General features: G+C 42.4%; 1 long non-coding RNA gene across 3 annotated transcripts; it reads left to right on the forward strand.

The window, feature by feature from the left end:
• The first annotated feature begins 36951 nt into the window (after positions 1 to 36951).
• On the forward strand, positions 36952 to 42140 carry LOC309546577. 3 transcript variants are annotated; one of them, XR_014224940.1, is made up of 4 exons: positions 36952 to 37344; positions 37462 to 37555; positions 38226 to 38262; positions 38293 to 38310. It is a non-coding gene; the product is annotated as an uncharacterized lncRNA (long non-coding RNA). The 3 variants fall into 3 exon arrangements; XR_014224941.1 differs by lacking the exons at positions 36952 to 37344; positions 38293 to 38310 and adding an exon at positions 41960 to 42140 and having other exon boundaries at positions 37432 to 37555; XR_014224942.1 differs by lacking the exon at positions 36952 to 37344 and having other exon boundaries at positions 37432 to 37555.
• The last annotated feature ends 29949 nt before the right edge of the window (positions 42141 to 72089 follow it).

Raw genomic sequence — 72089 nt, forward strand, 5'->3', positions numbered from 1 at the left:
AAATGGCACAATAACCAATGTCCAATATAGATCCAAAGTATTACAAACATTTTATGGCCCCTTTCACACTGGATGGATGGATGGATCAAGAGGATCCGCCTGCTCAGCGGGGGATATGTTCCCTGATCCCCACTGAGTAGGCGGATGACAGGTCCATGTCCACTCCGCTGATGCAGAGCAGACACAGACACGGCATGCTGTTCTCTATGGGGCAGACGGATGGAAACTAACTACATGTTAATTTCCAGCTGACTGTCCTCCGATCCAATCCACTAGACAGATGAGGAACGATTCCCATCCGTCTGTTTTTGGTGGACCCGATTGGATCGGGTCCAGGGGGGTGTAAATAGACATAAGTTAATTTACATCCACCTCCCCATAGAGAACAATAGGTGGTCTGATTGGGTCCACCTGAAAAACAGACAGGCGGACCTGATCGGTCTGCTCATGTAAAAGGGGCCTAAAGGCCAGGCTGTTAAAATGTAACCTTTTAAAGTGGACCTATTATTATAATATACACTTAACATGAATCAGAAGGGCACATGCCATCATTACTAAGTCACCTCATTATTTTGAGCAAAAAGGTTCTTATACTAAATAAGAACTACTATCCCCCAGCTTTCGGCATAGGAAACATTGGCTACATGGTCTTTGTGGACTAATTATTGCTGCAGAGAGTCTTGTCAATTTTCAATTTCAATTAGAGATAAGAGGCTTAAAATGCTGCCCACATGTACATAAACAGTTGCAAACTATACAGACAAACAAAGGATTGCCTGAACTCCAGGAATTGTATTTTGTGCATAAATGCATTGAGCCAGCTTGGCTTCATATAAGTATGCATATCTGATATCTAGAGTGCTGTTGGTAATGCTGTACATCTCAATAGTAGCCTGTACTACACAGAGTTGTGATCTTCAGAGTTCCAGATTGCTTTCTCAGCACCTCCTCCATTCATAGAATGCCTAGTATTTTTCAATGAATACAAGGTATTTTCTGATTCAATGAGGTGGATATCATGACATCACCACCACTCTTCTCAAGCTCGTCCAATGAGCAAACACTTTGCATTTATGGAAAAAATACAAGTCATTCTATGAATGGTGGAGTTGCCAAGTGAGTGACTCCCTGTGGTCAGTGATCAGAGGGAAGGCTGCTCATACAGACTCCAGAAGTTCATGGCTCCTATTGTATGTAGCACAGACTACAACAGTAATTTTCAGCATCATTAGCACTCCAATTATGCATACTTACATCGAGCCAAGCTGGCCCAATGTAGGTGTTCAAAAAACATCTTTCCAGTAGTCCAGCTTTAATAAAAATATTATACAGTATAAACTGTTAATAGGGTTATTTACGTAAAAGCCTTAACATGTTTTTTTGTTTTGGACACAGTAGGGAAGAACTATAGGCTCTTTCAGGGTATTTGTGGCTGTTGACCCCACTAGGGGAAATTTCCTCTCATTTTCTGTCAGGCCATGAAATTATGAAAAATCACTCTAGTGGGGACACAGATGCAATAAAACACTTTTTTTCAATAAATTTATGATTGGTTATACCTTCTTTAACCTCCTATGGACCGCTCCATGCAGATATACTGCAGCAGGGCAGCCCTCCTGCTTGAAATCACGTACCTGTACCTGATTGTGTGCACTAGGTCTGGGGCACGAGCGCACGCCGCCGTTGCCCCACTTCCGCTGAGATTGAACACTGCAGGAGCCAATCAGTGATTGTCCACCGGGACCTGCCGATCGTTCTCTGGAGAGGCAGAATGGTGGCCTGCCTATGTAAATGAGGCAGACCACTGCTTTGTGAGATGGGAAGATAGAGATCTTGTGTTTCTGATAAGCAGAAACATGGATCTCTGTCTTCCCCCAGTCAAAGCATCCCCCTCAGCAGTTAGAAAACACCCCCAGGGAACATATTTAACCCTTTGATTGCCCCTGATGTTAACCCCTTAACTCTTTAATTGCGGCTGATATTAACTCCTTCCATGGCAATGTCATTAGTACAGAGACAGTGCATTTTTTTAGCACTGATCACTGTGCTTGCCACAGTGGTTGCCAAAAAGTGTCACTTTAGTGTCTGATTTTTCCACCGCAATGTCACAGTCCCACTAAAAATCTTTCCCATAGTTTGTAGACGCTTTACCTTTTGCGAAACCAATCAATATACACTTATTGGGATTTTTTTAACCAGAAATATGTAGCAGAATACATATTGGCCTACATTTATGAAGAAATTCGTTTTTTTTTTGGGTATGTTTTATAGCATTAAGTAAAAAATATTGGGTTTTTTTTTTCAAAATTGGCAGTATTTTTTTGTTTATAGTGCAAAAATTAAAAAATCATCAAAAGAAAATTCTATTTGTGGGGAAAAAAAGGACATCAATTTTAATTGGGTACAGCATTGCAGGACCACAAATTGTCAGTTAACCACTTGCCGACTGCTCACAGTATATTTACTGCGGCAGTCAGCCCCTCACCGATGTCCGCCGGTCACACGGCAATCGTCGGGGGAGAGGGAGAAAGGCAGGCGGCTAGTGTAAACAAGCCGCCTGTCATTCCCCCCTGTGTAGAAACAATGATCATACGGTTCTACTATGTAGGACCGTTGATCATTGTTCCTACACCTCAAGCCACAGCCAATCACAGTTAGAATCACGCCCCTAGGGACACACACCACCCCTCCCTCTCAAATAAAGTTAACCCCTTCACTGCCAGTGTAATTTTACAGTAACAGTGCATATGTATAGCACTGATTACTGTAGAAATGTCACTGGTAACCCCAAAAGTGTCAAAAATGTCAGTCAAGGGTCCGATCTGTCCGCCGCAATGTCGCAGTACCGCCAAAAAAATCGCAGATCGCCGCCATTACGCGTTAAAAAAAAACAACAAAAATGACAAAAATCTTTCCCTTTGTTAGTAAACGCGATAACTTTTGCGCAAACCAATCAAAATACCCTTTTTGCGATTTTTTTTACCAAACATATGTAGCACAAATTGGCCGAAAATGTTAAAAAATTTAGATTTTTACATTTTTTTGGGGGGGAATTTCATATAAAAAAATGTGAAAAATATTGTTATTTTTGCAAAATTGACGCTCTTTTTTTGTTTATAGCGCATGATTAAAAAATCGCACAAGTGATCAAATACCACCAAAAGAAAGCTCTGTTTGTGGGGAAAAAAGGACGTCAAATTTGTTTAGGTACAGCGTCGCACGACCGCTCAATTGTCTGTTAAAGTCACGCAGTGCCGAATCGCAAAATACCCCCTGGTCAGGAAGGGGGTAAAATCGTCCGGGGCTTAAGTGGTTAAAGTGATGCAGTGCCGTACCGCAAAAAAAATCACCTGGTCAGTAAGGGAAGGGGGGGGGGGATTCAGGAGCTGAAGTGGTAAGGTTATTACTACTGTCTGGGTCTTCATGCCGAATAACAACAGCTCCCCTTTTTTCCTGCCTCGCTATAAATAAGGAAAAAACGTGAGTTGCAGCAATAAAAATGAAATAATCTTTCCAAGTCAATAGAAAAATTAAGATTTCTAGCCACACATTGGGGTAGAGCTTACACAGAGCTAGGGACTTCCTTTTACCCCCATGTGAATGTAGGTCTGGAAATTGGTCACTTAGGCATCAAGTGCTACAACTAAATGCTCCCCCATACCCAGAAGCTCTGGGCCTTTCACCAGGCCTCAGTGGGCAAACAACGTAAGTAATGGTTTGTTACCATGACTACCATCAAATGAACCTATTACTTTGCCCTGAATGTACAAAGTACAAGTTTGCTTCTTAAAAAAGACTACAGTATCAAAGTATCAATTGACTAACAAACAAAGGTATGTACAGGCACCTTAAAGGATCTACTACATAAAAAAAAAAAAAAAAAAAAAAGGAATACATTTATATTAATGACAAGTTTTCTTTACCATTTCATTATATTAGCCACTCCCAGCTTTATTCTGAAGGAAATCATTATTGTGTCACTAGCATACATGGTAGTAGTTCACATTCGGTTACATACTTTACCCATAGATAAATCTGGAGTTATATTTTGGCTCATGTATCTACAACACAAGATAAGAAGGCTAAATCTCTTCAATTGCCCCCACAGGGCAGATTTATTAAAATCCTTCAGTAAGCCGCATACTGCATTGTAGCAATGAATACTGATGCTGATGTTTATAATTACTGTTTCTATACCTATTTCTGTATCAATGTATTTATTAGTGTACTAAGGAAGATGGCAAAAGAAGCACAATATACGTGGTTCATTGTGATTTTTGTCAAATGTGTTAGACTGGTATTTTACTAAGTTACATTTCTCAGATGACATTGAAATAAAGTTTTCTATGATACAAATTAAAAGGAAAATGGGATCTTGTTTTTTTTTTTTTTTTTTGAAATGTGTGAATGTATCACAGCCTCCTCTTGATTTTTGGGAATATGTGTGATAATAATTAGGCTAAGAGATGTTTTTTTTCTTGTTAGCAAAATTATTTCAGGATTAGATACATGAAATACTGTAAGTCTCTATGAAATATACAGTATATAGTCACCTGCTTAATGCACTTTAAAAGACTCAGGAATTTGCAAGCTTACTAAATTTCAAGTATAACAAAATAGTATAAAAACATAGCTACCAGGAAGCAAATAATGTAAATTTTCTCTTAAAGTTTTTTTTTTTTTTTATTAAAATAAAAAAAAAAAAATATATATATATATTAATTACAGGTAATTAAAATAATGAATTAATGTTTAATTACAATAGCCAACATGTTATACTTACCTGCTCTGGGCAGTGGTATTGCTCAGAGCAGTCCGGATCCTCCTCTGCTCAGGCCCCCGAAAACAATCTTTGCTCCTCCTCTTCTTTTTGTTTCCCCATAGCAATCAGTTTGCTATGGGGACAAGCGGTGCATGCTCGCTCCCGACACGCTCCGTAGACTTACACAGCGGGACTTAAGCCCTCCCCGCACTTCCTCTTGACTGCATCTGATTGACAGCAGCAAGAGCCAATGGCTCCTGCTGCTGCTCAAATGCTGTGTAAAGCGGAAGATAGGGGAGAATAGATGCAGCCGTGCACAGTATTAATCTCTTCTCCCCTCTTATCCCCTTCACAAAGAGAAGGGGGGGCACAGAAAAACTGAATACATTTTTAATCTTAATGTAAGCAATGCATTAAAGAGGTTGTAAACCCATACACACTTTTTTTTTTAGACCTGAAAGAGAAACACATAATGAGCTAGTATGCATCGCATACTAGCTCATTATGCAATACTTACCTTAGTACGAGCCCCCCGCTGTGCAGTCCGCTTACCTCTATGACGGGCGACATGTCCAGTTGCCCGTCTTATGGGATCGCGGCATCCGGCCATCTGATTGGCCGGAGCCGCGGTGACGTCACTCCCGTGCACGCGCGCGGGAGCCAATGGTCACAGCAGGGGTCTCTGAAGGAACGCCACCAGCGGCCGTTCCTTCAGAGCGCATGCGCCAGTGACGTCACTTACTGTATGAAAGGTAAATATCTCCTAAACGGTGCATGTTTAGGAGATATTTACAGTACCTATAAGTAAGCCTTATCATAGGCTTACCTATAGGTAAAAGTGTCAGAGGAGGGTTTACTTCCTCTTTAAGGTAAAAAATGTTTTTAGATTTAGTATTAATTTAAAGTCTAGATACACTTTAAAGCTTATCTCTTCAACAAAAACTTTTAACACCCATCCCTATTTAACAAACCAGTAAAAGCTCCTTTTTACTACCTAAATCTGCAGCCATCCAATGTGCTCTGTCTCATGTTTTCTGGACTGCAGAGAGGGAGGGTCCTTCTTCGAGTGCTGATAAAAATATATTGACCACTGATTATGCCACATCCAAACGTAGATACAAGGAAAAAAGAAAAGCAGGACCTTGTCCTGTATCAGGAGGACTTTACTGGCATAGATGTGCCAATAGCAGGTCACAGGTCAACGCGTGTCACCATAAGCGTAGCTTCTTCAGGACCCAAACGAAAAAAGGGAGGAACTTATATTCTGCTAACCACAATAACCATCAATTAGATATACATAAGAAGATATAACCATGTACACAATCATATATGTGTTACAATGGCAATAGACAAAGAAGTGTAAACAACAATATCTCCAATCTGATTACTTACAAAAACACTGATAGAATGAACCTACGACCTACGGAGGTTACTTCTTCATGACACCATCCGGATTCGGGGAGGGTGCCAGTATTGGCCCCTTTGGAGGTCATATTTTTTACATGTTTCTTGTACTGTTGTCAACATTTTTTACTGCATTGATGTGTATTCCATGTCATGTGACATAATTTTAATGTTTTCTAAAAAATATATTCTTTGATATCCTAACAAGTTTGAATAGAGTCTCACATCTATGCCAGTAAAGTCCTCCTAAAACAGGAGGGGGTCCTTCTTCGAGTGCTCTTACCACAGTCTGGGTGATATAAACACTTCCTAGAGTGGATCACCAGTCTTCATTTCTGAAAAAGGCAATGGAGAGGGTCACATGACCACTGACCATTATTTAAATACATTCCTGAATAGCCACAATGGATAAAAAAGTCCACTTTGTGTGCATCAAATGCTTTTTCAAATCCTGATATTACCATATAAATGTAGCAGTGACAGATGTTGAAAATGACTTATCGGGCAATCCAATGTGTAGCAAAATAAAAAACAAGGCATCGCTACTCCAAGCCAATACAGTGACCATAAATTGTTGGTGCAAATCACCCTCCATAAATTACATAGGGTGTACAAAAAGAACTCAAAAATGGTATCCGTGTAAATAAAGAGAAATCATATATGCAAAAAAACACACAACAAATACGTTCTGAATGAAAATTAAATATATAATACACCACCTAGGGGCTGAAAAGACACTACAAACATGTGTATAGGGTGTGTGAAAAAATGTTGTCACCCTTTATGGATGCTAAAGAAATATACAATCTCAATGTAAAACAAATACCCCTTAAATACAACAATGTGCACAAACATGTTTAATAACAGTAATGGTGTCACCCTCTTGAAATAATGGGATCAGCCATAAAGTGCGATGCAAAGGTGCAAACCAAAGCACATATAAGCAATGCTGTATTGTAAAGGTATACCTCCTAAATACGAAGGAATGCATATATATTCCATACACTAGTATTACAGAAAATGTATAACAATAGAGATGTCACCCTTTTGGTGGTTAACAAGATTTAAAATATAATAAATGTCCACACTTGTATCCTTTAAATCTATGCAACAGTTCAAATATGCATCAAGTTTGTGCTGATAAAATGCTCTTTTTGTTTAAGACACATGCGGTGACAAGATGCTGTGTATTATGCCATGTAAATCCTTCACCAATGTGGATGGCGGCTCACCTCAAAGAGTGGACCTAGTAAATATAGGTCTAATGCGCGTTGCCCTTTTTGAGTTGGGACTAACTCATATCCTGATAGTCTTCCACTGGGTATTCCTCTGGAATAAGGCTCAAAAGGTCAGCTGGCTTTTTAGATCCACTCCTTAATGGTTAGGTACATGTGCTAAAAGGAACAAAATAGGAACTATCATCGCACAAACAAACCATAAATCTTGCAAGAAATGTATTAAAAACATCTTTAAATACGCTCACGTTTAGGTGTGCACATAATAGTGCACACAGATAAAAGCATGCACAGGTGGACTCTGGCCCCTTAAGGAGCATAAAACATCAGCTACACTGTCCTGAATCGTGAATGATGTCACATCCAGTGACGTGATGACATCATTGGCTCTGCCCTGACGTGTTTCGTCATGTAATTTTTTTTAAGGGTTTACCTAAACCAAGATGTAATATTTATTCTGAGGTACTCTCCTAATATCCCAAAAGGCTGGATTCATCTCTTTTTCATGGATAGTGTAGGACCCACTGATAATGGGGTACTTTGACGTAGTGGTGGGCTTGAGCACTATATGGCCATATGGTGGGACCAAATCCCCATTTTTATTTATGGATTGTCTTCAAATTTGGTAATAATTTCTTTTGCATGTGTGCGCTATTCTTTTTTAATATACATGTCTTTTGGTTCATAGCTGCACCAGCTTTAGAAATACATGGGTATGCTCCCCCAAATGTTTTGCTTGTTTATTAAGGGTTTACCTAAGCCAAGATGTAATATTTATTCTGAGGTACTCTCCTAATATCCCAAAACCTTTTTACTGGTCCTTACTGTTGTTATTGTCAATATTTCCTTTTTTCCATCCCAAAACCTAGTTTAAAATAATCCCCTACCATTCCCCTACCATTACACCCCAACCTCATTCTTTGCTTGTCTCTTCCCCCCAACCCACTCCTCCTTCTAACCTGACAAGAGTGGCAAGGTACGTTGGCTCACAGTGGTATATAGAGATTTCACATCTAAATAATAATTATCATCTCTTCACAATTTGCTACTACCCTGTGGCCAAATGAAATGTGTTTCTTTTATTTTTTCCTATTTCATGTTAACCTATACAGCTCATTGGCTGAAGACATTTGTACATTCTATACTGTCACTTTGTATGGTAAAATAAATAAAAATAAAAAAACTACTGATTTCTAAAAAAAATCAGTAACATAACCACTGTGCTACACAAAACTTGTGCAAAGAGCAGAGCGTTTGAAGAGACCCACCAGGCTCACTGACTACAGACTTCCTGTAGATAACTACAAGAAGGGGTGGAGACAAGGCCAGTCACCCTACACAAAGAGAGAGGGCACCAGTGATTGGTCTTAATGACAAGAATTTCAGAACCGAGGCAAGGATTCGTGCTGCATTAATGCACAGATCAGGTAGAAATGCACAAAGTACATCATGATTCAAGTAAAAGTGCAAATGCTTTCTATATTTTGAAATTTATTTTCTTATTCCACAGTTCAGCTTTACCTTAGTAAAAAAAAAGTGATAGTAAAGTGTATTTTTAAAATGAATGAATGATTTTGAGGGATGGGGGGTTAAGTTTACCTTGAGGTGGGTTTCGCTATATACTGTATGTATAAAATATTATACTATGCTGGGCAGGGGCAGACTGGGAGACTGCAGCCCTTCCAGGGAAACTTAGGTCTTGGGACCCACATGACCAACCTGTCAAATGTCTCAACACAACTCAACTACAGTGTTCATGCAACAGCACTGTAATGGCATTACTGGTATATAACACAAAATACGCACTTGAATGAATGCTTATTGTTCCTGTCACCTAATGGCAGGCATATAAAACAGATAAATGTAATCCAGCTTCAGTTATCTAAGTTGGCAACTCCCCGGCTGCTTATACTCCCCTCAACTCCCCTTCTATTCAGTTGCTAGGCACTAAGAAACCATTATGTGAGCCAGAAGTCAGAACTTTAACCTTGCTATTAGGTGACAACTCTATCACAGTTCCATGTGACATTGCTGGGTATTTGAGGAACAACCTCAAATAATAAACTTATTCTCCCTGGAAAAGAGACGCTTAAGAGGAGGTATGATCGCAATGTACAAATATCTAAATGGTGATTTTGACATAGGGAGAAAACTAGTCAATCTCAGATTTCTTAACAAGACACATGGGCACTCAATAAAGTTGGACGAGAAGCAGTTTAACCTTAAACCAGAACTAAACCCTCCTTTTCTTTTGAGCCAAGTAGGCTGCCATCTTAGCCTCTGTTTGGTCTGAAGCTACCATGGTGCTGCACGTGTGATCATTTATGACTCCAGCCATTTGATGGTTAGACAGTTTGGTTTGAAGCACAAGCAAGGAATGTAACTTTTTTTTTTAAATCATTAAATTGTTGGGTTTAGTTCCACTTTAAATTGTGTAGGGGATGTAGAACCCCTTCCACAATTGGTAGTGTCAGTATGGAGTGTTGATATTTTCAAAAAAAAGTTTAGGTGGGCACAATATACAGGGATATGGGAAACGGTAGAGACATAGTTATATACACACACCCACACAGGTTAAACTGGATGGACTGGTTTCTTTACTAAACCTTACCAACCATGTAATTATGTCACTATGTAAAGGTAGAAAGAAAAATGTCGACATTAGTTATGTAAACTATAGCAATGCTTCTGGAGTTATTGAGCGTAAAGGAAAAGAGCAAATTTATCAAGGATATCACCAGGCAGGTGTCGCTAAGTATGATGAGGATAATACCCAATGGTACAGAGCTGAAATCATAGGATTACCCAGGCCTCCATATGTTGACATTAGTTATGTAGAGTTTAGTTGTTTTCTAGAGTTTATAGAGACTGAAGAATGAGCAAATTATTTACGGACATCATCAGACAAGTGTTGCTAAGTATGATGAAAATATTAACCAATGGTACAGCACTGAAATCATAAAATTACCAAGCCCTTGTTATGTTGACATTAGTTATGTAGACTTAAACAATGTTTCTAGAATTTGTGAGAATGAAGGAGAATAAACAAATACATAAATCATGTTATCATCTTTGCATGCTATCCATCCCAGTGTTCAGTATAATAACAGATTCTGGGTGACCCTTTCCAATGTCCTTAATGTACTTCAAAAAGGTTTGCATCTGCAGAAGGTCATGCAGAATCATATAGAAACAAGTAAGACAGTTCTCCTTACATGAGCCCACTGAAGTGACTAGCCTCAGGTGATACACAATAATGAATAAATCCTTCTACATAAGATGTACATTTTTATCTTCAGCTATTTCTACTCCAGAGTCCTTCAAAGTACACAGATCGGATGGTATTTCTCAGCTTTTAGGCGAGAGGGGTGGGGATCTGACAAAATCTGCACAAATCAAAGCAGAGAGCTGAGTGTATTCTGACATCTGAGATGCCTGAAAGGGAATAGATACACCCACCTCCACACAGCCTCTGGGTAACATGCATGTGCCATCCTGTCAATCCTCTGCTGTATGCTGGGGGGGGGGGGGGGGGTTCACCATGGATTGCCTGGCTTCGGAGAACACAGGCAAAGGTGACACATGCAGATTGCAGAGATAAGCAGCCATGATCTACAGTACAATAGGTGCTATGGATTGAGACAAGTACACGCTGTATGTGTAGGGAATCTGCTGCCCTTTACTGTCTGTATTTGTAAATAACTATGCTACCTAATATCACAGAGTTAATTTTTAATAAACTCTTCCTATCTCTGGGTTGCTGAGTTTTAAACCCCAGAGGGAGAATGTAGAGCGAGATCCTGGGACCACATACCCTGCCATGGAGAAGCTGCTGCTGACCAAGACCGGAAGCAGGGATTATTAGGCAAGTGTTGTTATATTCAATAGTTTCCTATTGTTGCCCATAGTTATCCCCTTGTTATTATCTCATATTTACTGTATCAGATAGATAGGTCAGCAATACAGTGTGCATGTGTAGTGGTCACCTTGCTATATGTCAGTAAGTAAACCTGTTTATTGCAATAGTGTTTATATGCAGCTCCTGTTATATTAATTAACGCTGTCCTTTCTGGTCTGGGATTCTATAGCTAATCAGTAACCAGTAGAGGTTAAAGCCAGGTTAGGCATCCAGTGACCCACAGTTAGTTAGAGGTCTGGTTGTATGGCAGATTAGAAGCTACTAAGGAATAAGTAGCAGAATAGGTAGACTGACTTTCAAATGTTATGTGGTTTCTGCTGTTAAGAAGTGGCTTTCAAGGCTGGTTGGACAATGTTTGAAGGATCTCCCCATCATCTCTGGTTCTGTCTTTAGGTCTTCAACCTCAAGATGGACACCGCGTCATAATCATCCTTAGGGGCCCCTACAACTTTGCTGCAATATTCATGTGGAGGTATCTTTATTACACACGTATCCACCAACACTCCTGTCGGCTCCTTTGTTGATGTTACCTGTTTGTACATTGAATATACTGTATGTACAGTACTATTATTAACTACATCCCACCCTCCCACCATCAATTGACAGTGGAGCAGTGCGGCTATTGTTCTGGGACGCCATCATATGACGGCGCACCAGAACAACCTCTCTCACGCGTCTGCGGGGGCGCACAGAGCAGCGATCGTGGCCATGCCGTGTTGCTAGGACACGGCGCGACTCCCCGATCTTGCTAAAGAGCCAATGACTTGGCTCTTTACCCATGTGATCGGCTGTGTCCAATCACAGCCGATCACATGTAAATGAGGAAGTGCCGTTTACCGGCTCTCCTCACACAGTCAGAGTGTGTGGCGAGGAGAGCCGATCAGCAGCTCCTCCTCAAAGGGGAAAAACCACAGAAAAGGTAATCAGTGCCCTGATTACATAAAAGCACAAAAATTGCCCACCATCAGTGCCCACAGTACCCACTATCAGTGCCCACAGTGCTCACAATAAGTACCCATAGTGTTGCCAGTCAGTACCTGCTCATCTGTGCTGCCCATCAGTGTCCATTAGTGCCGCCCGTCAGTGCCCATCAGTGCCGCCCATCAGTGCCGCCCATCAGTGCCGCACATCAGTGCCTATCAGTGCCTATCAGTGCGGCCCAACAGTGCCGCACATCAGTGCCTATCAGTGCAGCCCATCAGTGCCCATCGATGCCACCTGTCAGTGCCCATCAGTGCCGACTATCAGTGCTCATCAGTGCCCATCAATGCGGCATGTTAGTACCTCCTCATCAGTGCCACCTCATCAGTGCCCATCAGTGCAGCCTATCAGTGCACATCAGTGAAAGAGAAAAATTCGTTATTTTCAAAACTTACTGACAGAAAATAAGAAAAACTTTTTTTTCTGTCTTCTTTTTCTTTTTTTATTAAGAAATAAAAAACCCCGCAGTGATTAAATACCACCAAAATAAATCTCTATTTGTGTGAAGAAAATGATAAAAATGTAATTTGGGTACAGTGTAGCATGACCGTGCAATTGTCATTCAAAATGTGACAGCACTGAAAGCTGAAAATTGGCCTGGGCAGGAAGGAGGTGAAAGTGCACTGTATTGAAGTGGTTAAAGTGATATTAAAGTCTTGTTTTTTTGTTTAAAAATAAAAAACATGTTATACTTACCTGCTCTATGTAGTGGCTTTGCACAGAGCAGCCCAGATCCTCCACTTCTCTGGTCCCCTGATGGCGCTCCTGGCCCCTCCCTCCTGACGAGTGCCCCCACAGCAAGCAGCTTGTTATGGGGGCACCCAAGTCGAGCTGCTGCTCTGTGTGTCCATTCAGACACAGAGCTGCTACTCAGCCCGGCTCTTTCTTAACTTTGATTGACAGCAGCGGGAGCCAGGACCCCCCCCCCCAAAAAAAAAAAAAGATCCAGTTCCAACAGTCAGAGTGCCATAGTGAAGTTTTAAGACAGTAAATGAAAAGGTTAGGGTGAAAGATGACAGCTTTTTCTTGTGCCACGTGGCTCTTCCTGGATGCCTGGCAAGCCCACGTTAGAAGACCAGCCCACTCAACAGTTGCATGCCTGCTAGCAACTTCCAGGATGCACCTGCACAGCAGTGTTTTTTTTGTGGATGGCCACACCGCATAGGTAAGTGGAGGGAGGAGGAGGTTGTATGATGACAGCATGGCATTGGTCCTTGAGTGCAGCAAAATCCGACAAGGAACAGGTCTAGTCTATATGTCCTGGGTCACATGACTTGCATTCACTCATCCCACCTCCATGCTGTCTCATGCAGTCTAAGATTAACTGATGTAATTTGGGGATGGAATTAGGAGTTTGAGATACATGGTTTCAAGAAAGCCAGCCACAGGCATGCAAAATTAAAGGTTGTGGCCGACGGTCACAAAGAATGTCAGGGCTTGTAGCTCATTCACACACGGAGCTGTGTGAACGAAGTATGCGGTCATGTGTGCGGAGCCCTGCACGGCCGCACTGATTTCAAAAAGTGACACCTATGGGGATCTGTAGCTGCGGCTGGAGCATTGGGAACATGTTACATGTTCCACCCTAAAAACAGGTGGAACATGTAACATGTTCGCAAAGTGAACTTATCCTTTAACCACTTACCGCAAAGTGACGTAGGACTACGTCAGCAAATTTTGCGGTGTTATACCGGGATGATGCCTCTAGCTAGAGGCACCATCCCGGTACCGTGGTTTACAGCTGACGGTCGGCTTTCCATCAGTAACGACCGATACGGCTCGGGAGCCGCTCGATCGTTACCCAGGTGAGCGGGAGGGGATGCCCCCCCCCTCCCGCCGCCTTCCGTGACTTTGCTCGGGGCTCCCATCCCACCGGGGGCCCGAGCACCCAGCCTGCGCGTCCGCCGGCTGAATGGAGTCCCGATCAAAGCTGGAAACGGCTTTGATCGGGTCTCCGATGACGTAACCCGGAGGCGGCATCCATGACGTCACTTCCGGGTTACTGTGCTGCAAAAGGCGGCAAATTTATGGAAGTGTAGTGGAGGGGTCTAGGGTCTTTTAGACCCTCGATCCCTCCATAAAGAGTACCTGTCACTGCATATCGGTGTCACAAGGGATGTTTACATTGCTTCTGACAGATTTTTTTTTAAAAAAACCTGTAATAAAGTAAAAAAAAAAAAAATAAATAGGAAAAAAAAATTTTTTAGCCGTCACCGTTAGCTCGCGCACAAAAAAAAACGTATACGGAAGTCGAGCCGCGAATGAAATCGCAGTTCAAACCACACATGTGAGGTATCGCCACGATCGCCAGAGCGTGAGCAATAATTAAAAAAAAAGAGCTACACTCTAACTCTAAACTGGTAACCGTTAAAAAAATTTAAAGCATCGCCTATTGAGATCTCTATTGACCGTAGTTTGTCGCCATCCCACAGGTGTGCACAATTTTAAACCGTAACATGTTGGGTATCTATTTACTCGGCGTGACATCATCTTTCACAATATACAAAACAAATGGGCTAACTTTACTGTTTAGTATTTTTTAAATGCAGTGAAATGTGATTTTTCTAAATTTTTCCAAAAAAATGGCGTTTTAAAGACCGCTGCGCAAATACTGCGTGACAAAAAATATTGCAATGACCGACATTTTATTCTGCAGAGTCTTTGATAAAAATATATATATATATATATATATATATATATATATATATACATATATATATAATGTTTGGGGGTTCTAAGTAGTTTTCTAGGAAAAATCCCTGGTTTTAACTTGTAAACAAAAAGTGTCCGAAATAGGGCTGGGGCTTAAGTGGTTAACTTAGTGGAAAAAAGTAAAGCTCTGCAGACTTCCATCATCCAATCACGTGCAAGTAAAAATACAGTTTTTTTCTTTTTTTTTTTTCCTTGCACGTGATTGGGTAAATTATTTGCAGAGTTAATTTTCAGCCGCAAAATCTTTTCAGCAATTTAGCAAATCAACCCCTGTGTTTTAATTTTTTTTTTTTTTTGATTGTGCAGTTATAGATTTGCCCATTAATTTGTTTTTTTCTTATTTTCGCTTGGAAACCATAGTCATCTAAGTGCTGACAGTTGCTGCTCTGTCAACTGTCTGTCCACTGTTATTTAGAAAGTGTATGAGGCTATCAAATAATACATCTACATGGAAAAGGGGAACGTAAACAACTAAGAGGATTTTTTATTTGCTATGGTTATGATGTCAGCCAGTATGTGGCATCTGAAGATTGACAGGTATCAAGAACCATGAATCAGACTGAGACAGAAAATGCAGTAAAATCACACCTTTAACGTAATGGTAAAAAAAATACTGAACAGTAAACATGGTCAAAACATAAGCCAGGGGTCGAAAGCCAAAACAGGAAGTCAGACAAGCCAGTGATCAGGAAACCAGGAATCAGCGTAGTCGGAGGCAGAGGAACAGGACCTGGAACCAGCAGGGGCGTCAGCCAGGCAAAGTCTTTCACAGGAACAAAGAAGAGAAACTCAAGATATGTTGACAAGGAAAATGCAGGAAAGGAATGAACAAGGCAGCCTAAATAGCCAGAAGGGGCTGGCTGTAGGCAGAACTGAGGAGCAGTTAATGATAACCAGGTGAGCCACTGATGAAACAATGAGTGCTGACAATGAACCGAAAGCTGAGCAGCCTGAGCACAGAGATGAGAGCTGCTGTGAGCCCAGCCCTGACAGTACCCCCTTATCAACGACCCCTCCCTCTCAGAAGGGCACAAGGTTTGAGGGGAAAATGTCTATGGAGAGCAAGGAGGAGGACAGGAGCATGTACGTCCGAGGATGAGACCCAAGAGTGTTCCTCTAAACTGTACCCTCTCCAATGAACAAGGTACTGTATGCGCCGCTCCCATAGAACGTACGGGAGTCAATGATTGATTGTATCATACTCTTCATAGTTCTCAACCTGAACCAAACGAGGATGTGGTACCGAGGTGGTAAATTGGTTGCACACCAAAGGTTTTAAAAGGGTTTTAAAAAGGTTTTAAAAGGGAAACATGAATTACATTTGAAATATGCATGTTAGAAAGAAGGTCTAATACGTAAGCCACTGGATTGATCCTACGGAGAATATGGAAAGGTGCCAGTTTCAGTGAGGAGTCGGAGGTTATGAGATGACAACCAGACCCTCTCCTCAACCTGGTAGGAAAGAGCAGGCAGGCATCGGCGGTCAGCATTGAGTGCCTATTACTGGCACGGCGCAAGGACTCTTGGACCTGCACCCAAGTGGAAAAGAGATCACCAAAATGCTCCTATAATGCAGACATTATTTGAGGAACAAATGTGTGCACACTAGTGTGAGCAAACTCCACCCAAGGTAAGAGGTCTGACCAAGTGTTATGGTGGTCAGAAATATAGGAACTGCTCCAAAGGCTTGGTTGGCTCAATCTGTGGCCCCATTGGACTGTGGGTGACACGCAGAGGAGAAGGAAAGCTGAATTTCCAACTGTGCACAAAAGGCTCGCCAAAACCAGGACACAAACTGGATACCCCTGTCCGAGATGATGCCCTTAGGTAGCCCATGTAACTGAGAGATCTCCCCAGCGAAAACAGATGCCAGTTCTTTGGATGTAGGTAACTTCTTAAGTGGAATACAATGACTACAATCAGACAACAACGAAAACTGGTAAACCACCATAAGAATAACTGTGTTGCCCTGGGAGTTAAGTAACTCCACAATAAAATCCATAGACAAGTGGGTCAATGGCCTCTCTCCATTGTGTAAGGGTTGTAGGAGACCCACTGGAAGGTATTGTGGTGTCTTACTCCGAGCACACACAGAACAAGCGGCTACAAAGGCGGTTACATCAGCACGGAGACTAGGTCACCAGAATTATTGAGAAATACCAGATGAGCTGATTCTTCCCAGGGTGACCAGCTGCCTTTGGAGAATGGAATGTCAATAGCAAAGCATTGGGGAGATTCTTGGGGACAAAGCATCAGTCACAAGGTTTTTCAGGAGGAGAATGGATCTGAGCAGCAAGAATTTGACACCCAAAGGTGAAGTGAGACTGGTGCGAATAGTGGCTAGAATGCGATCTGGAAGTATCACAGAAGTGGGCACCGACTCCATCATGGAGGAGAAGGAAAATTGTCATGACAATGCATCAGCCCTTACATTCTTAGTACCGGGAAAGAATAAGAATATGTAATTGAAGCTTGACAGAGACCCTTCTGGGAGATAAGTGTTTAGTCTCCAACAAGAATGTTAGATTTTTATGGTCAGTCGAGATGAGGACCAGCAGAGTGATACCCTCAAGGAGATGCCTCCATTCTTTAGGAGCAAAAATGATAGCTAGCAATTCTCTGTCCCAAATCTCGTAATCGCATTCTGCCAGGAGACAATTTCTTAGAAAAGAAGTCAAAAGGATGTATATTGCTCTCAGAGGTAGGACGTTGCGACAGAAGGGTGCCTACTCCAGTCTCAGATGCATCAATATCGAGAATGAAGGGTAATGTAGGATCAGGATATGCCAGCACAGGAGCTGAAACAAAGGAAGCCTTGAGAGACTCAAAGGCTTTAACAGAATCTGGAGACCAATTCTGTGGGATGCCGTTCTTCCTGGTCATGTCAGTCAGGGGTTTAGCCAGAGAAGAAAAGTTACTAAAATTTCTAAAAGCCATTAGCAAAGCCAAGAAAACATTGTAGTGTACATAGACCTACGGGTCGCGGCCACTGTAGAACTGCAGAAAGTTTCCCTGGGTCCATCGAAAAACCAGCAGTAGAAATTACATAACCCAGTAATTGAACCTGTTCACGATGGAACTCCCACATCTCCAACTTACAATACAGGTTACTATCTTTCAACCTCTGTAGCACACGGGAGACATCTGTGTGGTGGCTCTCTAGGGATTTTGAAATATATGAGAATATCATCAAAATAAATCACCTCATATTGCTGCAACATATCTAGGAGGACATTGTTGATGAATTCCTAAAAAAACTGCAGGAGCGTTACAGAGACCAAACGACATTATGAGGTATTCATAATGTCTGGTCCTGGTATTAAACGCAGGTTTCCATTCGTCTCCCTCCTTGATTCTCACGAGATTGTATGCCCCTCTCAAATCGAGCTTAGTGATAACCGTGGCTCCCTTGAGGCAGTCCAATAATTTTGTAAACAATGGAATCAAATAAGCATTCTTAAACGTGATGCGATTGAGAATCCTATAATGGATACAAGGTCTCAATTCACCACTCTTCTTTTTCACAAAGAAGAAGCCAGCACCAGCAGGAGACAAGGACTTGTGGACGAACCCTCGAGAAAGTGAATCGGCAACATAGTCCTCCATGGCTTAATCCTCAAAGGCAGACAAAGGGTAGACCAGGGCATGAGGGGGCATGGCACCAGGTTGAAGGTCAATTGCGCAATCATATGACCAGTGTGGAGGCAAACTACCGGCTTGACCTTTGTCAAAGACATTGCTAAATTTGTGGTACTCCCCTGGCAAGGAGGAGAGTGAGGAGGTGCACAAGACCTTAACCACTTTCTGAAAACATGTCTTACTGCATTGTGGCGACCATAAAAGAATAAGCATCTCAAAGTATATCCCAACCTGGTTGAGAAACCATCTGCATTGAACTGTATAACCCCCAAAACCCAGAGGAAGCACGGCAGAACCAGACACACCTCTTACAGAGGTAATATTCGCATCAGGTGCCTGCACAGAGACTAGAGCAGCAGCAGGGGCAGCCTGCAACACTGGTTGTACCGGAACTGCCACAGTGAGAAGATCCAGGTCAGCAGGATGAATCAGTAGCGTCTGTAACAAACAAACTGACAAACTGATCCATGCATTGGTCCTGCTCATCCAATCTGGAAAAAATATTATCACTTGTTGAATTGCCTGCATCTTCTGAATTCGTGGCTTTCGCCTATTATCAAGAACCATGAATCAGACTGAAATGAGACAGAAAATGCCATAAAATCATCTTTAATGAAATGGTAAAAAATAGTACAGAACAGTAAATGTGGTCAAAACATGAGCCAGGGGTCGGAAGCCAAAACGGAAAATCAGGCAAGCCAGTGATCAGGAAACCAGAAATCAGCGTAGTTGGAGGCAGAGGAACAGGATCAGGAACCAGAAGGGAGGTCAGACAGGCAAAGTCTTTCACAAGAACACAGCAAAGAAAATCCAGATACTGCAGTATAATTCAGTGCGTTACTGCTTGTTTAACACAGTATATTTCTGTGTATTAATGCACGTTTAATGCAGTCTATTTCTGTGCGTTACTGCATGTTTAACACTGTATATTTCAGTACGTTAGTGCACATTTAACGCAGTATATTTCTGTGTGTTAGTGCTCGCCTAATGCAGTATATTTCTGTGTGTTACTGCACGTTTAACGCAGTATATTTCAGTGTGTTATGCGCCCTTTAACGCAGTATATTTCAGTGCATTAGTGCAGATTTAACAAAGTATATTTCAGTGCATTAGTGCACATTTAACGCAATATATTTCAGTGCGTTCTTGCAAGTTTAACAAAGTATTTTTCTGTGCGTTAGTGCACATTTAACACAGTATATTTCAGTGTGTTACGTGCTGTAAAACGCAGTATATTTCAGTGCGTTACTGCATGTTTAACGCAGAATATTTCTGTGCATTACTGCACGTTTAACAAAGTATATTTCAGTGCGTTACTGCACGTTTAACGTAGTATATTTTTGTGCATTAATGTGCGTTTGACGCAGTATACTTCAGTGCGTTACATGCCGTTTAACGCAGTATATTTTTGTGCATTACGTGCCATTTAACGCAGTATATTTCTGTGTGTTAATGCACGTTTAAGGCAGTATATTTCTGTGTATTAGTGCACTTTTAATGCAGTATATTTTTGTGTGTTAGTGCACGTTTAACGAAGTATAGTTCTGTGCATTTGTGCACGTTTATTACAGTATATTTCTGTGCGTTAGCGCAGTTTTACTGCAGTGTATTGCAGTGTATTGCAGTGTGTCTTGGAGTGTGTCTGTCTGATTTAAGTGCATCCACGTACACATTTCCACATCTTTATTACATTTTGTTAATAAGCACCCCCCCCCCATCATCTCTGGGAGGCCAACAAGGAGAGGCAGACGTTTCAATGACACTGTGAGGGGGCCAGCAGCGTATGTGTCCCCAGGCAAGGGTGGACATAATAAATCCTCAGGCAGGGCATCATTTCCTCTGTTTAGTGATGTTGCCGTGCTACCCAGCCACAGCATGCAGAGGAGGTGGTGGACTGGTTTACTAAACCATCCTCATTCTCCTCATCCTCCGTCACCCAAGCAGAGACTGGTGTGCAGTCCACTGCAGCTGCCAGAGTGGCTAAATCTGCCTCCTTGTCCACACCTTTTCTGAACACAGCGTCAGCCACTTGCTCCTTGAAGATGCACAGCCATTACCTAAATCAGAGGTTGGTTCTGAGGTTGAGGAAGGTAGGAATATGAGCCTACAGAGAGGGGAGAACACTGGAGCAGAAATTGGCAGCCATGTTCCCCCAGCCGCAACGTATTGTCAAGTTGTCTCCAGTGGTAATGAGGATGGAGGAGATGGTAATGATGAGGTCACTGACGCAACTTGGGTGCCGGATAGAGCAGAGGAGGAAAGTGAAAATGAGGCACAACTCCAACAAGGCAGTCATCATGGATAAGTAGAGAGCAGCCACCCTATCCAAACACCTTGTGGAGCTGGACCCATCCCACAGCTCAGCTGTCTGGATTATTTTAGCACATGTGTATCGTCCTATTGCAATTTGCAAACTTTGTCTCAAGCACATCAAGCAAGGCAAAAACACCAGCCATTTGGGTACCACATGCTTAACAAGGCATTTAACCTCCCATCATTTAGCCTGTTGGCAAGAGCACCTGGAAGCCACACAAAAGAGGTGCAATTTCATTCCTCCTCCTTACTTACCTCAGTCTACCCCCACTATACCTCATGACCTCTCAGCAGCCTCCACTGACAAGGATGATGGTATAGCGCAAGGTGTCCCAGGCCATTGCAGCACATCTGCCAGTAGCACACAACCAGCTGTAGACTATGGCCAGCAAATTTCCCTGCCCCTTTTACTGCAGCGAGAAAAAAAATACAGTCACTGCCACCCACATGCCCAGCATCTAAATGCAAGCTTGTGAAAGCTGCTGGTTTTACAACTTCTACCTTTCCGTTTGGCGGATTTTGCCCCTTCTGTGAATTTGCAGAATGTGCTTTACCACAATGGCAGGTTATCAGTCGGTATTTCTTTTCACGTAAGGCCATTCCAGCTCTGTACCATCACGTGGAAGGCAATGTGTGGCATTATTGGGCAAGGCAGTCAACCGCACATCAACCGCACATCCACATCACTGCTGACACGTGGTCCAGCATGCATGGTCAGGGATGCTATATTTCGTTCACAGCACACTGGGTATCTCTGCTTGCAATTCAGAAGGATGTAGGACAGGGCTCAGTGCTGCAGCTTGTTGTGCCGCCACATCTCTATACAGCTAGTGGTGATGATGCGAGATTTGTCAGCGCTACCCCCTCCTCCTCTTCCTCCTCCATGCCCTCCTCTGCAAGTACCCCCTAAGCATTCAAGGGGCTATTCAATGAGTCAGGCTAAAACTGCCATGCAGTAGTTTAGTTGGTGTGTCTAGGGGACAGGAACCACACTGGAGCAGAGATTCTTGCTGCTCTGCAGGGGCAGGCCCAGAGGTGGTTCACACCACGCTAGCTAGAGCCAGGAATGGTGGTGTGCGATAATAGAATAAACCTCCTGTCAGCCCTTTAGACAGGGAAAGTTGACACATGTGCCATGCCTGGCTCCCGTGTGGTCACGGACCCCCCCGCGCGTGTGACCGGCGGACCCGATGTCCGCCGGTCACTCGGCGATCGGCGGGGGAGAGGGAGAAAGTCAGGCGGCTTGTGTAAACAAGCCACCTGTCATTCTCCTCGGTGTAAAAACACTGATCAACGGATCTACTATGTAGATCCGTTGATCAGTGTCCTTACAGCTCAAGCCACAGCCAATCACAGTAGAAAGCACGCCCCTAGGGACACACACAGCCCCTCCCTCCCAAATAAAGTTAACCCCTTCACTACCAGTGTATTTTTACAGTAACAGTGCATATGTATAGCACTGATTACTGTAGAAATGTCACTGGTAACCCCAAAAGTGTCAAAAATGTCAGTCAAGGGTCTGATCTGTCCGCCCCAATGTCGCAGTACCGCAAAAAAAATCACAGATCGCCGCCATTACGCGTTAAAAAAAAAAAACAACAAAAATGACAAAAATCTTTCCCTTTGTTAGTAAACGCGATAACTTTTGCGCAAACCAATCAAAATACGCTTTTTGCAATTTTTTTTACCAAACATAGGTAGCATAAAACAAATTGGCCGAAAATGTTAAAAATTTTTGATTTTTACATTTTTTTGGGGGGAATTTCATATAAAAAAGAAAGCTCTGTTTGTGGGAAAAAAAGAAAGCTCTGTTTGTGGGAAAAAAAGGACGCCAAATTTGTTTAGGTACAGCGTCGCACGACCGCGCAATTGTCAGTTAAAATCACGCAGTATAAGAACAATGTAGCGCTAATCATCAGTAAAAAGTTCTCAGAAAGATTAAAAAGTCCATGTAAAGTCCCAATATGATCAGATGAAAAATGTAGCGAATCCGTGATACCACCACCAGACACCCAGTTCACACTGACCCTTACCACATAACGATGATCCCCATGACAGAGATCCCAAATGCCAAAACTAGACTCAGTAGGACTCGATATGTATCCTGGATAATATACGTCCTTCTCTGGAAGTCTCAGGTCAGTAGTCACAGGTATGTAGGGAATGAAGCACAAAGCAGTATCATAGCGCAAACCATTTATTAACCAGATCAAAATAATAGATTAAAAACACTTACAAGGATCCAATCATAACGAGCATGTAAAGCAGTCCAAATTGTTTCCAAGCATGTTCCGCCACGGCATTCCACCAAAATGATGGCCGCCACGTCTCCTCACTGTGGGCGAGCGTGTCCACTGTGACCGCCCGACGTACGTTTCGTTACACTGAACGTCTTCAAGGGGCGCGGTCCGGCAGTCGTCACAGCTCTAAATACCAATGGGGAGAGAGCGGATATGGACGGTGACCCGGAAACCGGAAGTCGACCCCGAAACCGGAAGTGACCCGGAAACCGGAAGTTGACCCCGGAACCGGAAGTGACCCGGAAACCGGAAGTCGACCCCGAAAACCGGAAGTTAACCCGGAGACAGGAAGTCACCTGCGTTCCACAACCAGGAAGTGAGCAGGATGTGCAACTAATAGTATATATGAAGGGAATAAACCCATCTTTTATTCGCATTATATGCCAGATCCAAAATATTCATGCGGCCATATATATTACAATAGGCATAACGAACAGAATATAAGATTAACATTAATACTGTCAGTAGAACCGTCCACTAGTAGAGAAAACGACGCCATCTAGTGGGCATATAGCGGAACATGCTGCAAACATTACAATTAAAAGCCATACACACACATATTAAACAATAAGAGAAATAAAAATAAATAATACAACGTATAAGCTGCAATATATTAAGACTATGGGAATAAGCGGAATTAAAAAGGTAAAAAATGTGGAATTAAGAAATGTGTCAGGAATTTTTAATAAAGGCATTGAGGTCCCACTCAATATTCAACCCCCTAGGGGTATGGCACCTCATCTTAAAAATCCAATTAGTCTCAAGTTTCGAAACTCCACGTGTCATATTACTGCCTCTCCAATTCCCAACGTATCTGTCTATCCCCAAAAACAAAGTCCCAGTAGGGTCTCTGTTATGGAACTTGTCATAATGACGCGATACGTTGTGCTTGGGGCAGCCCTTGACTATGCTGGCCACATGCTCCTTGAGCCTCACTTGGAGCTCTCGGATGGTGCGGCCAACATAGTCAAGGCCACATGGGCAACGAATCAAGTAAACCACGTGTGTGGTGGAGCACGAAATAAAAGGTTAAACCTTTTATTTCGTGCTCCACCACACACGTGGTTTACTTGATTCGTTGCCCATGTGGCCTTGACTATGTTGGCCGCACCATCCGAGAGCTCCAAGTGAGGCTCAAGGAGCATGTGGCCAGCATAGTCAAGGGCTGCCCCAAGCACAACGTATCGCGTCATTATGACAAGTTCCATAACAGAGACCCTACTGGGACTTTGTTTTTGGGGATAGACAGATACGTTGGGAATTGGAGAGGCAGTAATATGACACGTGGAGTTTCGAAACTTGAGACTAATTGGATTTTTAAGATGAGGTGCCATACCCCTAGGGGGTTGAATATTGAGTGGGACCTCAATGCCTTTATTAAAAATTCCTGACACATTTCTTAATTCCACATTTTTTACCTTTTTAATTCCGCTTATTCCCATAGTCTTAATATATTGCAGCTTATACGTTGTATTATTTATTTTTATTTCTCTTATTGTTTAATATGTGTGTGTATGGCTTTTAATTGTAATGTTTGCAGCATGTTCCGCTATATGCCCACTAGATGGCGTCGTTTTCTCTACTAGTGGACGGTTCTACTGACAGTATTAATGTTAATCTTATATTCTGTTCGTTATGCCTATTGTAATATATATGGCCGCATGAATATTTTGGATCTGGCATATAATGCGAATAAAAGATGGGTTTATTCCCTTCATATATACTATTAGTTGCACATCCTGCTCACTTCCTGGTTGTGGAACGCAGGTGACTTCCTGTCTCCGGGTTAACTTCCGGTTTTCGGGGTCGACTTCCGGTTTCCGGGTCACTTCCGGTTCCGGGGTCAACTTCCGGTTTCCGGGTCACTTCCGGTTTCGGGGTCGACTTCCGGTTTCCGGGTCACCGTCCATATCCGCTCTCTCCCCATTGGTATTTAGAGCTGTGACGACTGCCGGACCGCGCCCCTTGAAGACGTTCAGTGTAACGAAACGTACGTCGGGCGGTCACAGTGGACACGCTCGCCCACAGTGAGGAGACGTGGCGGCCATCATTTTGGTGGAATGCCGTGGCGGAACATGCTTGGAAACAATTTGGACTGCTTTACATGCTCGTTATGATTGGATCCTTGTAAGTGTTTTTAATCTATTATTTTGATCTGGTTAATAAATGGTTTGCGCTATGATACTGCTTTGTGCTTCATTCCCTACATACCTGTGACTACTGACCTGAGACTTCCAGAGAAGGACGTATATTATCCAGGATACATATCGAGTCCTACTGAGTCTAGTTTTGGCATTTGGGATCTCTGTCATGGGGATCATCGTTATGTGGTAAGGGTCAGTGTGAACTGGGTGTCTGGTGGTGGTATCACGGATTCGCTACATTTTTCATCTGATCATATTGGGACTTTACATGGACTTTTTAATCTTTCTGAGAACTTTTTACTGATGATTAGCGCTACATTGTTCTTATATTGCTTTTAGATCTGTTTTTTATTCCAGATTCTGTGTAGCAGCTTTTCTATTTGGATTTTATTACCAACTTCTGAAGTTTGTATGTTTGAAGCTTTGAATTTCAGTTAGCGCAGCAATTTTCTTTATTAAAATCACGCAGTGCCGAATCGCAAAATACCCCCTGGTCGGAATGGGGGTAAAATCTTCCGGGGCTTAAGTGGTTAATACTGTACAGTACCTTGTCTCTTTCTACAATCCAGGATAGTTTCTACTTCATATTCCTCAGACCCATCGATTACAATTGGTGCTGGAGGTCCTGGATCCCGGCCTGGGAAAGGATCAGGTACAGTAGGTTTTAGCAATGACACATGAAACACAGGGTGAATCTTGTAAGAATCAGGTTCATATGCTACTGGATTGATCCTTCTCTTGACTGAAAAGGGAACAATGTATTTAGGCCCTAGTTTCTTTGATGGGCATTGACTATGAATACGATTTCCCTGACACATGTTCTCAATTTGATGGTGCAGCATTTCCTAAATAGGCACCCATGGTTGGAAGATCTGCTAAAGCAGGCCAGAAGAGTCTGTAGCCATTTTAGGCAGTCATACACAGCCAGTGCTTGGTTGGCTGAAATTCAGGGGGAATTCCACCTGCCCGTAAACTGCCTGATTTGTGACATGCCCACCAGGTGGAACTTGACTTTGGAAATACTGCAGTGGCTGCACATGCAGCAAAGGGTCGTCAATGAGTACCTGGGTGAGTATGGCACAACGACAGCCTCAGGCCGGCTCGTCTTTTTTTCCCCTTGCCAATGACTGCTGATAAAGAATGCATGCAATGTACTGTCACCATTTGAGGAGGCCACAAGGATGGTGAGCTATGAAAATGCAAGCATCAGTGACACTATCCCTCTAGTCTACCTGCTGGAGCACACGCTGCGTAGCATTATGGACAGGGCACTTGAGGCAGAGCAGTGGGAGGAAGAGGAGGACTTTCTTTCCTCTCAAGGCCCGCTTTATGCAGACACCATTCTTCCTACGCCACAGAATGCACAAGAGGAAAGGGAGGAGAAGGAGGAGGAGGATTCTGGCAGTTTTGGAGACATTGAAGAAGAGAAAGACATACGTCAACTCTCAACAGATGGTTTTCCATCCCCAGAACCCTTGAGAGTAGTATGTGGCTAGGAGAAGGCAGTTCCAGATACTGTAATCCTGAGTGACCCTGAGAAGTCTGCTTCTCATGCCTCCGCAAACTTGCCGTGCTTTTGCTGCCTCATGCTTCAAAGCCTGCGAAAGGACCCAAGAATACGTGGCATCAAGAAGAAAGATCACTATTGGTTAGCAACCCTCCTTGACCACTGTTACAAGGGGAAAGTCTCAGAACTCATCCCGTCCCCACAGAGGGTGCAGAAGAAGAACTCTCTCGAGGAAACTTTAAAGAGGAGTTTATCTAATGCTTTTCCTGACCCTGGTAGGTAACGGTGTCATGGAAAACATAGTTTTGAGGCTTCTGTTGGTCAAGCGAGGAGCGGTGGAGAAGGGGGCCACCTAAGAGATGCATTTCACAATTTTTTTAGTCCTCGCTGCATAGGGCTCTCAGCTTCCACATCCGATTGACAGCGTCTGCATCATATGGTGGACAATTATCTAGGGGCGGAAAAAGAGATGGAGAACTTTCCAGTTGAGGATCCATATGAAAATAGACCACTGGCCAGAACTTGCCCAGTATGCAATTGAGCTGCTGGGCTGCCTTTCCAAACAGGCATTCAGTGCTGCTGGAGGTTTTGTTACTGATAATAGAACATGTCTGTCCACAGACTCCATGGACCGTCTGACATTTATCAAAATGAATCAGTCCTGGATTACCAGCAGCTATGAAGCCCCTGATGTCAATGTCACTGATTAAATGTTTTTTGGTTGTGGAATCTCTGCAAGACTTCTAGACTGCCTAGTGTTGGGATGTTGATTTTATCTGGAAGATTTTGTTTTGGTGTAGGTTTCATAGGCACAATTAACACCCAAGGACCAATTTGGTTTACACCTGTTTGACAGGTGCATATCATTCCAATTTTTGACAGCAGGGACAATTCTTGCTTTCATCAAGAGTACCTCTATAGGGTTATGGTGTGAAGGGGCCTCCAACACCCAAAGACCAATTTTTCTGCCCCTGTTTGATAGGTGCATATAATTTTAATTTTTTTTATAGCAAGGCAATTCTTGCTTTCATCAAGAGAACCTCTATAGATTTAGGGTGTGAAGGCACCTTCGACACCCAAAGACCAATTTTTACGTACCTTTTACTTCTATCCAAAGTCTGCGGAAGAGACACCAGAATTTATCCAAAAAACTCTAATCGTGTTCCCAGTGCACTACATTGTGGCCGCATCGTACAGAATGGCTCCCCAAGCTATTGTTTTCAAAATAAATAAAGCTTGCAGTGAAAATGTCATTTTTTTGGCTCTTTAAATGTGATTTTTTTTCTGCAGCAGCTTCTATACACATTACAGACGTGCCACTTTACAGGGAAGACTAGGGTGACCCCTCCAGGAACTATATTGAAAAGGAATTTTTCATTTTTATTGTTATTTCTCATTTTGATGCTTTCACTTTAAGCATCAGTAAATCACTGCTCATTTACAAATGACTTTATTAACAAACTTTTTCATTAATGCATGTCCCTCAGGGCAGTACCCGAACCCCCATAACCATTGTAGGCCCAATTACTTGCATATAAGCCTTTAAATTGGGCACTTATGATCTTTACAGTTTGAGTTTTATGGATTTCAATGGGGTTCATTATTCGGTTCCAAACTTTTGTGATGTTCGAAAGTTCTGGTGTGAACCGAACAGGGAGTCGTTTCAGCCCATCCCAATTCTAAACCTATGACTATGAAGCTGAAGTTTCAGAGTCAGAAAAGCTGGGTAAAATTTAAAAAAATACATTTTTGATATGTAAGCATGCACAATCACATACATTTAAGTCTGAATTTTTAGGATTCTGCAGTTTAATAAAAAAAATTAGTTTTTAAGGACACAACATTATGTCATTTCTTTTAGACTAAAAAAAAAAACAATTTACACCTTTATTCAGCCTTATACACTAAATTGTGAAATAAATTTGCACGTCTTATTTTAACCTATTTTCAAATGCTAACCTTATTTTTTAATTGAAGTGTATTCCCTAAACTTTTAGCACTCCAATGACATCATAATCAAATTTTTGTGCGTGCACCATGGGCACTTTGAGGCTAATTTACATGTTTATTTCAAGTGTTAAAGTGGGTGCGTAGTTGATAAAAAGCTTTTTCTGCAGGAAACATTTGGTGGAAGTTTTTCTTGTTTTCTAACACAAGTTCAGCATTAAATTATTTAGCAATAGAAATTATATGGAATAAATGTGTGGGAGATGCTATACTTGTAGTTGGAGCTGAACAAGATGGCCTATGCAGCAGGAACATATGTCTGTCTATTTATAAATAAAATGTGTTACATTTCTTTACCACTTGCAGTTTTGACATTTTTCACATACATGTTAAAAACATCATTTTTTTTTCGCTAGAACGCCCAAATATTATACTTTTTCTGAAAGCAGAGGCTATGGAGAGTAAAATTGTGGTTGTTGCAATTTTTTATGTCACACATAATGGCACCGCCAGTTATCAAATGCACATTTTTAGAAAAAAATACACCTAAATGCATTTGAGTGCACACAAACAAATTATAATATCCATTTTTTGGTCAAATATAAAAGATGATGTTGCGCCAAGTAAATAGATACCAAACATGTCAAGATTTGAATTTGCAAACACCTGCAAAATGGTGACAAACAACATTACCTAGAATTATCTATAAGCAACACTTTAAAAAGCCTTTACAGGTTACCAGTTTAGAGTTAAATGTGAGCTCCAGTGCTAGAATTATTGCTCTCATTGTCACATTTGTAGCGATACCTCTCATGTTTGAGGCCAAAGCTGTTTACTTATGCATTCCGGACTTATAAGCTCATTCACATTTTTGCATGAGCACGCAGGCTGAAGCCATGGTCCTGGTATAACCCCTTCCCATCCAGGATGTATAAACTGTATATGTATGGTGCATGGGATTTGATTAAGCTTAGAGATCAGAATAATTTTACACTTCCACTAGAGGTCTGTTTATTCAGCAATAACTTTGTCATTACCTAAGACAACAAAGTAAAATATACATTGTTTTTTGTGGGAAAAACTGGGCTTTTACTCACAATATTGTCTTGCAAAGATTATTCTATTTTTTATGTTATCTAAAGACAAAAAGATGTAAAAAATACAAAAAGTTTTCCTTTAAAAAGTTTAGATTGTATTCTACAATTCGTCCCATTTGCAATTATACTAAATGGAAATGGAAAAGATTGGTTAAAAAACGATCAGCAGAAAAAATATTGCTAAATAGAAGAAGGGGAGAAACTAGATAGTTAGGGCTGATTAGGGTTAAAATGATTGTAAAGTCTAATTTTTTTTTTTTTAAACAAACATGTTATACTTACCTACCCTGTGCAGTTGATTTTGCACAGGGCAGCCTGGATCCTTCTCTTCCTGGGGCCCTCGTTGCTGCTCCTAGCCCCTCCATCCTATCGAGGGCCCCCTCAGCAAGCAGCTTGTTATGAGGGCACCCGAGCTGAGCTGCAGCTCCCTGTGTCCATTTAGACATGGAGCTGCCGTTTGCCCCCCCCCCCCCGCCTCTCCTGATTAACTAACTGACTTTGATTGACAGCTGCGGGAGCCAATGTCCCAGCCAATCAGGAGAGAGAGTCCCGGATGACCGAGGGACTCGTGGACATCGCTGGAGAGAGAGATGGGGCTCCAGTAAATATTAGGGGGTGCTGGGGAGGCTGCTACACCCAGAAGGTTTGCAAAGAATGCATTAAGATAAAAAAAAACCTTCCTGCCTATACAACTCCTTTAAGGATTAAAATGTGTTAAAGAAATTGCTTCTGAATATGATTTACCAGGACACTACCTTTTCTACTATATTCAAATCAAGGACTATGTTAGATCCTGCTGTTCAAAAGAAAATAAAACTTTTCAACTCCCCTTGACAGACTGGGCTTTACACAACCACACCTGTTCACTCCTACTTTGCCTAACTTCTCTTCAGCCAGTAAGCACCAGTGTTGGGCATGTAACTTAAAAAAAGTAATTAGTTATAGTTACTAGTTACTTCTTACAAAAAGTAACTGAGTTAGTAACTGAATTACATCAGTAAAAAAGTAACTAATTACCAGGGAAAGTAACTATTGCATTACTTTAAAAAAATACTCAAATATGTCAAATAACTTGTATGCCCCCAATGTTAAATATGTTAAATGAATGAAATGAACACTAAATAGAAGCAATTATTATTACCGTATAAAACATTGTACAGTAATCTACACTATTTTAATGTTGCTGTGGGACAATGAGACACCTATGGGGTGAATACTGATTCCTGAGTGGTACCTGCGTGGTATTTGCTGAGTGGTACCTGCGTGGTATTTGCTGAGTGTTACCGGCTGCATTGTACACTGGCAGTGGGTACCTGAGTGGTATTTGCTGAGTGGTACCTTAGTGGGTATTTGCTGAGTGGTACCAACTGGCTGCATGGTGGTACACTAGTATTGGCAGTGGTACCTGACCGGAGTCCTGAGTGACTCCTGACTGAGTGGTATTTTATTATTATTTTTTTTTTACTCGAGTGGTATCTGCTGCTGCTGGTGGTGGTGGACTGTTGGTGCTGGTGCACTGGTGGTGCTGGTGCACTGGTGGTGATGGGCTGGTGGTGTGGCACTGGTGGGGGTACTGGCAGAGTGGCAGTGGTACCTGACCTGAGCCTGACTCCTGAGTGCTGACTGTGGTATTTTATTTTTATTTTTTTTGGTACCTGCTGGTGGTGGTGGCTGGTGGTGGTGTGGCACACTGGTCGGGTCTGGCTCCATCCTCCTGTCTGTGACTGTCAGGACTGACTCCTGTGCTGTCCCTCCTGTGACTGTCCTGACTCCTGAGCAGAGTGCAGTGGCTGTGGACGGTGGTGGTGGTGGTATGTATCGGACCTCTGGGGGGACCTGCTGGCTGGAGCCCTGTTAATGTGATTGCTTAATCATGAACACAGATACATCCCCAGTTATAAGAGGGTGTGCATACTTATGAAACCACATTATTTTAGTTTTTTTATTTTCACTTCTTCCTCTAAAAAAATTGTTTTTTTTTTTCAATTAAGTTGTACAGTTTATAGGTCACATTAAAGATGGAAAAAGTTCTGATTTATCTTCGTCTCATTTTTTTACATCACAGAAACCTGACATTTTACCAGGGGTGTGTAGAATTTTTTATACTAATACTAAGCCCTGTGGGGGAGATTTACTAAAACTGGTAAAAACTGAACCTGTGTATGGTAACCAATCAGCTTGTTCAAGCTTTAACAATAAAACCTGGACACCGATTGGTTACTAAGCACAGCTGCACCAGATTTTGGGTGCACTGATTTAGTAAATCTCCCCTTGTGTGTAATTTATCTTGGAAAATTGAATACGATTTCTAAAAAAAAAAATAAAAAAAAAAAAAAAAGAGGGGTTAAATAGGAATACATTTTATATACATATTTTTTACTTCTAGGTTTTTTTAAAACAATGCCACCAGTCATACTTTAAGGCTGAATTCCCACATGCAGTGTAAAACGTCTGTCAACACAAGGACACACAGAAAACAATTGTTTTTTGTGTGTCCCATTTACACTGCAATGCAGTACAGACCTGTTTTGCAGCTTGCTGTGATAAAATGCTGACATGCTAGATTTTACTGCAGCAGTCTGTACAGAATCGCATGACACTGTACAGCAGAACAGGACATTGCACTGCTGTACAGTGACATGAATAAAGTGTACTTTTGTAGACTTCAAATAAAGTTTGTTAAAAAAAAAAAGGGAGCTGTGCATGATGCGCTGAATCATGTCCTACACTGCCCTCTACCGCAGGCGGGAACGGACAGCTGCCAGAGAGGTAAAGTGCTCTGACAGCTGTTTGTTTCTGTATGAACTGGTCCATAATCTACATATGAATAATCAGTAAAAACAATGGAAATATATTATTACAGTGTATTTACTAATCAATGATTGCAGACTATCTGCAAGTGTCATTTTACACAGAAAAGGCTGCCTTTTGACAGATGCTCCTGCTGTGTAGTAGCAAAACAATTCCTGGGTGTCATTATGACAGCCAGTAATTGCAGATAATACAAGTTACATAGTTTGTCAGGTTGAAAAAAGACAGTACATCTGGCTCAACCAATAAAAAACAAAAAAACAGTAAAGAAAACGCAACCATACAATTCCATATACACAATCCTATATCCATAGTTGATCCAATACAGTGGTGATCGAAAGTTTGGGCACCCCAGGTAAAAATTTGTATTAATGTGCATAAAGAAGCCAAGGAAAGATGGAAAAATCTCCAAAAGGCCTCAAACTACAGATTAGACATTCTTATAATATGTCAACAAAAGTTAGATTTTATGTCCATCATTGACACTTTCAAAATTACAGAAAACAAAAAAATGGCGTCTGCAAAAGTTTGGGCACCCTGCAGAATTTATAGCACGCACTGCCCCCTTTGCAAGGCTGAGACCTGCCAGTGTCATGGATTGTTCTCAATCATCGTCTGGGAAGACCAGGTGATGTCAATCTCAAAGGTTTTAAATGCCCAGACTCATCTGACCTTGCCCCAACAATCAGCACCATGGGATCTTTAAGCAGTTGTCTAGAAAACTGAAACTGAAAATAGTTGATGCTCACAAAGCTGGAGAAGGCTATAAGAAGATAGCAAAGCATTTTCAGATGTCAATATCCTCTGTTCGGAATGTAATTAAGGAATGGCAGTCATCAGGAACAGTGGAAGTTAAAGCAAGATCTGGAAAACCAAGAGAAATATCAGACAGAACAGCTCGCAGGATTGTGACAAAAACAATTCAAAACCCACGTTTGACTGCACAATCCCTCAAGAAAGATCTGGCAGACACTGGAGTTGTGGTACACTATTCCACTATAAAGAGATACTTGTACAAATATGGTCTTCATGGAAGAGTCATCAGAAGAAAACCTCTTCTACGTTCTCACCACAAAATTCAGCATTTGAACTTTGCAAATGAACATATAGACAAGCCTGATGCATTTTGGAAACAAGTTCTGTGGACCGATGAGGTTAAAATTGAACTTTTTGGCCGGAATGAGCAAAGGTATGTTTGGAGAAAAAGGGGCACAGAATTTAATGAAAAGAACCTCTGTCCAACTGTTAAGCATGGGGGTGGATCAATCATGCTTTGGGGTTGTATTGCAGCCAGTGGCACAGGGAACATCTCACGAGTAGAAGGAAAAATGGATTCAATAAAATTTCAACAAATTTTGCATGGTAACTTGATGCCATCTGTGGAAAAGGTGAAGTTAAAGATAGGATGGCTTCTACAAATGGATAATGATCCTAAACACACCTCGAAATCCACAGGGGATTACATCAAGAGGCGTAAACTGAAGGTTTTGCCATGGCCTTCACAATTTCCTGACCTCAACATAATTGAAAATCTATGGATAGACCTTAAAAGAGCAGTGCGTGACAGACAGCCCAGGAATCTCAAAGAACTGGAAGACTTTTGTAAGGAAGAATGGGCAAAGATACCTCAAACAAGAATTGAAAGACTCTTGGCTGGCTACAAAAAGCGTTTACAAGCTGTGATACTTGCCAAAGGGGGCAGTAAAAGATATTAACTCTGCAGGGTGCCCAAACTTTTGCAGACACCATTTTTTTGTTTTCTGTTATTTTGAAAGTGTAAATGATGGAAATAAAATCTAACTTTTGTTGACATATTATAAGAATGTCTAATCTGTAATTTGATGCCTTTTGGAGATTTTTCCATCTTTCCTTGGCTTCTTTATGCACATTAATACAAATTTTTACCTGGGGTGCCCAAACTTTCGATCACCACTGTAGTTAACCCCCAGTTAATAGGGAATTTTGTCAAGAGAAGAGGATCATAATGTATGAGATGCATCCCTTAACCATGTTTTTTACATTGTATCACTTACATTCAAAATACTCAGGTGGTTTACATTTGTTCAGTCATTTGTGTTCTGACTTTTATGCAATTTTATATTACTTTAGCTTCATTTTTTTGTAGGGGATGCAGGAAACCATCGCTTGCCATGACTCCTGAGAAATATCTTATCTAGCTGCATCAGAGACCAGCAATTACTCTGTGGGAACTCTTTTCTCCTTGTTATTGCTTGACTTAGCGCACTTTCTAGCATTTCAGGATACAAAGTATCCATGCCCAGTATGCATGGGTAATAGTCTCCATGCAAATTATATCAGCAGACAAACATGCATGACTTTTTCTTAATATCTGCGCCCACAAAAACTTTCTTGAATCGCTCCCAAATGTTCACGCCATATTGACCTAAACAATGTATGCAAATTTCATAGACTCTTGGACATTCTTAGATATCACGATAAAAGATAAATAGGCCTGTAAAGCTCATTAAAAATTAGAAACTCTGTTCCTTGTTATTAAAAAATACATATGTCTCTGGAGCAAAGACTACACAGTTAAAAAAGCCATGGAGTTTATTGTGAAATAATAAATATTAAACTAACCATGATGAAATCAAATTCATTATTTATAATATAAACTATGAATAAAACACTAAACATGACCCATTAACTCCGAGCCATTCCCTTATGGGTAAATTATTTCTGATAACTCTTTTAGTTATGGGACGGCATAAAAAAAGCACATTATTTGAACAAACAAAAGCATGATACACACGAGCCGAATGCCGGGCGACATCAACCAGTTAAAAAAAAAAAGGATCTGACATACAGCCCGGGTGTATGGCAGCCAGCCCGACAGAAGCCGGCCATTCAGCCGACTTCTGTCAGACGAGCATGCTAGAAAACCAGCAGGCGACGGGCTCCCAATCAGAGCTCTCAGCCAATGGATGAGAGTGATGGCCAAAGTGTTTCGGCGGGGGAAGCAGTCCCCCTGTCAGAACACAATAGCTTAGCGGGGGAGATCGCTGTATTAACATTGGATTGTTATTACAGTGGCATTGACCTGAGCTGTAAGTTTTTTTTTGTTCAACCCGCTGGGTTGAACGAAAAAAAAAAAACGGATAGTTTGTACTAGGCTTAAGTTTTACCTTTCATTACTTTGTAAACTGAGGTTTCAAGATCTGCCAAAACTTGTCAGTGTAATATCCTAAAGCTATCTACAGTATATTATTGTAAATTTAGAGGGATATATTAAAGTGAACCCATCACTATGCCTGTTTGGGGAAAAGTAACAGATTCCTTGATAGCCAACCTCCTCTCCTACTAATACTTACCTTGGCTGTGCTCCTCTGCTGACCCTTTTACCTGCCAGTGTCCTGTATGAGCTCAATTTTGCTCTGTGTCAGAACTTGTACAGGCCTTAGGACCTTTCCAAGTCCTAAGGCCTGTATAGCAGAAAAGGATTTCATGCTCCTTTATAACTAGAAGTACCAAATATTCCCAAGGGCTCCAAGTATCAAAGGTGACGGGGAGAGCATAAGGGAAGAAAGAATCTAAGACAGACGGGCAGGTTATTAGGTAGACTTGTTACTTTGCCCTCAACAGTTGAATATTCAAAGTAAAAGGTTTTCTTTCAAACTGCATATCAGGAAATATGTAACTGCATCAAAAGCAGCTCATTATTAGAATGATATATGCCTTTCATGAAGAAAATGTCTTTCAATGTTATAAAACACAATATATATACAGGGAAATGAAACTTGAATCTTCAAATAGAAGCAGAATATTTGTTATACTAATATGCCAGGAACTGCTAGTCTTCATGTAAAGAAAGAATTGGAGATGAAAAGGTCAAGATCCATCTGAAAGTTATTCTACTTATGTATAGGTCGAGTTACTTTTATCATGACAGTTGGAAAGAAAATCTCCCTTGACACTGATATGCAACAAAGGAAAATGCAGGGCTGTTTACCATAATGCACTGACTGGCCACTGCCTTGGAAAGCTGGGTAAGAGATCAGCAGCGGCGTAGCAATGGGGGGGCAGACGTCATCTCGCCCCGGGTGTAAAATTTTAGTGGGGGGGGGCGCAAAATGATTCCCCTGGCGTCCTGACGGTCTGTGCTGCAGCTTGTTGCCTTCCACAGCCCCCTACACCTCCAGTGAGGCATTAAAGCATTCCTCTCAGTGGCATCCTATCCCAGCTCCCCCCACCCCAGGGCTCCTTTGGTCCAGCATGTTCCTCTGGTGTGGCCTGTGAAACAGCGGAGGGGGAGGGGCAGTGCTTGGAGCAGATCATGGCCATGGGAGAGGTGCAGTGGCTGCTAGCTGACCTCCTTGTGGTGGGGATACCAAGGAGCGGCTGGATAACGGGGACTCCTACAATACTGCCCGCCCGGTGCTATGGAGAGCCCTTATCAAATGGACAATGAGGTCCTGGAGAGGTAAAGAGGATGATGGATCCACCATCTACATCATACTGTGTGTGGGGGGTGGGGGGTGTGAGTAGTGCAGGAAGTAGGTGTGTAAGGTAGGTCAGTATAGTGGTCAGGTAGGTTAGTGTAGTGATCAGGTAGGTCAGTGTAGGTGTCAGGTAGGTCAGGGTAGGTGTCAGGTAGTTTAGTCAGGTGGGCAGGTAGGTCAGTGTAGTGGTCAGTTTAGGGGTCAGGTAGGTCAGTGTAGGGGTCAGGTAGGTCAGTGTAGGTGTCAGGTAGGTTAGTGTAGGGGTCAGGTAGGTCAGTGTAGGAAGGTTAGTGTAGTGGTCAGGTGGATTACTGTAGTGGTCAGGTAGGTTAGTATAGGTAGGTTAGTGTAGGTAATAAAATTTCAAAAAACAGTATCTCTCCTGCGCTCGAGTGGTGTGCGGAAAGGTAAATGATCTAGGTTGTTTTTTAGGCAAAAATGGAGCGGTCTTGCTGCCCTCCTCAGGACCAAGGGTATTCAAAAAGCACTACAAGAAAATGACAAGAGAAGGGTGCACCGACCTTGTGCATTACCACTAAAAAAGTTTATTAAAATCAAAGAAGGTAGCGTACAATATACTCACAAACATAGGATATGTACAAGCATGTAGGAAATAGGGACTGCTCGCTTCCAGGACACTTCTCTACGGCTGGATAGCGTGATGGCGTCTTCACAATCTTGTATGGCTTACGCGTTTAGAGGGAGGACCCTCTTCCTCAGAGCCAAAGTTGCCCAACTTTGGCTCTGAAGAAGAGGGTCCTCCCTCGAAACGCGTAAGCCATACAAGGTTTTGAGGATGCCATCACTCTATCTAGCAGTAGAGAAGTGTCCTGGAAGCGAGCAGTCCCTATTTCCTACATGCTTGTACATATCCTATGTTTGTGAGTATATTGTACACTACCTTCTTTGATTTTAATGAACTTTTTTAGTGGTAATGCACAAGGTCGGTGCGCCCTTCTCTTGTCGTTTTCTTGCAGGTTAGTGTAGGTGTCAGGTAGGTTAGTGTAGTGGACAGGTAGGTCAGTGTAGTGGTCAGGTAGGTCAGTGTAGGTGTCAGGTAGGTCAGTGTAGGGGTCAGGTAGGTGTAGGTGTCAGGTAGGTCAGTGTAGGGGTCAGGTAGGTCAGTGTAGGGGTCAGGGAGGTTAGTGTAAGGGTCAGGTAGGTCAAGTAGGTTAGTGTAGTGGTCAGGTAGGGCAGTGTAGGGGTCAAGTAGGTTAGTGTAGTGGTTAAGTAGTACAGTGTAGGTGTCAGGTAGATTAGTGTAGTGGACAGGTAGGTCAGTGTAGGTGTCAGGTAGGTAAGTGTAGGGGTCAGGTAGGTTGGTGTAGGGATCAGGTAGGTTGGTGTAGGGATCAGGTAGGTCAGTGTAGGAGTCATGTAGGTCAGTGTGGAAGTCAAGAAGGTTTCTTGTAGGCAGACAATTGCAGGACTATGGTGTGACAAAAAAGTCCGTATAGCAGTACGCTTGCGAGGGTCCCATAGGCCGCGTACATTCCAGGACATAAGAGTACCAGTTGGGCTAGCCATGGTGGGTATTCAACATAGGAGGGGCCGCCCACATTTTGCAAGCAGGCCATGGGTAAATCCGCCCATGAGGAAATCCGGTGGGGGGCAAGAACACATTCTCAAGGAGGGCAGCCAGCTGTTCGACCGGAACGTGTACAGCATATCCGTGCGTCACAGGTCGTGGGAGTGCACCATAATAAAAAAGACATGAGGACAAGAACAACGAAAGAGAAACAAACAAAATACAAACGATGAAAAAGAACACATGTGACGGTGAGCCCATAGGGCGGCTCCCGTCCAAACCCCGCAGGGAGACATCTGCCAACCCAGATGGCATGAGGGGGTTAATTGAAGAGGGCCCAAACTCGCACAGGCCATAGTCATAGGCCATTCCAGACGAAGCTTGGGTTAGAACTGCAAACTTGAAACTGCAAACTGTAATCCAGGTAAGATGCGTTTACCAGAACTCCGGAACGAGAAGAGGTAGTCGCTGGTTGGAGTACAGCTGTCCCATCACAAAAAGGATACGCACCCCGGCCGGGGCAATCTTCCAAAGAGTCCAGATACGTAGAGATGCAAAGTCCACATTGTGGCGCCCCTTACTCATCAGGAGCAGCGCGCTGACGTTGACGGAGGGTGGGTTCATGAATATCGAGCCAATTCACCGCGTCGGCAGCAGTATCAAAAAAGTGCGCTCTACCTTCCGCGGTGACCCGCAAACGGGCTGGGTATAGCATAGCATATATGAGTCCAAGGCGGCGGAGACGTTGCTTAACATCGGTGAATCTTGCTCGCTGCTTTTGGACTTCAGCAGAGAAGTCCGGGTAGAAAGACACCCGCACCCCATTAAACTTGACCTCTGCCTTTTCCCTGGCCAGCCTCAGCACCTTCTCCCTGTCCCTGAAGTGCAGCAGCTTGGCCAGCATGGGCCTGGGAGCATTACCCGGCAGTGCCCTGGTGGGGACCCGATGGGCCCTTTCAACCGCAAACAGAGGCGAGAAGGATTGCCTGCCAAAGATGTCACAGAGCCAGGATTCAACAAACTCAGTGGGTTCTCTGCCCTCAACCTTCTCTGGGAGTCCCACAATGCGCACATTGTTGCGCCGCAAACGATTTTCCAAATCATCCGTCTTGTCCTTATTGATCTGGACCTGCCTCGCGGTTGTTCTTGAGTCAGTGATCAGCACTGGCAATTGGTCCTCCAGGTCACTAATACGGCCTTCCGCAGCAGTAGTGCGCTCACGGATCTTTTGTAGGTCTTGGCGAAGGAGAGCCACTTCTTCAGTGAGACCCCCCAACCGCTCCTGAACATTATTCACAGAGGCAGTACATTTGTGCACAGCACGAAGTATTTGGCTAAGTGTAGGTTGTTGTTCCTCCTCCGTCTCCCCCTCATCTGCGTCCAGGTCCCAGTCAGTCAGCACCGGCCGCGGAGCAGCCCCCAGGCCCTGCGAGACTGCCTCGGGGCGCCCCCCATTGTCAGCCTGAGCACAGTCCCCAGCCTCCTGATCCCTGAGTTCCGACAGCTTCTTGGCGTAAAGTAATATATCCCCAGCAGCGTCCTTACCTGCGGGACGGGTCGTTTTGGGCTTCACCGCAGCCTCTTTCTGCCTGTCAGGGCCACGCAGGACACGCTGTGGGGTTGATGGGCCAGCACCATCTTGAAGCGCCGCAGAGACTGAACTGTCCTCCTTGGTCTTGCTGCCGCGAGTCATGGCGGTATTTCAGCAGGGGGGAGGGGGGGTGAGTCAGCACTGGCTCTCCTAATCAAGGCAGGTCAGGCTTGTAAGGCAGGAGAGGAGAGGGAGATGCGGCCTGGTGTATGGAGGGGTAGCTGCACGGGTTGTCACAGGCACAGAGCAGCACAGAGCCGGGACGTCACTACAGGGTTCCGAGGGTGGAGGGAGCAGCAGGAGGCAGTCCGGAACATGCAGGAGACAGAGGGGCCAAAGAGACCAGGATCGGCAGCTCACCCGGTCCACGAACGTCCGCGCGCTTCCGTGATCGGCTGCCGGCCTCAGGAAAGTCCGCGGCTTCAGCCCCGACTAGGCCGCAAAACGGATCCCCGCAAATCCCAGTCTGAGACCAAAAATATAGGCAGGAGGCTGTACCCGGGGTGCGGGGGAGACACTAGGAGGTGGGATGGAGCCCGTAGATGGTCTGTGCGAGGAGGATGGCTGAAGATTGGTGGTCGCGGCGGCGGGGCTCACCCTGCAATCCTCCAGGATCTCTGGTATCCGGGCACGCAGCGGGGAGCAAGAGGCAGCAGAGTAATCACGGGGACCCCCGGAAGATGAACGGTCCGTGTTATGGTGTAATCCGGCCGGGGAAAAGAATGTAATTGCAGGATCAAGTACGGGAGCTCCGTGAGTCGAGTCCTCTCACATGCCCGGTTCGGCCACGCCCCCAGTCAAGAAGGTTAATGTAGTGGTCAGGTAGGTCAGAGTAGGAGTCAGTGAAGGTGTCAGGTAGGTAGGCGTAGGTGTCAGGTAGGTTAGTGTTGTGGTCAGGTAGGTCAGTGTAGGAGTCAGGTAGGTCAGTGTAGGGGTCAGGTAGGTTAGTGTAGGTGTCAGGTAGGTCAGTGTAGGTATCAGGTAGGTCAGTGTAATGGTCAGGCAGGTTAGTGTAGGGGTCAGTGTAGTGGCCGGGTAGGTCAGTGTAGGGGCCAGATAGGTCAGTGTAGTGGTCAGGTAGGTTAGTGTAGGGGTCAGGTAGGTCAGTGTAGGTAGGTCAGTGTGAGGGCAGGTAGGTCAGTGTAGGTAGGTCAGTGTAGGTAGGTCAGTATAGTGGTCAGGTAGGTTAGTGTAAGGGTCAGGTAGGTCAGTGTAGGTTGGCAGGTAGGTTAGTATAGGGCAGAAGAAAAGATGTGGCACATCCCGAATTGTGAAGAAGTCTTTGATTTATTTTCTATTCCACACTCACAGGCTTAAAACACGACAGAGGAACCACAATGTTCAGCAGACGCGTTTCACACAAAGTGAGCAACGAATAAGCACTTTTTTTTTCCTTCTGCTATACAAATGTTCCAGGCTGCGGACCTCAGCAGGCACCCAGTTTTGTTACCACAAGTAGTGTTGGGATACTTCTCATTTGCAGACAGCTTTGGAGCGGTGTACACCTCCTTTCCTTTTGCTCTGAGGTTAGTGTAGGGGTCAGTGTAGGTAGGTCAGTGTAGTGGGCAGGTAGGTTAGTGTAGGTGGTCAGATAGGTGAGTATGGGTAGGTCAGTGTAGGGGTCAGGTAGGTCAGTGTAGGGGTCGGGTAGGTCAGTGTAATGGTCAGGAAGGTCAGTGTAGGAATCAGGTAGGTTAGTGTAGGAATCAGGTAGGTCAGTGTAGGAATCAGGTAGGTCAGAACTACTGTACTAGTGGAATGGACTCAGGGAGTGCTAAAAGTCCCCGGGTTTGAGGCGCAAATGACTTGCCTGGCCCCGGGTGCTGACAACCAACGCTAAACCCCTGGAGATCAGCACCCATTTTTAAAATGTACAAGCTGTTATTATTGTTTTTTGTCCACCTCTAAAGATCTGTAGCTACCTAATAAATGACCTAAAGGGGAAATGTGTGCAGGAGATGTTGAGAAGAGTCAAAAGTCCAACTGTAGAAACATGAAATCATCTTTCCTTTCTCTTTTTGTTGGTATGGAAGGTGTGGGGTTCCATTTAAGATTCATACCAGACCCTTAACCAGGCATTTTGACCAGAAAGGGGGGACTTTGCAAGAGGGGCTTTGTAGAGCCTCCTTCCCCTTCCAAGGTACCTTGTCCCCATGGTGAAAGAAAAAAGGACTAATCCCTACATCCTGCCCCAAAACTAAATGTGAGGGTTTTCAAGGGGGGGGGGTCTTATTGGAATCCAGAAGCCCCCTTTATAAACTCCACTAGGGGAATAAGTGCAGGGTACATGCAATGTACCTCTACTGTCATAATCATATTTATTCAGTTATTTCAGTAGAAAATCCTGCTCATTGATGCATGTCAGTCCAGTGCAGGGCCCAGAACAGCCATTGTGTCAGTGGGCAGGGCAATTTTATCCATTTATTCAGACAACTGTGGGTCTGACAGGTCATAAAATTACTTCCCAATAAATGAGTATAATAAAAAAAAAAAAAAACAGAACTTTAACTTGCCAACAATATGCACAAATTTCCCTTTTGAATATTGTACAATATACCTTAAATTGTTTATCTTTTTACAAGTACTATTACTATAATGAAGATACAATTAAAAAACACATGATATTTGTTTTTATTCCTTGGTGGGTAAAAAGTTATGTTCTCTGCTGTCTAGTAAAGGGTATATTGGATTTTCCACTTTCCTAACCTTCAGGTGTATTAATTTAATTTAAGTATAATTGTACATTTACTTATTACCGCAGCATTACATATTACTTTGGGGGTAAACCAAAGACAGGACTGAATCTATCAAAATAACAAACAGAGAAAAAATGTGTCTAAAGCAGGTAAAGATTCCCCTTCTATGCTGTCAAAGTAAACAAAGAAGTTCTTGATAATTCAAAGATAATTGCAAAATGAAATTCATGCAGAGATCATTACCTTTTTCAATTGCTTGTTTGAATGCACAAGTTAGTTCAGAGATCTGAATAAATATTGTTTGCATTTAAACTCTAAAAAGAAATGAAGAGGGAATATATGGCTGGAGTAAATTATCTCTGGGGCATATTAGTGAACAAGATTTTCTAACCCGTCTAATTGACTTTCCCACAACAGAGTTTAGTGATATGTTGTTACCACAGATGCAAGATCACCATCAGGCTTGACTTTTGTGCCAAATAAAAGTGATTTTGTTTCTAGGTTTTGGTTTTGACATATTTATGAGATACAAGGTGTCTTGGTTCCTTAATGCCACACAGGTGGCGCCACATCACACAAGAGTAGCCTTTATAAGTATAAAAATAGGACTACAAGTGTTTTAGCCATACCTGGCCTTTAGTATTACATACATCCCCATTATTGCTTGAAATGTAAGGCTTTCAGTTCTTATTCACTGCAACTGAAGGCTCTTACTTAAACAGATATCCAACAAACTGGTAATACAGAAAGTACTACAGAACTCTTCTCCACTGTAGATTACTGACAAGCTCACCAATAAAAAGCTGGAATCAGACAAAGTAATAGGCTTCCCTTCTTGCTCAATTGAAATTACCAGATACACAACATCTTTGTGTATCCTTGCAAAGGGTCAGACTACAGCGAGGCTGCAGTTGATAACCAGTGTCTGCCACCAACTCTATTGATGTTGCTGGGCTGGATGTGATGCCCAAAGAAGACAGTGTCTAAAAAGCAGTCATGACCAAAGGGGCATTAGGGGTGAAATCAACCATGTTACATAGCATCTCCCCCCTGAATTACAGCCAACACGTGCCTCTCTCATTCTCTTACTGTACACACACACTGCAACTTTCCTGCAGAAACAGGTGGGGTGGATCAGTCCACCTTTCCTCTTAATTCTGTAGCATCCAGGCTCTTCCCACTCCCAGCTCAAGTAGTCTTCTTGGAGTCTGTGGTCAACTTTGACCTCCTGGAAAAGGTGACAGTTTAGGAATCACAAAAAATACAGGGTTTTTCTCAACTTGAATGGAAAAGCAACTGGAATAAGTGTCTGAGGATTTGCAAGATGTAACAGTCCACAATCTCCATGGAGTCAAGATGAAACTCTCTACTTGCAGTTGGTTGCTAGGGGCAACAGCAATAATAATCCCATCATGCTCCACTTTAGAATGCCCCCTGTTCCCTAGAGGCATGTTGAGAACACCCAGAATCTGTGTGGGCTAGCATTTCACCCCAGTCAGATGGTGAGGGATATAGGACATTGAGTTCCAGTCATATTGACAAATAAGTTTTATTTATTTGGTATCAGCTTATGAAAAAGAAGAGAGGGTTTAGGGTATCAGCTACTCAGAGAATAGTCCTGCATAGTCTCCAGTCTCTACTCCCGGCTTTACAGATCCTTAAATCTGAGTCTGGCATTTCTGTAATTTAGCAGAACCTTGGCTTGTGAGTGGAGGGCTCTATCTGAATTCCAAGTTAGTTACCAGTCCTTTGCAAGGCTTCAGCTGCTCACCGCTATATAGGACACCTCTGGCACAAATTCTTCTACCTGGTACATCAGATACTTCCAATTCAGGCAAGAGAGCTCCAGATCATTACCTAAACTAGACCTTCAAACAATTGTAGATCCTCTCTATGCAACAGGTTTAAAAGATAAGCAGCACTGACAGAACTCACCCCTACTCAGGCCTAAGGAAAAAAACCTTCTCTCCGTGGTTAACCCAAATATACCCCTCCACAGAATGCACTAAAGGTAATAAAACTGGTGGTTAGCAAAAGAAGGACACAAATATTAATACTTCAGCCATATTGCCTCTCCCCTCTCTATTAACAAAGACACTACCTGATTGCAAGCAGGCTGATCCAGGGGTACCACCTGTCATCTTACCATCAGTTAGATAGGGGGCCCAAGCAGCAGGGGAAAAAGTATGTGGACAGAGAGGTTGATCAGTGCGGGGGGGGGGGGGGGGTTATGAAAAAAAACAATCCCCCTACAGCAGCTGAAAGCAAGTGGGAGGGAGAAGTGGAGAAGCGACAAGCTGTCATTTCTCTCCTTCCGCTCCCCACAGTGTACCGATCACTCTTCCTGTCCACATCCTTTTCCCCCCTGCTGCTTGGGCCCTCGCTGTGTGCCTGCCATGCTGTGTTCCCCTTTCCACTGCAGCACTGCCAGATTTCCTCTTCTCCCTCACACCGGCTGCACACACACGGCACATCAAAGGAATGTTTCAGGATGGACAGTGGGAAAGGTGGTGAGCAGCACAGCCTGTGGTTTTACAGGAATAAAAATACTGTAGAGTATACAACAGTGTACAACTGGCCAGCAGCGGGACAGTTTTAATCAAGGATAATGGGCCTAACTGGTGCATGCCTAAAGCTGGCAATATATGGGTCAGTTTTTTGTTCAAAATGTTGCAGTGGTGTACTGTGAACAAAAAGCATCTTAAAGAACAGATGGTAAGTAACAAGTGAATGCTTCACTTTATGCACTTCAAACAAACAAAGGTCCTATCAGCATTAACCACTTTACCACCGGAGGATTTTGCTGTCTTCCGTCCAGGCCACTTTTTGCGATTCGGCGCTGTGCGACTTTAACTGACAATTGCGCGGTCGTGCGACGCCGTACCCAAACGAAATTTACGTCCTTTTTTTCCCACAAACAGAGCTTTCTTTTGGTGGTATTTGATCACCTGTGCGAGTTTTACTTTTTGCGCTATAAACAAAAAAAGAGCGTTTATTTTGAAAAAATAACAATATTTTTCACATTTTTTTTATATGAAATTCCCCCCAAAAAAAATGTAAAAATCAAATTTTTTTAAAATTTTTGGCCAATTTGTTTTCTGCTACATATGTTTAGTAAAAAAAAATCGCAATAAGCGTATTTTGGTTGGTTTGCGCAAAAGTTATTGCGTTTACTAACTAAGGGAAAGATTTCTGTCATTTTTGGTGTTTTTTTTTTAACGCGTAATGGCGGGGATCTGCGATTTTTTTTGCGGGACTGCGACATTGCGGCGGACAGATCGGACCCTTAACTGACATTTTTGACACTTTTGGGGGTACCAGTGACATTACTGCAGTAATCAGTGCTATATATATGCACTGTTACTGTAAAAATGACACTGGCAGGGAAGGGGTTAATTTTATTGGAGAGGGAGGGGTTAATGTATGCCTGGTGCTTACTGACGTGTGGGGGGGGAGGTGACTGAGTGAGTCATGGACAGATCGGATGTCCAGCTATGCTGAACACTCCGATCTGTCAGTCCCTGTCACTATGGAGATCCGCCCGCTGTGTTTACACACAGCGGGCGGATCTCCAGACTCGATCCCCGACGATCGGGGCAGAGCAGCCGCAATCGCCGCCGCTTCTCCGCTGGCCCGACTCCCGCTGTGAATGAACACAGCGGGAGCGAGCCTCCGGCGGCGCGCGAGCGCCGCCCACAAGGGGCGGAGTCCAGCGACGTAGGTCTACGTCGCTGGACGGGATCGCGGCACTTTGCCGCAGTAGCCTCCATGTGAGCGGAGGTAAAGTGGTTAAAAACCATATATGCCAGAAATAAATGAAAACCCCAAAATATCAATCCCTGAAACAAAGGCCATTTTGTAGGGCTGCCTTACAGCAATAATACATCGAATTTTTGGATTAAAATCACAAGCAATAGTGGCAGCCCTGTCCAGTTGTCTTTTGTTTACCTAAAGAACCTTTACCCCTCACTTTATCACACAAAACCACAACATATCAGGGAAGAGTTTTGTAGTCAAAGCGAAGAACTGTGAGGGCTAGTTAGACTCCTTAAGCTAACATTAGAAGTGGACTCAGGAGTCAGGATAGTTCTGTAGCCAAGATAAACCGGTATTTTCTTGTAGTTTTCGAACAGATATTTATACAAACACTTTCAATTATATATTTTAAATACCAAAAGGATGCAAATAAAAGAAGTTAATTGTTAGGAAATAAGAGACAAGGAAGCAACTCACCCCTTTATATACAGTTCTGTTCAGGAGTTAAATCAGACAGAATAAACCTAAAGCAAGTGAGCTTCTGCTGTATGCACTCTTTACATACCCATAGTGTTCTTTGTAGTGTATTAAATACATATATATATATATATATATATATATATATATATATATATATATATATATATATATATAGTATATATTTAATACCCCTGTAAAATAATTGACCATTGACCATATACATATGTTTATGTCCATTTAGAGTTAAAGTGGAGTTCCACCCTAAATTGATACTTACCTCCATCTTCTCGCTCCGGGTCACCTGAAAAACAAATGGAAAATCGCAATTTTTTTTTTTTTTTTTACTTACCTTGTAGAGAAAATATACTCACCTTACTTCTTTCTTCCTCCCCTCGGCGGCCACGGCGATTCGTCACTTCCTGGCTTTGGCAATGATTCCTGGGAGCTGAACGTCATCGCTCCCAGGAATCATTGCGCCTGCACCGGCCCCGATGTCAGTTCCGGGGCGCGCGCGTCATTCCCTTCTAAACAGCTTCTGGGCATGCCCAGAAGCTGTGGAGGGATGACGCGCGGGCACTGGAAGTGACGGCGGGGCCGGTGCAGTGCATCGTGGGACCGAAGAAGAAGGAAGAGGACGCCGAAGAGGATCGCGCTGGCTTCAAGCTGCCCACACCTGAGATGGCAGCGCTGGAGAATACTTTTTCAAGGTAAGTATTTCTCCTAAAAGGTAAGTGCAACCCAGGACAGATCAGAGGCTAGCCATTGTGGAATGTACTAGCCCTGACTTTTTTATTAAAAAAAGTATCCCCTGGGTGGAACTCCGCTTTAATGATCCGGGTTATAAATCATCCGGGATACCTCGCCCTTTTGCATATGAGCTGTTATCTATTGGACCTGTCATTATGCTGGAGTGAATTGATAGGACTGGATGTCTGTTGGCGAGGGCGCCGGGCATTGACATAGATCTAGATCACTGGATGACAAGATTGATGGTGGAGGTATATAGTTTTTTCTTTTAATTAAACGACTTGTCAAAAACTGCCTCTGTTTATTTTTCTTTTGTTTACATTTTTTGTGAATGATTAGGGATACTGGGTCCCCATTATTCAATCACATATGTGGGACATTGTCTGCAGGCCCCCTTTTGTTGAAGGGGCCTTCCATTTTCTGATAAGCCTCCTCCCACAGGCACCCAAACCACTGGGCCAGACATGTGGGGAAGAGGCCCTTGTCCCCATCAACACGGGGTTAAAGTGTTTTTCCAAGGGGTCCTGGAACTGGTATACTTTTGCTATTATTATTTTACAAAATGATTTTTCTACTTGCCTGTAAAATCTGTTTCTTGGAATACATAACGGGACACAGAGCAGATTTAATAATCCCTTACTATCAAGGTTATGCACCACCTAAAGGCATCTGGACATTGGCAAAAAAAGACAGAAAATCTTCTAATAAATATATCCCCTCCCCTGCCGGCAGGACTCCAGTTTTTTTAGCAAGCCATAAACCACAATACAGAGGGGAGGGATCACTGTGTGCTGTGATGTACTCTAAGAAATTGATTTTACAGGTAAGTCAAAAATCCAGTTTTCTCTATTTTTATATCAAGGGGCACAGAGCAACTTTATTATTCCTTACAATCAGGGATATCGCAAAGCATTTAAGATGAGGGGAGTGCAACACAGCAACAAGCCACTAGGCCCAAAACCATAAGACAGAGCAGGAAAGGACCTTATGCAGGGGCCTACAAAACACTGTGGCCAAAAGAAAGAGTCCTCTGTGGCCTTAACATCCACCTGGTAAAACCTTGTAAAATTGTGAACTGATGACCAATGTTCCCTCTAATTTTTTACTGTGCTGAGCAAATAAAAAAATTTCTGAGCGCAACTCACAATAAAGACTGAAATGGAAACTGATAATAGTGATGCACCAGATTTAAATAAAAGGAACAGTGTTATTACTCATATTCATAACATGTGAAGTGCACAATCCAAACAATTAAAATCAGAAATATATAATTCTTAGATATGTGTCCTTGTAACGGTGTGATCATCCACAATGTCCATACAAAATGATATCAAAAGTGCAGTACTCCTCCAAGTGTCCACACATAAACAATCCAGTATTCCTTTTTAAACATCTCTGTGAGTGATCTATAATCCAATCACCATGTGAAGTGGTCTCTCACCTCCACTGTAGACCCAATAACGGGTCGTTAACAGCCTGTAACTTAATACAGAGATCCACAAGCCCAGGGGACTCCAGCCAGCCTCTCACCGATCTCCACTGTCCACAATCGCGCATAGCAGTCAGCTAGTACAGTTCCAGGAAGAGAGACGGCATCCAGCACGCAGGCTCCACCTCCTTACGTTACGTCGGCGCTTACCAAGCGTTGACTTCTTCGGTAGAGGTCACTACCTTCACGTCATCTGCGGCTGCGCGGTCTGAATTTGTGCTGCGCGGGACCTTATTAGCATACAACACATCCAAAGTGTGGAGAGCCTTTTCCCCTTGAGACTGAAGTCTAAGACAAAACCCTTACCTTGTCCCAATAAACCCTTACCAAAAGACCTTCCAGCTGCATTGACCCATATAGAAGAGCCAGACAAATCACCATAGCTCCAGAATATTGATCAGCAACAAACTTTCCTGTGGAGACCAAAAACCCTGCACTAATAGGTGATCCAGAATCCCCCCTCTCCCAACCCCTAAGCTAGCAACTGCTGTCAGCACATTCTAAGATAGGGGGAGAAGTCCTTACTTTCTCCAGATTCTTTGAAGACATCCACCTGTCCAGAGGCCATAGAATGCTGAGATGTGAGGATATCAGAGAATCCAATTATTGCGTTCTCCTTTCTCATGCTGCCAAAACACTCTGTGGCAGAGGCCTAGAATGAAGCTATGCAAAGGGAATTACCTCAAATGAGGCAACTATTTTTCCCAGGATCCTCATGCAGAGGTGAATAGAGGGGTCACGCAGCATTCTGAGAGAAGCTACCTAATTTCTCAAATGTTTCCAGAGTGTGTACTACAAGGGCCACATTGGGTTCCAGACACAAAGTCAACTGCTACCTCAAAAGTAAATCCTCCAATTACCCCAGCTAGTCACTCATAAACTGCTATTTCTGAACTATTTTGAATTAAATTTTTTGAGCACCTTGTGATTGAATCACTACAAATACTGCACCTTCCATCACTTTGATCCCATTTTTTTGATATATTGATTTATATTGCACTGCATTTATTTTAGATTTGTTATTATTATTGTGGCACATTATTTTAAATAGCATCTCAAGGTTATTATTATTATTTATTATCCATTGTGTTGATAATTTTGAATATATATCCCATCACTTATAATTTGACACTAGCACTCAGCACTTTATCAAGGTTAATGCACTATATATGATTTAAAGCCTATCAACCACTTAACTCATTTGTAACCACTTGTACTGGCTAAGCAATTACCCAGCAACAGTTTACCTACAGCAAGCGCTATATTTGGCCCCATTCACTGTGGCTATACCTTTTTCATTCTCCAGCTTTCCTATAGCAGCTGCGGTCCTCTACATAAAAATATTCCTTTATCCTATTATTCATCTAAAAATCGAATCATACCTTAGAGCATACATAGGCATGAGGGATATACATTTCAAGTATATTTATTTTAATTACCCTAGCATAGGCACCACCTAGGTCCTCAGAAGGCCCTGAATCTGAACCAGACCCTAGTGTCTGTGGGCTGTGGACAGGCCTAATGGCAAGGCTACAGCTTTAAAATGGCAGTCCTATACTGCAAAACGTAGAAACCTCTGTGCGAAAGAAACATTGGGACATGAATGTAGGCATCTACTGATGCCAGGAAAACTTCCTGCTGGAGAGAGGACACCATTAAATGTATCAATCCTATCCAAAACTTCTTCCCCTGGAGAACCTGTAGAGATGTTTTGGATCCAGAATAGGATGACCAGAATTGAACATGTGGACCTTTCTTCCCTTTGAACTGGTACAATCACTTCCTGGGAAAGAAAATCAAAGAGAGCTTGCAAAACAGCCAGGCTTTTTTGCGAGTTTAAAGAAACTTTAAAAAGCATGAATCCTGGAGGGGGAAACCTGAAATTCTAGCAATGAGCAATGATACAGTTGACCCACCCATCTACTATCTCCCCCTGCCAAAAGTCTGTAAACATCCCCCCACTTGAAAGAATGGGGGTGACCTTTAACCAAAAAATGGACCTGGACTCCAATTTTGCCAGGTTGGGGACCCAGGATTTCTTATGGGAGTGGGACAAAGGTTTCAACTTAGAAGTCGAGGCCTGTGAGCAGAGAACGGAATGCCTCATGGAAGCAGAAATAGAACAAGAGTTGTGCGCTTACCCTTCTTTTGAATTAGTAAAAGAGTGTTTGTACCACTCAAATCTTCTGGATTTACTTATCCAGGTCAGGCCCAAACAAATATTCCCTATGAAATTGGAAAACATGCCAGAAACTTCTAGCAGGGTAACTATAAAAACCAACATTTTCTCCAGAGAATTCTATGCATATACATTGATAAAACTCCCATACAAGAAAACTGCTGAATGGAGTCTGCCGCAAAACACAGGGCACAAGGGAAATCTGCCAGATGAAATCTGCCATGTCTGCGAAGGGAACCCCCTGGACAGATGTCTAGCTCCAAGATAAGGGCTTTGGCAGACTCCATCAGCTGCAACAGCCCTTTGCAAAGCTGCATCCACTAGGGCAAAGGATGCTTTGAATGAGGTTTTTAGACATTTGTCGGTAGTATCCTTAAAAATGGAATGTTATCCACTGGCACATGAGGTTTTTATTGAGATAAGAGATTGTTGCCTCAACTGAGGGCATACTCCACTTTATTAAATTCATCCCCCATGGGGGTATTGCTGAACAAATTTCTATGGCAGAGTGAACACCTTGTCAGGGGAGCTCAGTCCATGTACAAAACATCCTTAAGGTGAGGATGTGTAAGAAACACATTCAGATTTTGTGGCAGCCACCATTATCCAAATGTCAACACCTTCCTTGAAGAGGACTCTGGAATCAGCAAATTCAGATCAGGGCGAGCAACTTCCACCAGAAAGTGCATAAAGGCCTTCTGTGTCTGAGTTAAACAATGACCCTGGGGTTTCTCTGGTGCAGAGTTCTCAAAAAATAGTCTTTCGCCACCTCCTCTTGAAGAATGCAGTCATATGCTTCTGCGTTGTCCTGCAAAAATTCATCCTCTGTTATTAAGAATGAAAGGGGGGAAGGGGAACATATTGCTGCTGGTGCACCTATACTAGCAAGTATCACAAAGAGCTGTTGTTGTATCCCCATGTAGGCATATGACAAATCCTCTTTAATCACATAGGAACTGGAAGAAGGTGCCCAAGAGGTAGCAGTAGTACCTAATATGGGAAGGGAGTTAGAGCTGCTAGGAGCACCTTGACCCACAGGGGAAAAAATACTAGGGGGGCTACGTCCAGTTTCCTCCCTGCCTGACAAAGGTATCTGGGACCCATCTCTTCCTGCCACCTTTCAGCTGTCTGTGAGACATATGCAAAAAAAGAAAAAAAACTATAACTGCGCTTGTGTTATAAATAAAAAATATATGCATCAAGAAGCTGCAACATTATGCAACATGAGATATTTTATCACAGTAAAAACTGTATTAGGATATACCTGTTGCACTAATGATATAAACCTTAACCATTAATTAGCCAAAAAATGTCCTTTTGAGACATATGGGCTACTGACTAGCAATCACAGAGAGCCTAGAGGGCACACTGTGCAACATCACAGTGCTGGTTACCCTAGGAGACAGACTGCAAGACCTGCCAAAGTCACCGCCACCCCCAGCAGATGGCTTTCATGATCCATGAAGAGCTGTTGCAGCCTCAAAGCCAAGGTGACAAAACCATAGGATAAAAGCCCAAAATATAAAGGGAGTGTCCCTACCAAGGGAGGCAATATGGCCACTGCCAAAAAGTTCCTCCCCCTTGTGACACCATCACCATGCATGCAGCACAGCCAGTTCTAGCTAATGCAGGGGGTGGAGACCCAGATCCCCTCCCAGCAACAGGGACAGCCGGCTATCTGCCATTAAGTGCCACATCAGACTCAGAGTTGGTAAAAACAGCAGCCACAAAGAGTCAGAAAAACTTTAGTTAAAGTGGAAAGGGCAAAGGGCAAACCATGGAGAGGTTTGGTCATCTACACAGAAGCTGGTGGCTGGAAAAAGTTGGTATAGAAAAATATACATGGACAAGATGGAAAGGGGAGGACATCTGCATCTTCACCGTGAGTGCTAAAGGGTTGTGTGTGTGTGTGCTCCTCTTGGAGCCACCTTATGTATTCCTGATGTAAGCAGACAACCAAGAAATTTAAAATATCCACATTTTCTGAGAATTTTTAATTTCCTGATAATAGTTACTAAACTAAAATGCTTTTCCAGCAGATTGCTCAGGTTTGAGAAATGGGAGTTGCATTAATGCTGTTAAAGATACAAATTAATTAGATCCCATTTGGATGCTCAAACTAAAGGTTTAAAACCATACTCTGACTATAAAGAATAAAGCATCCCTTGATGTAAGTTTCAAGGCTATTAGGATTCACAGTAGTTATGTGACCATGTAAATGCATAAGTCCCTCATAGAGGTAAGCAATTGATTTACCATTAATCAGAAACATCACAGTGGATAAGGGGAAATTTTATTTTCTCAGGCCAACTGGGATTCATCAGTTCTCTTTAATATGCACATGCATTTTCTCTTGATCCAACAGCAGTAGACAAAATTCATAATCCTCAAATGGTGTTTAACATAAGAAAAACAGAAAGCATGCATGCTATGTAAAAGTCAGATGTAACAAATAATCGGTATTATGTATGGTATGCTGCAGATATATTATGGTGAACACATTTTCCTGAAAGGTTAAGATCAGATTTACATAAAGAAAACACATTAATATCACAATGCCACAAGAAAAGTATTGTGATAGGCTGAACTGGCCTACTGTGTTTAGGGGTAAGACTTGGCAGAGGTAGAGGAAGCTGATCTGTTTTATTAAAAAGGTAACTGATCTGTGGTCAGTGTTAGGTTGGAAAATCAGAACTTTACTGAACAAACCCATAAAAATATCAAACAAATTTTTTTCTATAAAAGGGGGCCATCCATAAGCATGAGTGTGGTTCGTGGGCCCCATCACCCAGCATGCCTTGCTTGGTAACCTTGTCTCCTCTACAGGTCTGAGGCTGCCATTGGAGAATAAAGGAGCAGCAAACAGACCGTTCAGATTATCTCTCGGTTTTTCATCTTATCAGAGGCTTCTTTATCGGGACGTAAATTGAGGCCTGAAGTACTGACCTTCCCTTTTCCAGTCTGAGTGCTGTTATACAGAAGATTACAAGAGTTTGTAATCAAGTTGCAGTTAAAATACATAATACTTAATGATTTTTTAAATAAATACATGATTGCATTAATTGGTGTTTATAAATATACACTATATTACCAAAAGTATTAGAGCGCCTGCCTTTACACGCACATGAACTTTAATGGCACCCTAATCTTAGTCCATAGGGTTCAATATTGAGTTGGCCCACTTTTTGCAGCTATTACAACTTCAATTCTTCTGAAAAGGCTGTCCACAAGGTTTAGGAGTGTGTCTATGGGAATGTTTGGCCATTCTTCCAGAAGTGCATTTCTTAAGTCAGGCGCTGATGCTGGCTGGGAAGGCCTTGCTCGCAGTCTGCACTCCCAAAGGTTTTCTATCGGGTTGAGGTCAGGACTCTGTGCAGGCCAGTAAAGTTCCTCCACCCCAAACTCGCTTATCCATGTCTTTATGGACCTTGATTGTGCACAGGTGAGCAGTCATGTTGAAACAACAAGGGACTATCCCCAAACTGTTCCCACAAAGTTGGGAGCATAAAATTGTCCAGAATGTCTTGGTATGCTGACACCTTAAGAATTCCCTTCAGTGGAACTAAGGGGCCAAACCCATCCCCAGAAAAACAACCCCATACCATAATTCCTCCTCCGTCAAATGATTTGGACCAGTGCACAAAGCAAGCAAGGTCAATAAAGTCATGGATAAGCGAGTTTGGGGTGGAGGAACTTGACTGGCCTACACGGAGTACTGACCTCAACCCGATAGAACACCTTTGAAATGAATTAGAGCAGAGACTGCAAGCCAGGCCTTCTCTCCAACATGAGTGCCTAACCCCACAAATGCACTTCTGGAAGAATGGTCAAACATTCCTATAGAAACACCCCTTAATTTTGTGGACAGCCTTCCCAGAAGAGTTGAAGGTGTTATAGCTGCAAAAGGGTGGGCCAACTCAATAATAAACCCTATGCATTAAGACTAGAATGCCATTAAATTGTGAGTAAAGGCAGGTGTCCGAAAACTTTTGGTAATATAGTATGTGTGTGTATACAACTTGTACAACTTGCCTGTAGAATGTATATAAATATTAAACAAAAAAGCAGCACCATAAATACATATGATCAGCATTAAAAATGCAAATAAATAATCATCAAATTTTACACAGGTGATACCAATGCGAAAATATAATAATTCACAAATTAATAAGGTGTAGAAATTTTAACCATCATAAAGTGCAAATTGCAATCAATATGAAACATCAAAACCAGGATGGCAAGCACCTATTATATACAGTATCTCACAAAAGTGAGTACACCCCTCACATTTTTGTAAATATTTATTTATATCTTTTCATGTGACAACACTGAAGAAATTACAGTTTGCTAAAATGTTAAGTAGTGAGTGTACAGCTTGTATAACAGTGTAAATGTGCTGTCCCCTCAAAGTAACTCAACACACAGCCATTAATGTCTAAACCGCTGGAAACAAAAGTGAGTACACCCCTAAATGAAAAAGTCCAAATTGGGTCCAAAATATCAATAATTTGTGTGGCCACCATTATTTTAGAGGCACTGTATTAACCCTCTTGGGAATGGAGTTCACCAGAGCTTCACATGTTGCCACTTGAGTCCGCTTCTACTCCTCTATGATGACATCATGGAGCTGGTGGATTTTAGAGACCTTGCCCTCCTCCACCTTCCGTTTGAGGATGCCCTACAGATGCTCAATAGGGTTTAGGTATGGAGACATGCTTGGCCAGTCCATCACCTTTATCTTCAGCTTCTTTAGCAAGGCAGTGGTCATCTTGGAGGTGTGTTTGGGGTCATTATTATGACTGCGGCCCAGTCCCTGAAGGGAGGGGATCATGCTCTGCTTCAGTATGTCACAGTACATGTTGGCATTCATGGTTCCCTCAATGAACTGTAGCTCCCCAGTGCCAGCAGCACTCATGCAGCCCCAGACCATGACACTCCCACCACCATGCCTGACTGTAGGCAAGACACACTTGTCTTTGTACTTCTCCCCTGGTTGCGGTCCCACACGCTTGACACCATCTGAGCAAAATAAGTTTATCTTGGTCTCATCAGACCACATGACATGGTTTCAGTAAGCCATGTCCTTAGTCTGCTTGTCTTCAGGAAACTGTTTGCGGGCTTTCTTGTGCATCATCTTTAGAAGAGTCTTCCTTCTGGGATGACAGCCATGTAGACCAATTTGATGCAGTGTGCTGCGTATGGTCTGAGCACTGACAGGCTGACCCCCCACCCCTCCAACCTATGCAGCAATGCTGGCAGCACTCATACGTCTATTTCCCAAAGACAACCTCTGGATATGACGCTGAGCATGTGCACTCAACTTCTTTGGTCGACCATGGCGAGGCCTGTTCTGAGTGGAACCTGTCCTGTTAAACCACTGTATGGTCTTGGCCACAATGCTGCAGCTCAGTTTCAGGGTCTTGGAAATCTTCTTATAGCCTAGGCCATCTTAATATAGAGCAACAATTATTTTTTTCAGATCCTCAGAGTTCTTTGCCATGAGGTGTTATGTTGAACTTCCAGTGACCAGTATGAGAATGAGAGCGATAACACCAAATTTAACACACCTGCTCCCCATTCACACCTGAGACCTTGTAACAGTAACGAGTCACATGACACCGGAGAGGGAAAATGGCTTATTGGGCCCAATTTGGACATTTTCGCTTAGGGGTGTACTCACTTCACTAATATGGCTACCGGCTTTTGTCTTTTTACAGCACACATTTTTGTATAAACTAACTTGATAAGCTTTTAGAAAATGACCACTGCTATTTTCTTATTTATAGCACACACTTCTGCTTTATGCTGGTTTTGCTTTGGTGTCATGGTCATAGATCATGTCACATCAGTCAGTTATCTGCATTTGTTTATTTAGAGTACACATTTTTTGCAGAATGTAGCCCGAGAGGCTTCAATAAATTGGATTCCAGCTTTTGTCTATCTACAGCACACATTTTTTGTATAAACTAATTTGATGGGCTTTAAGAAAATTGCCACCTTTCCCATACACCTGGAAGACCACTGCTATCAAATATCTATTGACTTACATCATGGCCCGATATGATTCTTTATATAACGCTAACCTTAAACCCCTATTTACATCTATTAGATCCCTTCTAGCCAAATGGAGACATTATCGGATCCTATGGCTAGGTAGGATAGCTTCGATTAAGATGACGATCTTGCCCAAGATTCTGTACTGCTTTTTGACTATACCGGTACCTATCCCCCTGGCACATCTCAGGAGGCTTCAGGTAGATCTTATAAATTTTATATAGAATTATAAACAGCACAGAATAGCCAGTTCGGTCTTGTTTGCCTCTAGGAATGAAGGGGGATTGGCCTTCCCTAACCTTGTACACTATTACCCCGCTGCTCAATTAAGGGCTATAGCCTCATGGACCGCCCTCCCAGCATATAATCAATGGACACAAATAGATAAACTATGGCTAGCCCCGATTCACCCGAACAATTTACTATGGAATACTAATGCCAATATACCCTCAGCCTCTCTCCTGCGCACCATGGCCTTATCAAGCAACATTTGGCGACAGCTAAAGGATACTTTAGGTCAAAAAGGAAGCCTCCCTTTTGACCGCCTTTCTCTACAACCCCAAGTTGCCAAATAGATTGACCCACTGTGGTTGCAGAGAAATCTCTTCCACTATGGTCATCTGGTAAATCCGATGTTGAGAAAGCTACTTACATTCACAGAACTTAGAAAGAAACATGACCTTCCCCATAGCGCTTTCTTTGGCTATCTCCAAATATGCCACTATGCCTTGACTTTTGCCCCTATCCTCCAATTCTCTAAACTAATGCCTTTCAAATGCCTGATCCTTTCTGGTCCTTCTCAGAAAGGTTTAACATCTGAAATCTATAAATTATTGAACTCATACAACATGGACACTCAAGGCAAACATAGCTATATGATCAAATAGGAACAAGCTCTTGGGGAGGAACTTACCACTGCCCAGTGGCAGACTGTGTGGTCTCGGGCAGCTAAGAGCTCTATATGCACTCTTTACAAAGAAAATACATATAAAGTGTTATTTTTTTTTTTTACATGACTTCTTCCCGTCTCCATGCTATATACACGTTGTCCCCTGATCGCTGCTGGAGGTGTCACAGAGACTGAGGTACCTTACTCCATGTTTACTGGCAGTGCCCCGTTTTTCAATCCTATTGGCGCTCGGTCCAAGACCTCCTCCCCCGGCTTTTAGAGGTTGACATCCCCCTCCTCCCAAGAGCGTACCTTTTAGGACTACTACCCCCTAATCTTCCAGGTCTAGCTAAAATACTGGCTAGTCATGTATTGACGGTGGCCAAATGCCTGATAGCCCTTCAATGGAAGAGACATTACCCACCAAACTCATTAGAGCTTTAAGCTAGGATCAAGGATGTGGAGATTATGGAGTCCATGACTGCGCAATTGGCCAAAAAGATAAACCGCTATCGAGTGGTGTATGAGTTCTATCTCGGGCCGAGAGCCTGATTTTTTATTTTTTATTTATTTTTTGCAGACCCGGGAGGGATGGGGGGGGGGGCTTCTCACTTTATTTCTTCCTTTTCCTATTCTTTCTCCTTTACCTCCCTTACTTCTTTGATCTTGAATTCATATTAGGATATTCCCTTTTTGAGTTTCCAAGAGCATCTGACATACTCTTTCCGGTCTGCAATCCCTAGAACTGCTTCCATGGCTATCGGCTATAAAGCTATAAAGCCCATATATATATATATGTACCTTGCTTGCTCCCTGGCTTGCTCCATATTTGGTTTGTTAACTGAATTTGGTTGTGTATATGTATATATATATATATATATATATATATATATATATGTATGTACCTTGCTTGCTCCCTGGTTGTCCATATTTGGTTTGTTAACTGAATTTGGTTGTGGAACTGGAGCCCCATTACCATCTAGGAAAATACTAGTATATATATACTGTGACAGACTGTTCTTGGTGATTAAGTTTCAAGTTTAGTGTTTTGCTCTTGGTCTGATTGTGTATTTTCTTTTGTATTTGAAAATATAAAACTCAATAAAAAAAGTAAATTATAAAAAAAAAGAAAATGGCCACCCCAATTTGCCCTATTATTTAACCACTTAAGCCGCGGAAGATTTTACCTCCTTCCTGACCAGGGGGTATTTTGCGATTCGGCACTGCGTGATTTTAACGGACAATTGCGCGGTCGTGCAACGCTGTACCTAAACAAATTTGACGTTCTTTTTTTCCTACAAACAGAGCTTTCTTTTGGTGGTATTTGATCACCTGTGCGATTTTTTGATCATGCGCTATAAACAAAAAAAGAGCGTCAATTTTGCAAAAATAGCAATATTTTTCACATTTTTTTATATGAAATTCCCCAAAAAAATGTAAAAATCAAAATTTTTTAACATTTTCGGCCAATTTGTTTTATGCTACATATGTTTGTTAAAAAAAAAATCGCAAAAAGCGTATTTTGATTGGTTTGCGCAAAAGTTATCGCGTTTACTAACAAAGGGAAATATTTTTGTCATTTTTGTTGTTTTTTTTTTAACGCGTAATGGCAGCGATCTGCGATTTTTTTTGCGGGACTGCGACATTGGGGCAGACAGATCGGACCCTTGACTGACATTTTTGACACTTTTGGGGTTACCAGTGACATTTCTACAGTAATCAGTGCTATACATATGCACTGTTACTGTAAAATTACACTGGCAGTGAAGGGGTTAACTTTTTTTGAGAGGGGGGGCTGTGTGTGTCCCTAGGGGCGTGATTCTAACTGTGATTGGCTGTGGCTTGGGCTGTAGGAACAATGATCAACGGTCCTACATAGTAGAACTGTGTGATCAATGTTTCTACACAGGGGAGAATGACAGGCGGCTTGTTTACACTAGCCGCCTGACTTTCTCCCTCTGCAGCGGCGATCGCAGAGTGACCGGCGGACATCGGGTCCGCCGGTCACACGCGCGGGGGGGGGTCCGTGACCACGCGGGGGCGCGCGCTCGCTCCCTAGACCCTCACAGGCTAGCGACGTAGATCTACGTCACTTTGCCTGTGAGGGGCTGACTGCCGACGTAAATCATCGTTGGGCAGTCGGCAAGTGGTTATAGGACCCACCTCTCATATAGATCGGTTGAATAGGCTTCTTTAAAATGGCTGCCAGTAGAGTGTTTTCATTAAATGAAGGGCAGCACTGTGGTGGTTAGGAGAAGCATAAAAGGAACTATTGAAGAAACAATTGACAGCTCTTTAACAGAGACTTTTATCATTTTCATTCCTTTTATTTTTTAATCGATTGATCATACATCTGCAAATCAAGTAGATGTATACACATTATTGGTGGCTGGAAGGGGTATAAGAAGCACAGTTAAAGACACAGTGGATATTTCTTTAATAGAGATGTCAATGAGTTTATTTGATTTTTTTTTTTTTTAGTTCGATGGTTTGATGGATTGCTCACAAATATTTGTAATTTAATTTTTATTTATTTTTATATGCATTTATGTATATTAAGTATGACTGATGTTATTCTTGTTTGATAGTAAGAGAAGGATTTTACACTAGAGGACTAATAGCGCCATACCTTTTGTTAATTCATTTTCAGCAAACACATATGAGAGTGTTTTAAAACAAGAATACATCAGCATAGCAGCTCACAAGACTCATGTTTTCCCAAATACAGTTTCTACAATTTGTATACCAGTGAATGATGTTTTCATTTAATGGATATACTTAACAGTCGGAATATGCAGTAAAGTGGAATGGTATCAGCAAAAAATTCTACTTTGTAGAAAATGTCTCTGGCACAACCTATAATTGTTAAGGGAGTCATGCTATCAATTTTTTGTTATATTTTATTTTTCAAAAAGGTTAAATAATATGTCTATGTTTTCTATGTGTGTTTTTACTGTCAAAAATACAATTACTATATTTTATTTGATGCTGAGCTGAGGGACTCCAGCTACTTGCACTTATTTAGTTCTTCTTAGTGGAGAGGTACTAGCATATTAAAATAACTGGAAAATGGCTCTGTTACCACAACCTATAATTGTGAAGGTAGTCATGGTATAATTTTTTGTCATATTTTCCTTAAATACGTTTAATAAAGGTTAAACATTATGTCAGTTTGTATATATATATTTATTTGTGTGTTTCGATGTCAGAAAAATAACAATTGTGTTTCATTTTACACAGAGCAGAGATGCTAACTACAGTAATTGCATTTATTATAGTTCTACAAATTCTACAAGGACTGTTGAGTTATCAGCAAAGGAAATGTTTAGTTAACCACCACTTACCACTATTATCCATTTTTTTCTATCTACCTTTTATAACTAGTCAAATAATTGTTATTTTTATTTTTTTTTTTTTTTCCAACAAGTTTATTGAAGAGTAATGAGGTTAACAACATGTAATTATACTTTTCACATTGTATGTAGAAAAATAACAATCCTATCTGATCCAATAACATTATAAACGAGTAAGTATCAATTTACATTAGGCAAAAGAAATAATCAGATATCAAGGAAAACGTATGCTGTAACACGTATTAATACAGGAATGATAAAACTGAGGTGATTCGCCCTTTAGAGTGCGAAGTTTTATGTTGAATCAACATAGCCCATGAAATATGGCTGTTAAGGGCTAACTTCTTTTTTTTCGCTTAATCAAGCTAAAATAACATAAAAAGAGGAAGTATATCAAAGAGGAAGTAGGGGAGCGGACCCTCTGACCCGCATTGGGTCCGCAGGGAAGGGGGAGGAGAAAGCTAGAAAAATGAGATGGAGAAGAGGGGAAGGGAAGGCAAGGAAAGTGGGCGGAGGGGAGGCGGGTAAGGACCGAAGCAACTTATGTGTCTAGGTCACTATAAGAATCATGGCTATAATAACTGATAATACGGAGGAGGTGGATTAACTAATTATTAAATGAGTTAATAAGCTGTTCATATTCGGCGGAATATCGGAAAATGATCCAATCTTTCCATATTTTGAGATATTTGTTTGGAGAGTCATGTACTGTAGAAATTAGCTCCTCCATTTCGGAGATTTTGTTAATCTGTGTGAGCCAAGTGTGTAGGGATGGGACTTTCGTGGTACCCCATAGTCTGGGGATGCAAAGCTTAGCAGCATTTATCATGATCATGGGAAGGGATTTGAAGTACTTAGGAGGCGAGTTAGGGTGAAAGTGCAATAGGAACTGAGCTGGATGTAATTGTAAGTCTTGGGTGGTAATTTTGAGTATGTAGGATTTGACCGTATTCCAAAATGGCTGTATCAGGTGACAAGACCACCAGATATGTAGCAAATCTGCATGAGATTGTTTGCACCTCCAACATTCATTTGGGATAACTTTGTTATATTTGTTAAGCAGGAATGGGGTGCGGTACCATTTGGTAAGTATCTTATAATTATTTTCTTGAATGGATACATTTATTGATCCTTTTAAGATGTTACGATATATTTTTTCCCATTGGGGGTCCGTCAGAGTTAAGTCCAAATCGATGCCCCAGTCATTACATAGTTTGCCAAGTTGTATAGGGCAGGAATCCCATAGAAGGGAGTGTATAGCTGATAGCAGGTGTCGCTGGGGTTGTTGAAGTGCACAAATTTGTTCAAATTTGGAAAGAGGTGCCTCTTTAGGATTTTTTTTCAGGCGTGCGGAGACAAAGTAATGAAGTTGTGTGTATTCCCACCAGGTCAATGCGGGACTAAGTAAAGCATTTTTGAGATCTTGAAAGTTGGGAAATTTCCCATTTTGTAAGAGGTGGAAAATGCGAATCCCTATGTCATTGGGAACCGAACGTAGGGTGTGTGAGGATTGACCCGGTGGGAATTGCGAGTTGTCTAGTAAAGGGGTAAGGAGGCTATGTTTCCGGACTAGTTGGTGTTTGGCGTTTGCTGTATGAAAACAACGAATGGTGGGACCTATTAACGGGTGTTTTTTTAGGGAGTCCTGTAAGGAGGAATAAATTAGCCAAGGGGTACTTTGAATGGGAATCAGAGAGAGAGAGTCTTCCAATTCAACCCAATCCTTTTTGTGCTTCTGTGAGTGCCAGTCTGCTATGCGTAAGAGGTGGGATGCTTGGTAGTACAAGTAGATGTCTGGGATTCCCATTCCACCTTTGGATTTGGGTCTGGAGAGTGTCTCAAATTTAATACGAGGGGCTTTGTGATTCCAGATAAAGGATCTGATGGCCTTTTTTAAAGAGGAGAAGAAGTGTAAGGGCAGTTGAATGGGAATTGTTTGTAGTAGGTAGAGGATACGCGGAAGCACATTCATTTTAACAATTGCAGCTCGACCGAACCAAGAAAAGTGTACCTTATTCCACTTTTTAAGGTCTTGGAAAATATCCTGAGAAATAGGAAGATAGTTTTTTTTGAATAGGTTATTTAGATCAGTGGGGATTTCGATACCCAAGTATGTGATGGTATCCGTTTTCCATTCGTAGGGGAATGATTGTTTACACTGTTCAACTATTGGGTCAGGGAGGGATATGTTAAGTGCTTCCGATTTGGATCTATTTATTTTGAAGTTAGAAATGTATTGAAATAATTTCAATTCTTTTTGTAAATTGGGGATTGAGATAAGGGGGTTGGAGAGGAACAGCAGGACATCATCTGCATAGGCAGCAATCTTATATTGGTTAGAGTTGGAATGTACACCGGAAATGTCAGGATTAGTTCTAATACTATTGAGAAGGGGCTCAAGTGTGAGTATGAATAGAAGAGGAGACAGGGGGCAGCCCTGACGGGTTCCATTGCTGATGGAGAAGGCATTCGATAGCGAGCCGTTAACACGTACTCTGGCTGACGGGCTGTGGTAAAGTGCAAGTATAAGGGACATCAATCTGGGTCCCAGACCAATTGACTGGAGAATCGCTTCTAAGTAGTCCCAAGCCAGCCTATCGAATGCCTTCTCTGCATCAAGAGATAGCAGAAAACCGGTCTGTGAGGAAGAAGAAAGAATGTGGTGTATGTTAAGGGCTTTAAGTGTGTTGTCCCTAGCTTCCCTGCCAGGCACAAAGCCAACTTGGTCAGAGTCAATCAGGGACGGAATGAAAGAAAGGAGGCGGTTAGCTAGTATTTTGGCAAATATTTTCAGATCTACATTGAGCAGTGAAATTGGACGGTAGTTTTGAACTCGTGTGGGGTCCTTTCCTGCTTTTGGTATAACGGAAATATGTGCTTCCAGGAGTCTGGAGTGGCTGGAATTCGAATTGGAAAGACTGTTGAATGTTTTCAGAAAGGGTACGGCCAAGATATCTGCAAAGGATCTATAATAGGCTAGAGAAAAACCATCAGGGCCAGGGCTTTTCCCTGGTTTCATTTGCTTCAGAACCAGATTAAATTCTTCACTCGTAAGTGGACCATCAATGTTGGAGGACTGTTGATTGGTGAGTGGTTTGAAGCCGTTTTGAAGTAGGTAGTCCCTGATAATTTCAGATCTAGAACTATCAGTCGCTTGAGGTTTGTGTTCAGGTGGTAGGTTATAGAGAGAGGTGTAGTATTGAGTGAAAGCTTGTGCAATTTCAGAATTAGAGTGATTCTTTTTGCCTGTGGAGTCTGTTATGCAGTGGATGGTGTTCTGAGCTCTTTTTGCCGCCAAGGCCCTGGCCAAGTATTTACTGCTTTTATTGCTAAATTCGTAGAATAGCTTTTGTGATAGTATGAAGCGCTTCCTGACTTTGATGTTAAAAAACTCTCTGATCTTATTCCTGACCTGAGATAGCTCCTCTAAATGTTGAACAGCATGCGATCGTTTATGTGTGAGTTCCAGTTTCTTAGCTTGCGAGAAGAGCTCAGAAATGCTTTTTTGTGCTGCTTTTTTCCTATGTGCCCCCATTTTGAGCAGTGTACCCCGGATCACGCACTTGTGGGCCTCCCATATAGTGGAGGGAATCATGTCACATGTATCGTTTGTTAGGAAATATTCAGATAGTTGAGATCTAATTATTTCCGCGTTTTTGGGATGCATAATAATAGACTGGTCAAGTCGCCAGATTTTTTCATGTTTATTAATTTGAGGGATCGCAAGTGTGACAGAGATAGCACAATGATCTGAGATACACATCGGATCTATAGTCGCTTTTTTGAGTAGATGAATGTCTTTTTGCGTGATAAAGAGGTAATCCAACCTCGAATATCTGTTATGTGGAGTGGAGAAGAATGAATAGTCCCTGCCGGACGGATTTAGTAAACGCCAAGTGTCGTGTAAGGACAAATCTTGTAGTTGTTTCTTGACCTGTTTAAGTGCCTTGTACGGCATAGATGAGGCCCCGGTTGAAGTATCCACTATGGGGTTAATTGCAAGATTGAAGTCTCCTCCGAGGAGGAGACATCCCTCTTGGAAAGATGTAAGGATTGTGGACATTTCTCTAAAAAAACTAACTTGTGCTGTGTTGGGTGCGTAGATATTAGCCAAAGTCAGTGGAGTGTTCCACAAGGAACCCTTCACGAACACGTACCTGCCCTCTTTGTCAATCAGGGTGTCCGTGATTTCAAAAGGGATGTGTTTCGCTATCAGAATAGAAGCCCCCTTGGTTTTGGCGAGACTGTTAGTCGCGTGGAACATCAACGGAAATTCTCTGACATGCCATTTCGGAATACGGTCAGTCTTGAAATGTGTCTCCTGTAAAAACACTATGTCTGCTTTAAGAGAATGGAGGTAGAGGATTAGTTTGGACCTTTTTTCGGGAACATTAAGTCCTTTAGTGTTAAGTGAGATGATTTTAAGATGTTTGAGTGCAGGTGTGTAAGATGAAGTAGCCATGATGATGAGGATCGCAAATGACAAGGGAAGGGGGGTGGAAAAAGACGAAGGGAAAAAAAAAGGGGAGGGGAAGCGGTGGTTTGGGAAGCAAGAAAGAAGAAAAAGAAGAAAAGAGCAATTCCCCCTTAAAGTAGGAGGGGGATCATAGGCCAACAGCAGAGAAAGACCTGCTTTTAACTGCTATGGGGATAGATAATGTTGGATTTAGTCAGCTCAAATGTGAGCTGTGTGGGAAGGTGGTAGGAAGCGTGCGGTGTCTGGAGGGTACCAAAGATCGACCAAAACGTGGGAAAAACCCATGGTATCCCCACCCGACCACCTAAATAAAAACTTATTAGGTGTTCATGTCTATGAGGTAACATTGAACCTGGGATAATAGCAATATAGGAGTAAAAACAACATTATAACTGGAAGGATAATTACCTTTGGCAAGTATAGACAGCACCATCATTATGGCATAGGTCGAGGTCAAGAGAGGAACTGAGTGCACATACCTGTGTCCCGAGAGGAGCACTGGAACATATCACGCAAGAGTAAAAGTTTCTGTTACATATGGTCAGAAGATAAGAAATAGGGAATGAAAAGAACAAAAAGTTAAAAACTTTGATACCATATTAGTATACAACCAAAACAACTTGAGAAATATAGCCATCTAGTGGCATCAATCGGAACTAAACCACAACGGGGATCTTAAAGACACCCATGGCAGTGGATCCCGAGTAAATGCTCCAATGCTCCTCATCCGAACCAATATTAAACTTAGACTAATAAAGAAAGGTATACGATTCTGGGTAAAGAACTAAGTAGAACCAAAAACCTGACTCGTCCTTCAACCAGGCACTTACAAACCCTTGTGGAACCGCTGCAAATCAATGAGAAGTATAAAACAGCACATTAGTTCTTGAGAAACATTATGCATAGGAAGAAAAGAGAGTAGACCCGCCCCCCAAGGTCCCAAGAGAGTCCAGGGGTAGCCACTCCCAAGTCCTTGTGAGCCGCTTCAAATTGGTAAAAAAAAAAAAAAAAAAAAAAAAAAAAAAAAAAAAAAAAAAAAAAAAAAGGGGCTCGCATGAATGGGTTTTCTTCGGGTGTCCAATGTGAATTAGAGTCGTGGTTTAAAGTGCTAAAAATCTGACATCACATTTGTACTCTTGGATACTGCTGCAGAGCGTTCCTAAGGCTGCAGAGCGTTCCTTTAGTAAACATCCTCTCTGACGTTCGATGAAGAAAACAGTGTGGATGTCATGTACCGGGGCGGAGTGGAAGGAGGTGAAGCAAGAGGAGGGTATATTCAGTATATGCGAGGTCTCCTATGGGCGGGAGATGAAGGAGCGCTGCCCTGGTTACGGCCTTGCCTGTACCCTGGTGAGGCAGGACGATTGGGTGAAGGTCGGCGTCTTCTGATGTGTTCAGGGTCCTCTTGATGATGAACATCCATGTCCTCAATTTGCATATTAGGAGGTTGTCTGCTCACATGTGACCAACCGGGAATCTCAATTAAAGGAATGCCCAGAGAGTTGCAAAAGGTTGCTGTATCTTCAGGATGTCTGAGTGAGGCAAAGCGACCCCTAGAGCCGGCAAACAGACAAAACGGAAATTTCCATTTATAGGGAATTTCCCTTTCTCTCAGGATATTCAATAATGGACGTAAGTCTTTGCGCTTTTGCAAGGTTATTGGGGAAAGGTCCTGGAACAGCTTTACCTCAGTGCCCTGATAAAGTATGCGACCTCTTATCCTGGCGTTATGGAGGATCTCCTCTTTTAATTTAAATTGCGCTAGACAGCCAATAATGTCCCTTGGAGGATCCGAGTCCCTCCCTTTAGGTCTTAGGGCCCTGTGGAGCCTCTCTATTTCTATTGGGGTATCGGGTGGTCTTCCCAACAGGTCATTAAAGATTGTGAGGGCAGTTTGAGTCAGTTGGGCAGGTTCTATCGATTCGGGGAGACCGCGAATGCGAATGTTGTTTCGACGACCTCTGTTCTCAAGATCCTCCAGATGTCTGTGGAGGTCTCTGATCTGGGAGGAATGATCAGATATCTCTCTCTGTGCACTCAATATATCTGCATCTTGCCTGTCAGTAATTTCTTCCACCTCTTCCAGTCTATCAGTGATGTTATGCATCTCTTTTTTAAGGTCAGCAATGGCGGCTGAAAAGGTAGCTGAAAGGGTAGATTTAATGTCGTCTGCTATGGCTTTAAGGTCTTGCAGTGAAACACAGTGTGAGGATGAAGCATGACCAGGCATATCAGTGCGCACAATCTGAGCAGGTGGACAGACAGGTGGACAGAGTGAGAGGTCACCAGGAGAAGGGGTTTTTGGTGCCTGTGGAGTGTGTGTCTCTTTTATCTGCATGCTGTTAGGTGCTGCCAGTGCTGCTGCTTGTGCAGTTTCTCCTGTCAGTTTTTTAAACATATCAGGAACCTGGATCCCTGAACGCTGTTCTTGATCCCGTGGGGAGCGAGAGCGGGTTGAAGAGGAAGATCTATCTCCTTTTCCCATGGAGAAGTTTTAAGGTTACCTCAAATGCTGCAATATTAGGCGGACGGGTGGGGGAGCCCCTTCTTTACATATTCCCCGCCATGCGTGATTAGCGCAGAGCTGCCAGTGAGGTCAGAGAGGGGTTAGCGGGTGTGCAGGACAGTGGCCAGTAGGATCAATAAAAATTTAGGTGCTATTACTGGGTCTGGTGGAGGTTTGCTGCTTGCTAGATGAATCTGTCCCTTTCTGCAGCCAAGATGGCGGATTGTGCTGTGCTGTGTATGCTGCCTGTTATAATGGGGCCTTGCTGCGGGGAGCAGGATGGGATGGAGAGCTGAGGGGGCACCCAAAAGGATGGAGGAGGGCCTCTAGGGACTTCGGTCTTACCGGATCCAGGAGCCGGCGATCGCGGCAGGCAGGGCTTCTAGGCGAGGCCCCGGCTTCAGTGGTGAGGTAGGCCTCAAAAAAACGATCCTCTAAAATCCGATTTTTTGACCAAATATAGATATATATCAGTCCTGGTGGTCAAGGTGGGTCCCCCCAAGATGTTTATATCCCCCAGAGAGCGGGGATGGAGGAGGATTGGAGAGGATTGAGTTCGGGGATAGTGGAGCTCTCCTCGGACACGTCCGTCCCGCACGGCTTCCGGTCACGCCCCCTCTATTTTTATGAGCAGCAAAAAGAAAAGCCAGCGGAATCAAATTTTCCTACTTTTGTATTCTCTTAATGAAGAGTGCCCTAAGATTAAAAGTGACCTTTTGTGCAGGAGTCTCTAAACTATTCAACACAAGGGCCACATCGTATATTTTACAAATGAATGCAGGCCATTAAAAATAACGAATTTTAGGAATAAATGAATAGAATTTAAATGAATGAATATGTTTTACTCTGAAACCTTTTTTTGTAATCAGCATAATATGATTCAGAACAAAAAAGACAAAAATTTTAGGAAAACAAAGCAAAGTTCTCCCCTTACATCAGTATCCCCATCAGTTCCTCCCTTACATAATAGGTGTCCTCATCAGAGTTATGAGTAAGCACAATGTAACTGTGTGAAACGTGTCAACCTCTGTATTGGTTATTGCTCCTGTGATGTGTGTCATGCATTTTATTGGAATTTTGCAATAAAAGGACTTTCGGTACATTGATGCTCCTCTTACATTAGGGCCTCCATCAGCGTTCCCCCTGGCATTAGAGTCCCTCTTACATCAGGGTCCCCATTACTGTCCCCTCTTACATCAGTTATGCCCCCCATTAGAACCCCCTTACATACCTATATATGCTAGAAACAATGTAGTATCAGGAGGAAAAGAGTTAATGCAGGACAAAGAAGGAATAATGCATTAGCTTAAAGCAGAACTAAATCTCCCTCTCTTCTGTAGCCAAGGAAGCTGCCATTGTAGCCTTTGTTTGATCTGCAGTTGACATGGTGCTGCACATGTGTTCAGTTATAACGCCAGCCACTTAATGGATTGACAGTTTGGTAGAAAGCACAAGCAATAGTGACAGCTATCATTCATGGCATGCCTTCAATGTATGCTTTCGGGAACCATTAAATCAATAGGTTTAGTTCTGCTTTGAGTATTATGTGTAACTATGGGGACATTACACAAGCTTCTCCTGAAGAAGTCCATTGACGACAAAACACATAGATCAGGGTGGGACTTTGGTGACGTCATCAGGTACCATATGAGTCACAGACCTGCTTTCGGTGGATCAAAGAGTATGTTTTATAGAAAAATTGTAATTCTGTGATGTAAATAGCACCAAAAAATGTAAGTTGATTTTATTGATTTCAATTTTAAAGTGGATGCAAATTTTTACACTGTGCAATCTCCCTTTGCTTTCTTTTATCTATGCGTTTATGAGTCTATGGAATAGGAAAAGTTCTTGGCATGGAAAACACCCAAAAGGAGCAAAAAAAATAATTATTACGTATATGATCCATGACCTTCTTAGCACATAGGAGGTCAATGATTTCTAATGAGTGAATCTTCTAAAAGGAAAACAAGGATGTTTTTTAACTAAAGTGTTTGAGGAGCCCACAGATTAGGTGTCAGAGGAATATAACACTGTGAAAAATTGCATAGTTTTTCATTGTGAAATTGTTGATACATTCCCTTCATTATAGCCACTAGATGAAGCTAAACATCAAAGAAAATAAATATATGTTTGCTATGATTCTAAGCTCCATCTAGCTTCTATAGTGCTGTATTTTCCTGGACCACTCTAGTTTTATTAATGAAGAACATTCAACATGTAGAGGAAATAAAAATAAAAATAAAACATTTGATTTTGCTGATTCACAGAGAACAAATGTACCAGCAGCTTCATTGGACAAATAACTACAGTATATGTTTTTTTTGGGGGTTTTTTTCATGAATATACCCCTGGATGTATTTTGAACTGTATTCATTATACAAAGAGTGTACTTTGTTCTTTATAAAATCCCTGGAAAAAGTATGAAATCATCATTCTTGAAAAAATGTTCACTCAATTGTTTAATTGTGTAAAAAAAAAAAAAAAATTACCACAGATATGCCTCAAAACTATTTTCATTTACCATTTCAACCTTCTTATTTTAATTTTGTGCACCTGGTTTTGTTTTTATTAGTTACAGTCAATGTTATAATAGTTATAATTGTGAAATATTTGCAGTAGAAATTAATGTATGTAGTTTTTATATAAACGAAGGTTTGATACCACACACATTGGGTAAAGTGTTGATCATTTTAAAGAATACATGTATGCTGCATATCACTAGTGATATTGGCTCATTAGCTAGATTTATACTTTAGGAGAAAGCACAGTGTTTTTCGCAAAGATATTTGCAGAGTATATTATCAGGAAATCTGTTACCCACAAATTGGAATGCAAAAGAAAAAACACACACGCTGTCACCTAGGGGTGTTCCACCACCTCCACAGTCACATAAGGTCACAAGGAGGGCAGCTAAATAGGGATAAAACCGTCTTTTTACTCCTTAACAGTTTTAAAGCTGAAAATATCACTTTGAAATACCATTTATTCAGAAAATCAGTGGAACCACCTAATGCAGTTCCTACACTTTTAGAAAATACTGTATGTGATTTGAGAGAGGGCATCTTTACAAACTTTCAAGCCTATAATAAGCATATCAAAATAGCTAAATTTAC

The sequence above is a fragment of the Pelophylax lessonae genome (assembly GCF_965119305.1).
Source record: "Pelophylax lessonae genome assembly, chromosome: 2".
Lineage (NCBI taxonomy): Eukaryota > Metazoa > Chordata > Amphibia > Anura > Ranidae > Pelophylax > Pelophylax lessonae.